This window comes from Haliotis cracherodii, unplaced genomic scaffold (assembly GCF_022045235.1).
Source record: "Haliotis cracherodii isolate W230 unplaced genomic scaffold, xgHalCrac1.p SCAF_12, whole genome shotgun sequence".
Taxonomy (NCBI): domain Eukaryota; kingdom Metazoa; phylum Mollusca; class Gastropoda; order Lepetellida; family Haliotidae; genus Haliotis; species Haliotis cracherodii.
Window position 1 is genome coordinate 38485759 of NW_027266267.1, and position 72089 is coordinate 38557847.

At 43.4% G+C, this 72089-nt stretch overlaps 4 protein-coding genes across 4 annotated transcripts; 2 read left to right on the forward strand and 2 right to left on the reverse strand.

Moving 5' to 3' along the window:
- Positions 1–5322: 5322 nt before the first annotated feature.
- On the reverse strand, positions 5323–9391 carry LOC139457874 (transmembrane protein 218-like). The gene is made up of 3 exons (XM_071239222.1): positions 9213–9391; positions 8577–8679; positions 5323–5764 (listed from the first exon to the last, which is right to left on the reverse strand). Exons 1-3 carry the CDS (start codon positions 9317–9319, stop codon positions 5624–5626), a joined length of 351 nt encoding a protein of 116 aa, XP_071095323.1. The 5' UTR covers positions 9320–9391; the 3' UTR covers positions 5323–5623.
- Positions 9392–12919: 3528 nt separating this feature from the next.
- Positions 12920–24020, reverse strand: LOC139458418 (prenylated Rab acceptor protein 1-like). Its single transcript, XM_071239843.1, has 6 exons — positions 23893–24020; positions 21858–22067; positions 21291–21388; positions 19492–19593; positions 18879–18964; positions 12920–15076 (listed from the first exon to the last, which is right to left on the reverse strand). The coding sequence occupies exons 1-6, from the start codon at positions 23967–23969 to the stop codon at positions 15059–15061; spliced, it is 591 nt and encodes a 196-aa protein (XP_071095944.1). The 5' UTR covers positions 23970–24020; the 3' UTR covers positions 12920–15058.
- Positions 24021–24453: 433 nt separating this feature from the next.
- LOC139457875 (tubulin-specific chaperone cofactor E-like protein) lies at positions 24454–51230 on the forward strand. Its single transcript, XM_071239223.1, has 7 exons — positions 24454–24506; positions 39603–39756; positions 40844–40989; positions 44351–44532; positions 44818–45160; positions 47124–47275; positions 48752–51230. Exons 2-7 carry the CDS (start codon positions 39612–39614, stop codon positions 49065–49067), a joined length of 1284 nt encoding a protein of 427 aa, XP_071095324.1. The 5' UTR covers positions 24454–24506; positions 39603–39611; the 3' UTR covers positions 49068–51230.
- Positions 26943–39591, forward strand: LOC139457362 (prophage side tail fiber protein homolog StfR-like). The gene is made up of 31 exons (XM_071238767.1): positions 26943–26966; positions 27502–27534; positions 28789–28821; positions 29215–29247; positions 29651–29683; positions 30147–30179; positions 30573–30605; positions 31009–31041; positions 31931–31963; positions 32367–32399; positions 32793–32825; positions 33148–33180; positions 33644–33676; positions 33786–33818; positions 34212–34244; positions 34354–34386; positions 34496–34528; positions 34851–34883; positions 35773–35805; positions 35915–35947; positions 36057–36089; positions 36624–36656; positions 36766–36798; positions 36908–36940; positions 37405–37437; positions 37759–37791; positions 37901–37933; positions 38256–38288; positions 38823–38855; positions 38965–38997; positions 39532–39591. The coding sequence occupies exons 1-31, from the start codon at positions 26943–26945 to the stop codon at positions 39589–39591; spliced, it is 1041 nt and encodes a 346-aa protein (XP_071094868.1).
- Positions 51231–72089: the final 20859 nt, after the last annotated feature.

Below are 72089 nucleotides of genomic sequence, written 5' to 3' on the forward strand. Positions count from 1 at the left end.
GCGATAGACGTTGTTTTCACAGGTCTTTTCCTTCGTAAGCGTGTATATATTACCGTCAGTTTGTAAAATGTGATTATCTCAGGCAATTTATAAAATGTGCAAATATTTCAGTCATTTTGACTAAAAAAATCTGCCCAGATTGATTAAGACGATCAAAAGGGCCTACAAACATCACAACATATTATTATGTAGGATTAGAAGCCAAACAACATAGACATGTACTTTTCAACGTAACATTTTCAGTCTCTTGGTGATGATATTAAACATCAAAATGTTTGGAGTTCGTTATCATAATAATACAGATGGAAATGTTTTTTTCAGTCACTTTTAAAAATAACTGAATATTTAGACGTTTAATAAATTTGAAAATGTTACACATTTTGACAGTAAAAAAATATACATACTATAAATAAAACAATGCTCAGGTGAAATATTTACTTTGTGTTGCAAGTCAAAATAGTGTAAACGAAAATTGCCAAATTGCCAAGCAAGTGACTTATCAAAACTTCGTCACCACCTATGCTACCCACAAAGATACCTACATTTCCTTATTATCTCGAAAACTGTATTTCATTTTGTTGATCAATGTGACCATACGCCCTTATTACTACCCATAAAAGTGACTAATGCGCTTACGAATGGCGCAGCAGAGGTCGCGAACTAGTCTAGATTTATGCTATACATCCGGGTACTCACTGGGAAAAAACAATAACAAAGGCAACAACCAGTCCCGGGGAATTGCGTTAGATCAGTGCCCCTTTAAGCTGGAACGACATGTGACCACATGACCGTCACGTGACGTAAACATCCTAGCGTTGCAAGGACAGTAATAAACAGCTTGTCAGGTAAGAAATGGGAAGTAATCTTATGTTCGCATAAGTGCTGTGACTCTTCTTACGTTAACGATAGAGTTTTTCGGTTATCTACGTTAATCAGTATACCCCTTCAGACCTGGTGTGGAACATGGGCAATTTATATTTGTTTACATCAACATGTTGATGACATGCATCAGCCAAGTCAGCAAGCCTGACAACCTGGTCCCGTTAGTCGCCTCTTACCACTGACATTATGAGCATCAATCAATGCAATTGGGATATGATGACATGCATCTATTCAATCAGCAAGCCTGACTACTAGATTCCGTTAGTCGTAAAATAGGCTGCCCATCCCCCCCAAATCTTATGTTTATCTAAACGCAAGAACATTTGGGCATATGTTTCAATGTCGTAATAGGGAAACAGCAAATTCCGTTTTTGTTCCACAGGTTCGAGAGTTGATGAATTTGTCTAGAGCAAATGAGGCTTATGTAGCTTCTAGAACGAGTGAGTGAGTGAGTTAAAGTTTAACGTCACATCGGCAATATTTCAGCAAAATCGTGACAAAACAAAATTTGACATTAACAAGATAGTTTAAACTGTATACAATTCTGCCGACGAAGGGCAGTATAATAACTACAATATCACAGATTTACATAAAACTAGTCAGAAAGCATGTAGAAATATATTAACATTTTACAACACAACATAAAAACAGGCTATAGATTGCCAACAACTGAAGGTAGATCACCAGCTAGGGTCCATGGGGACTTACAGTACTTTTGCTACCTGCATGGACCCCAGGAGGATTTACACCATCCCTTCAGTGGTTGGCGATTATTGTCAAATAAGGAATAGAATTTACATTTTGAAATGTTACCCTCGCATTGACTTTAGAAGATTCTGAATGTTTATGTACTGTTACAGATGTGTTTCATTGTGTATACAAAAATGAGTGTTACCAGGTGTGGTTTCTCAGCATGTAAACAGTTGATTGTTTATTTGTTGTTCATCGCCGGACTCAGCAATATTCTAGCTATATGACGGCGGTCTGTAAATATTCGAGTCTGCACCAGACAATCCAGTGATTGACATCATGAGCATCAATCCACGCAATTGAGATTCAATGACATGCATCAACCAAGTCAGCGACCACCCGATCCCTTTAGTCGCCTCTTATGACAAGCACAGTCGCCTTTTATGGCAAGCATGGGTTGCTGAAGACCTATTCTACCCCGGATCTTCACGGGATGGGATGTCTTCAGATCTTTGTTTAGCGGTAGCGAGAACTAAGGTCTGATTTTAATGAGATTGCACAATCTATCTTCATGAGAAATCAAACCCAGGCCTTCAGATGAAGAGTGAGAACTTTAACCACAAGGCTTCTCCACCACCCCAACTGACCTTATAAGCCAGTTGACAAACAAGCATAGTTACACTTCAACAAAAATAAATAGTTTATTTACATATTTACAAAATTCATTGATTCAAAACAAGGTCACTTGCATACACGCATGTTGTGTCAATAACTGTTGAGGCTACCAGCCCCAGTTTGGCTCTCGTCATCATTTAAGAGAGTTTTAGTGTTCTCATATGGACTAATTTTCTGAGCTTATGAAATGATACAGAATATAAACACAGAATACAAATCGACACGGGTTCTAGACACATACGCAAATCACAGATTGTACATGTCATTTTCTGTGTCGTGAGTGTATGAGTTTTTACGCTAGGGTTTCGATTACATTTTTCATTGGGTAACCAATACTTTTTCACTCATGATTTCATCACTCCATAGGGTTTTTCCCCAAATTAGTGAACATTTTATGATTTTAATGTTTTAGATGTCTATAACTGTTATAGGCTTGACTCGGAAAGTAAATTAGCTCGAAATTGTGTTTAGCTCCTTTGTACACAAGCTGAAAAAGCTTCATTGGGTATTTACGTGTGCTGTTTCTATACATTTGAGTTTTTCATTTAATGCATGCATTTCTGTACGCAAGTTAATTGAAAGTAACTGGATTTTGAATATTTTAGTTTTTTGTTTTTTTTCTTTTGTTTTTTTTTCTTTTTCTTTTTTTTCTTTTTTTTTTTTTTTGGGGGGGGGGGGATTTTACGCAAGACACTGCTTATCTGTAGCTCTGAACGTTATCGCAGTCATATCACGGCATGCAGCTTAATGTGGGAGGAAAGCCCGAAGTGATGCACGCCTAAGATGTTTACCACTTTGGTAAAACCGACAAACATTGGAATGCTGCTTACAAACCTAGAAACATAACCGAGGGGAACCAGGATTTGAACCCATGATCAAGGGACACAACTCTGCACAGCAAATTCCAGCACCTTAGATGACTGGGTAAGAAAACATATTCAGAGAATCAGGATAACAGCTCAGAGGGACAGAGGTCATAGACGTTTTTCAACTTTAGTGAAAGCACAAGCATGCCAAAGGATTTACCGAGGTCTATGTCTAGTAACAGGGAGGATGCGTTTGGAGTGAATTGCTACTCCCAAGACAACTGGGCCACCAGTGTCCCCATTTTCACTTTAACTGGTGGTAGGAAATGATTTAATTCGTGTTCAATACTACACTCATTCGAAGAATGTTGTCGGAGTATAGTGACACACTATTAAACAAGTCGCTGAGCCTGACCAATCCATTTAGTAACACTGTACAAGCAGAGTTTGCTGGGGCCACTTCTGGTAACCTGGAGTCCCAGGTCAGGACAACACTATTCATCAGCATAATCAAATTCAAAGGACATTTAAGCTCCCCAATCGAATCCAACCCAGGTCATCGGTGTGTCGAGCGAACGCTTTCCACTAGGCTACCCCTCCACCCCTCAAGTTGTTACAAAGGAACTGATCACTTACATTTTCTTCCTGGTCAGGAACAGATTTCAACAGATTTTCTTTATGAAAAGATACTTTAAGTTAAGTTACTGGAGAAGAGGCTTGGTCAGGAAAACTCAACATATTCTCAAGGCACATTAACCAATGTTCAAGGAGCCTTACAAGGCAATATCAATCTTCAATGACTTTTTAAGTCAGACCTCAAAACTGAAGGCCTTATCAAGCCTGTATGAAGTCTGACATTCTGTGGACAGTTAGGAGATGAATATTGTGTCATCATTTACAGAGTTAGAAGATGCAGCTGAGTCTTCATTGACGGAGTTAGGAGATGTACCAATGTGTTTTCAGATTTGTGAGTTATTGAGTATGTGACAACAGTATTAAAATCTCAAGCAAATTTCAAAACACATTTATATCAACAGAGCTAACACACAACCTATCAACCAACTTCTGAAGCATATATTCTCTATGTTTGACATGACTTCACTCAGGAATACAGCATGCTGGTACAAGATGACATAATGATACAATGGATGACACGCCATAATTCTGTGATTACTGAGCTCGCCTGGATGTGATAAAGAAAGCCCTAATCAATGTTGTACTGATAAATATTGGTCAAACTTGATGTATAATATAATGCTATCCATTTTACCAAGTTTAGTAACATGTTTCAGAAAAAAAAAAATGATTCGAGTGAGTGAGATCGGTTTAACGCCGCTTTTAACAGTATTCCAGTTTTATCGCGGCGTGTCAGCTTAAAGTGGGAGGAAAACCCAAAGTGATGCAGGTCTCAGACGTTTACCACTTCGGTGAAACCCACGAGCACGGGTATGGTGCTGACAAACCTAGAAACATAATTGGGGCGAACAGGGATTCGAACCCACAATCATAGGTTTCTGGCGTGCCCAAGGGATGCAACTCTGTGAATCGCGGCGCCTTAGACGACTGGGCCACCCATGCCCCCAAAAGATTCAAAGAAAAGTATTTACACACAGTGAAAAGTCAGAAAGGATCCACGTTCCACAGCCATGTCATCTTTTTCAACCAATCAGACTGCAGCACACACTCCCATTCATTTTACAATACCGGTATATCAAATTTCCCTACAGTGAAGACTACTTTCAAGACTTCTAGGTAATTTTTTATCATCCCAAACTAACTCCCACAGTAGACATGCTTGGGTGAGATCAAGTGATATCTACATTGTAGATATCGCTGGAATGAAATTGCATCACAATACTTTGCAGACCATTGTGACATCATTGGTTGTTACCATGACATCACAATCAAATGACATCACTAATGGCTCGGCTACTGAAGCTGTTAGCAGTACTTTTTACACTTAAGACACTGCTTATTACTGTCTACAAACTGAAAAAGGTGGAAGAATGATGTTGGATGATAAATAAAATCTCACCCTCGTGTCTTTTGATATAAAATATATTTGCAATGCTCCAGACAACCTTGTCTCCACATGCGTGTATCAAGCCTCAGACATTCTATTTTTTAAGACTAGTCTAGCGGGCTAGTGCAAACGTTTATTCATTCATCCTCAGTGTTTGTAACTAGTCCTATTTGAACGAGACTAAGTTGTTCAATATGTGAACATATTTTGTTAGCAGAGCTCCAGATAACTTTTTGAGCAATTTTTAATTGGGTAACCAATAATTTTTCACTCATGTATTCATCACTCTATTGGGTTTTTCCCAAAATTTGTGAACATTTTAAGATTTAAAAAAATGAAACAATGTTTTAGATGTTCTAAATATATAGGCTTGACTCGGAAAGTTTTAATCAGTTCAAACATGTAGCAAAATTGAAGCATCAAGAACTGGTTCAGAATTACAGCCCTCAAATGATTCTAGTCAATGAGAACTGCCATCATTGGATTTTTACTTGTCCTCAGCACAATTTAGTAGTCCAGGACTAACGGACCAGCAGGAATTTATGCATCATCCTCGGAGTCTCCTGATGGGTTTGGCATAGATGGGTTGCATGGCGTGAGATGTCAGGTAGAGCCCCAGCCCCACCAGGACGAACAGTGCACACACAGCAATCAGACCGGACCTGTAGATGATGGCGTAGTCGTATATCTGAAACATTAAACACCTCTGTGTCAGTGAATCTGATTTGGTCATTGTTTTATGAGCAGTAAGCAATATAACGGCTACATCATGGAACCTTTCAAAATATCAGACAAACTTGTTGAGTGGTTGCATACGTGTCCTAAACAGGTGAAACACCAGCATGTTCACAAACTAAGGACCGTAAACAGGTTGACAGCCAAAGGAAAACCAACAGCTCGGCAGATCCTGTCATGACTAAGGGAAGAAACTCTGCATAGCAACTCCTTACACAGCTGTGCTTCCCCAACTACCAATGATTTGACAAACTAAATCACCAGGAAAGGAAATATACATAAGGCAGCACCAGTCTGTGCCAAAAATTAGTCTTCCAGCCCAAACTTGGCTCTATTGTTTAGAGTTATCATATAGTATTTTGTAAGCTGAGCTAACAAGACCAAACAGAATTTTGCTAGACTCGGGCTTATGACGAGTGGCTAAAGTCACAGAAAGCTATAAATCTTCTTGGCACCATGCCTTGCTGGTGTGGATTGTTAATCAGGTACTCTGTGCCTGACTAAGTGAGTGAGTTTTAACACTGTTTAGAAAAGTATTTCAATTACCGTATTCGACGTAATAAGCGCCCTGGTCGCTCTCAAAATTAGAAATAGGGGGCTCTTATTAGATTATTATTTTGGTGAAAAAAACAGAGTTGAAAGATAAATTTCATGGTTTTTGCTGACAGCCTGAAATGTTTATGTATCATGATGTATGACAGATATATTTTTCCAGAATTTAATTCCCCATAATTAACGGTGCATATAACACATGAGTGCGTATTATATGCGAATAAATAAGTCTTGTGTACATTGATCAATCAGAAGGGGTGCTAATTGGGATTGTTCACTAGCCAATATATTTGCAAATATCGCCGTGGGCGCTTATTAGAACTGGGCGCTTATTACGTCGAATACGGTTAATGACTACAAGTCAGCTTAATGTGGGTGGTCGTATGGTGTTGACAAACATGGAATGGGCTATACATTCCCACAAAGTGTGAATACTGCACATTGTGGCTGAAAGGAACCTCCTATCCTGAAGAGTACCGAGAAAATAGCTATATATTTCCTTGGTTACTATGTGTATTTTAATATAGGTTTCGGAAGATTTTATTTGAAAGACCTAATATTTTGTTTTCTTACATAATGGATCATGTTATCCATTCTGATGCGTAGCAAATAAAGTCACCAGCTTCAACTTAATGTACTTTGTAGCCCCATACATCAATGCAATGTCTGCTTGGTCAATGAACTATTGACTATCATTCTTTATAGGTTTTGATAGGGGATGCAAATCATTTTGGGCATTTCACTCAAATACTGTACACAGTTTCTAAAGTTACTCAATTGAGCGATTTTACCTCTAAACATAGATGATTTTAAGAATGACATTACATGAAAAAGAGATTATAACCGTCATGTGTTTCTGTTTTATATATATAATATGTTAGGAATAGACATATATACTGTGAAACAACTGTTGTGTCGAACTTTTATGTGTCAAAGTAATGGTTGTCTCGAATAAAAGCTTGGCCCCTGTGTATTCCTTCATTATTCATCATTGTTTAAACTCGAATGTTATCGGTCAACAAAGTTAACAGGTAGTCATGGAGAAAAGATGTACTACACATCTACTACTCCTTCGTATAGAGAATGGATGGTCGCTGATGGCCATGGGATATATAATGCTTTTTATTGATATTTTGGAAAATGTGCCTTAGGAAATTGAGCTTGAATTTCAGAAATTTAAAACATGAAGAAGAGAAGATATTTCAGACGTCTATTCTGCCAAATTGCCAAATCCTGTGAGATTTTTCTTCAATGTATTGTTTATATTGTTTTATGCCTCACTCGGCAATAACACAGCTGTGTCACGGTGTCATGTAAATAATCGTCATCGTGACTGGCCAGATAAACAAGAGTTAGAGCTTAATACTAGCTGCTAGCCTAGGGCTAATACAAATTAATGCAGGCTACTACAAATTTCCCAATTGTTTAACATTACAAACCAGTGATAACTATTTTGAGTAACAGTCCAATGGTGAACATTGGAAGTTCGGAGCCCCCTTGAACTATGCTTACCCCAAGGAGCAGGACAGCGTGACTACAACCACAGGACCATGAAACTAATAATAATAATAATAATAAACAAACTCGCCAAAAACTCATAGACGAGGCCGTACACGGAACAGTTTTGCACATATGTTTATGGTAATAGATGTAATGATGAAGGTTTTAAAAATTAAAAATAAAATCGAGGCAAAGTATGGCCATATGGCTACAAGTATTTTTTTTTCCAGGTAGCCAGTTGTAAAATGAAGAAGTCAAGCTAATATTGTAGGTAGCCAAAACCATTTGTAATTATTTTTTATCAAATACTCGAACACTGATGCAATTTATGTTACTAGATTATATTGGTATATCGTTCAGGCTTGCTTATCCAATGAGCACTGTCAACTAAAATAAAGTACTAATTACATTAATATATATGTATTTCGGTTCGTTGTTGACTTTAGGAGGAATTATTAGCAGACGTGTTTTCCAAGATCAGCTTTATTTATTTTTGTGTCACCAGATGTGTAACAATAGAATTTAGTCACCACAAGATATTTTTTAGGTCATTTGGCTACCTCTGAATTTTAGACGGTACCCAAACTGAAATTAAAGTCGCATTGGCGACCATTTTAGTCGCAACTTTGAGGCCTGATTTGGCCTTGTCTACGAGTTTTTAGCGAATTTGTTATTTAGTATTATTAGTTACATGGACCTGGGTTACAACCTACTTTCACTTCCTCCTCCGCTGAGGGTGTCTGTGGTTCCCGGGGGATGAACACAAGAACTATTGTCAGAAATCCCCCGATAAAGATCATCACTGGACCCATGTTGCTGGAGAGAAAAGAAACGTACATATAGCATTTGTTTGTTCGTTGTTATATGTAAATAAATCGTGTTAAAGACCAGTCTCATTTGCCACATCACCTAGATATATTGGTATTGGTGTATCAATGTATTAGGGCCTATTTGAACGGGATACACAACATTTTATCATTGTAACAACAGGTCCTGCTGGTCAAAAAATAATTAATTCATTTTGAGTTTTTTACCCACACTAAATTACATGTAATCTGAACATATTTGTTCGTGATTATAGCCGGGTCAGTTTATACCAAACATGTCAAGATTGGTGTAAGTTTTATGATGATAGGATAGACACAATTTTAAGGATAACAACTTCTTTAATACTGTAAAAAGCGACGTTTCGGTATAGATCCTTATACCGTTGTCAAGCAAGACCGAAACGTCGCTTTGTACAGTATTAAAGAAGTTGTTATCCCTAAAATTGTGTCTATCTTGTCATACGCCAACTTCTAAGTAATGCCTATCAAACAAGTTTATGATGATAGCTTAACAACACTCACGAAATCGCTGTTTGCGCCCTTGAAAACACAAGGCAGAGTAAAATACATAATGTCCAGATGAAGGCCAGAACGAATATACCCTCTCCAACTCCAAGAACCCTCGCCATTTTCCTAGGATCAAACCAAACACGCCGCCAAAATCGAACTCATGTCAGAACAGCGTCCTTAGTGAACAAACATGGCGGCGACAGGTGCTCGGCTGTAACGGCAAATTTCATTGGTCGGTTAGCGGGCATTCACTCTTGAGTCTGATGTAGTGTATTTTAAGACGTTTCACTCAATACACATGACGCTGTCGCCTTTATCAATGCCATTATATTTTCATTAAGTATCGATTTTTTTCAAGCGGAAAATTAATTTAATGTCTTAACACTATTGGAAAAGTTTCAAACATATTTAAGATGACGTTACAGAAAAATCTGACGAATGTTTTTTTTTAAATTTTATTTTACATTTTACTCCAGGCGTGTTCATTATTTTGAAAGAGAAAATTCAGCACACCCATCCCCCTCTACCTCAAATATATCAACACATTTATTTTAAAACGTTGTTGAGGGGACATTGTTTTTTTTTATTGATATATGCCATTAAAACAATTATCATCACAATCCGAGTTAGCATTTGACCTCCTGTTTGTTGTTTTGAGTGGTGGGGCGGTCGGGTAGCCTAGTGGTTAAAGCGTTAGCTCGTCACGCCAAAGACCCGTGATATTGCTGGAATATTGCTAGAAGCGGCGTAGAACCATACTCACTCACTCACTCACTGTTTTGAGTGGTGGTAATGTGTATGCCAGTTATATCACTCGGGCTGGTAAATATAATCCAGTCTAAAAATCTGGAGATACAAATCCCCCCTACTTTGCTTCACAAGCCTGGAATATTAATTTAGGTGTATAAATGCTCGATATTCAATAAAAAATCATTTCCTCCACTTTGAACTTTGTATCGTCTTATATACTTAAAATATGTAATGAGCCAAATAGCTTGTCAGGTCAAAAAAATGAAATTGACAGCTCTACTTGAAGGCGGGCGTGTCTAAATAACGGAATAGGCCTACATTTGTCTAAATATTGTCTAAACTGTATGTTTCTTCGAGTGAGTGAGTTGAAATTTTAAGTCGCATTAAGTCGCCGTATCGTGACAAGCACAAATTATACACTAATAATAATACCTAAACCATGTAGACGATGGACAGTGAAATAACTAGAGTAGCGCAGATTTTATTAGAGCAATAACAAGTTATGTCTATTATTTGACAGTACAATATCATTGGTTGGTTTGTTGTTTAACGCCGCACTCAGTAATATTCCAGCTATATGACGGCGGTCTGTAAATACTCGAGTATGGACCCGACAATCCAGTGATTAATATTATGAACATCGATGCACGCAATAGAGATCGATGACATGCATCAACCAAGTCAGCGAGCCTGACCACCCGATCCCGTTAGTCGCCTTTTACGGCAAGCTTAGATTGCTGAAGACCTATTCTATCCCGGATCTTCACGGGTCCAGTACAATATCAAACCATGCTATTGATCGCCAACAACCACAGGTAGCTACCGCGGGGACTTACGGTTTATCTGCTACCTGCATTCTAGGCCATCAGGACGTACACCAACCCTCCAGCTACTGGCGATTATTAGCAGGACAACCCGAAAATTACGATAATATATATTCTACGATTAAAGCCATGGACAGAAGAAAACTAATTTGAATGATGTGTCCTTACATATCCTCTCAGGGGGACAATTGTGCACTACTTCAATCCCCTTCGGGGGTCATGGTGGGGCCCATGCAGTCATCCGGGGCGCAGCAATTTGCTGTGGAAAAGTTACGTCTCTTGACACGCCAGAAACCTCGGATTGTGGGTTCGGATCCCGGTTCGCCCGATTGTTTTCAGCACCAAACGGTGCTCGTGGGTTTAGCCAAAGTGGTAAACGTCTAAGACCTGCATCACTTTGGGCTTACCTCCCACATTAAGCTGACACGCCCTAATCTCATTAAAATCAGATCTTATTTCTGGCTGCCGCCAAACAATTAGCATTAGCGAGAACTTTAGCGAGTCTAATTTTAATGAGATTGGACACGCCCAGATATAACTGGAATACTGTTATAAGCTGCGTTGAAAGCCTTTCGCAGGTACAGCGACCAACAATCACTTATACACATTTATTTTAACCAAATTAAAAGTTCAATTGGAGTTAAACGTTGAAAATCATATCCGCAATATCACAACATGTAAGACGAATGTTGGAGTCCCGGCCGCGTCATACCAAAAGACTTTAATAGCTGGTACTTGCTGTTACCCTGCCTGGCACGTGGCGTTAAGGGGTTAAAACAAGGACTGAGTATACTGTGTCTGAGTGGGGTATTCATGTTAAACTGCGGGATGATATCTCAGTGGGCTAGCACTATAAATCGCCATCAGTCCGGACTAGTACAGGCAGCCAAACATACACATGTGCATGCACGTCGCTATATAAGTGTTATACACATGGACGCAACGCTAAGCCCCATTTCACCTCACCACCTCATCAATTGGGGCACCATCACATACATCAACAAAGTCAGCGAGCCTGACCGCCCGATCCTGTTCGTCGCCTCTTACGACAAGCATGGGTTACTGAAGACTTCAAGGTGTAAAAACACACACAACGTGGTCATAACGGAGACATCAATAAACAGAACTCACACCATAGCCGTTTTAACATCACTCAACAAAGCACACACCTCTGCTAAACATGTGGGGAAATACATTGTGACCTCAAAACCCGAAATATGTGTATTTGAAACAAGAGCTGTGAACATTTATCACAGCACAACCCTAAATTCCTCCAGAGAAAGTTGTGATAATATAGTGATGTAACTCAAACAAACCCTGAGATATTTGCTTCATTTTCATTAAATTTATTACTTTGAAATCAACAGAAAACGTTGCCTTGAAAACACATCTTCCTGAGGCAAGGGCATTAACTGACTTTTATAGTCACTTAATGCCCTTGCCTTGCTCTTGCCTTGGGAAGATATGTAAACAAAGTATGTCGATATTCTAATTTTCTTCAAGCCTTCAGAATTTGTATGAGTGAGTGAATGAGTGAGTGAGTGAGTGAGTGATCTTACACCGCTTTTAGCACCATTCCAGCAATATCACATCAGTGAATCTCTATGAGTAATAGACACACCAATCAAAAGAAAACAAGAAACACTTTTTAACACAAATACACATTTATTCACCTCTGATAATGATGCACCTAGCAAAAATAGTATCACATTGTCCATGGATGCATTGAGATGAAATAAATACATTCCACACAGTTGGCATAACAATATATACAAACAATTGTACAGAAACACCAAAAACATCCCCAGCAGTGCCCCTACAAACAGCTGATGATGCAGAATTCTTTTACCAGAACTTGTTCTTATTGCAAACAGAAACCGATCATTGGTTCTTGTGACTGAAGTCAGATATTAAGCTATACTACTCCGCTCTTGATAGGAACATGTTTATCTTTCCATGATACACATACTGATTCTCATATGTCAAGTGTGTATTTTTATATATGACATATCTGATTATCCCTGTCAAAAGGTGAGTAGTATTAATATGCCTTAAACATGCTTTCACTGCAGTCTAATAATTAAATTCTTATTGTTTTGGAAATATTGATGCATGATGTATCTTTTGGCATGTTACCGGTACATTTGATTGCTCTTAGGTTCTTAAAACATAGAAGATTTACAACCTTTTAAAACATAATTAGAATTTATATTGTTTATATTTTGGTCTCATAACTTTAAGTCACCAAGAATGAAACAACCCAAAAGTCTCTACTAGGTTACTTCTTCATGTGGTGGGTACAAAACCTGTCTTCATATAAATCTCCCGATGCATCAGTAACATTATAAACATTGTAATTCTCAAAAACATTTTCATTGTTCTTATGTATATCACTTAACCAACGCTTCCCAGAATCACATGTTTTTGCAATCATATTTTTATTTTGACCAAGGGTTTTTGAAAATTCTGTCAAACAAATTCTGAGAAGGGTCACTATGTAAACATTATCGCATGCAAACCATTAATAACAACAGTTTTCTAATGAATTTCTTCAGCTGTTTGACACTGCATTCTGTCTGTCTGATGGTTAACTTGTGATTTTTATACCCCACAATATCACCAAGCTATCACACTCTACTGTTACAGACCAATTGGGCTTTTTTCACGTTTGTTTTATGACTCTGTTTTTCACATTTTCAAACGTACAAATATAACTAATTAAAACCAAAATGCATTTGAAGAAAAATATGCCACTTAACAAAAATATTTATCTCAATTTCAATTTCACTAACATTTTTTCAAAATTTTGTCTTCTGATCTGACTTAAGATAAGATAAAACTAAAACACTATATTCACTCAAAAATAATATTGCCCAGCAAATGAAGCACCCGAACATGTCTATATTGTTCGTACTAATCACCTATCGGAAGGAGAGACATCACAACACCCCCTCAGCAGTTTTATCGTGATGCCCCACACAGTCTATATACAATACCCACTAAACACATAAGGCCTTGGAGTGATGAACATTTCATGCAATATACGTCTACGACAGAGATTTATTGACGTACAGAGTCCCGTTCCACAAAGCGATCTTCACGCTGAGATGATTGTAACTCCCATACTTTATAATAGGTTTATGGTAGTTGTAGCACTGAGATTGCTCTGTGGAATAGGGTCTTAGACTTGTAGCTGAAGAAAGGTATGGAATTGTAATACGAAACCAAAAATACTTGTGTTCCCTGCAATCAGGCAAAACCAATTTTGCCGCAACATTTATACATTTATCGAATTCGACTTAATAAGCGCCCACGGCGATATTTGCTAATACTGTAAATCAGGAAATTAACGCGAGCGTGAATTAAATGCGAAAAATGCGAGTGGTCTTTTCTCGCATTAATAAACATCGCATTTATATCCATATATATTGGCTTTTGAACAATTCCAATTCCTTCCGATTGATCAATGTACACACACTTATTTATTCGTGTATAATACGCATTCATGTGTTATATGCACCTTTAATTATGGGCATTTAAATTCTGCAAAAGATATTTCTGTCATGTATGATACACACAGACTTTTCTTTTGTATCATTTCAGGCTGTCAGCATAAACCACGAAATTTACGATCTTTCAACTGTTTTTTTTTTTCACCAAAATTTTATTCTAATAAGAGGCCCCTATTTCTAATTTTGAGAGCGCCCTGGGCGCCTATTATGTCAAATACGGTGTATGATTTTTGCTTCTTTTTTGTCTTTTACCCCAATGGATAAAGATAAGGATAAGTTTTATTCCACACTGAAAGGCCTCAGGCCCATAGAACAATTCTGTTTTGGGGAGTGGTGACAGATATGTTTAACAGGACATATTCTAACTAACATAGCATGATAGATGAACAAAGATATTTTTTTTTACCCCCAATGGAATCTGTTTAGTCAGGTAATCAAGACTGGCCAAGCCAACATCCACTATCTGTTTTTAATAGAACGTGGCCGGCCAAACACTGGTGTTAGAATATGCAGAGGGAGTTCCTGTCGAATCCATCAGACACAATAATGCTGATGAGGCAGAGCATCTGACCATGGATGAGGTGGATGAGGAGTGAAAGACAACACTATAGTTCTGGATGTCACTCTGTGACCTACCACACTGTCTTCCGACTGCATAGAGAAAGGTATTACATTTGACACAGGTTGAGAAGAAACACGTTCTTAGAGCAGTGTGACGCAAACTGTGTTAGTGTCCTTAATGCTCAGCTGTCACAGATTCTGGAGATTCCATTCATGTTGCTATGGAAACCTGGAATAAAAATTTTCAGGTGTGAATGATAGTCAAGAGAACATTATAACTTGCTAACTTGTCAATTTAACTCACATCCTGCCAAAATGAGTTAGTGAGTGAATTGTGTTTAATGTCGCTTTTAACAGTATCCCAGTAATATCACAGTGTGTCAGCTTAATGTGGGAGGAAAGCCCGAAGTGATGCAGGCCTCAGATGTTTACCACTTCGGTGAAACCCACGAGCACGGGTGTGGTGCTGACAAACCTAGAAACATAATCGGGCCGAACCGGATTCGAACCCACAATCATAGGTTTCTGGCGTGCCCAAGGGACGCAACTCTGCACAGCAAATCGCGGCGTCTTAGACGACTTGGCCAGCCGTGCCCCCGAAATTGGGTTTAAATAATGCTTACAACAAACTATTTCAAAAGTCCTGATCGTCTTAAAATACACAAAGATATAAAACTCATGCAAGTAACAAACCAAAGACTATATATAGCACAAGGTCAAGAGTGCCTTCGTGATCCACCCAATGTAGCTCCTGAATTTCAGTCACAACAACCATGGCTAACATCAGAACTTGACAGTGAAACCTTGTCTTTTAGAAAACTACTAATCTTATATATCACCAAACATCCTCGATTATCCAGCGCATTTAGCCTACCCTGGACACATCCACCGGCAACATCAGCATCTCCATCTCTTGTGTCACCAACTTAGCCACTGTCACTCATTAACTTGAAATCACCAACCAACCAAATTGCCTCTTCTGCATGCGAGTTGGGCATACATGTGTAATCAAAATCATGGCCTCATAGTTATACAAATGAGTTGCATCATCTTGAAGTGGAGTTAACTGACGATAAAAAACAGTTTCTTCCCTTGCTGAACTGGGCTGGTATTTTAGGGATCGATTGTAGCGGTACAAGTGGCTATTACGAGTCAAGTCCCTTCTATGTCCCTCTTATTGACCAACCAGATTCCACCTCTCATATCATTTTCATTTGCTTTAAACAAAATGGCGTTGCCCAGTCAAGACGATCTGATTGAAAATCAAGATCTATATTGTAATGAAATGGGTTTTCCCTCACGAAATGCATCAAATCACTTGAGCACCTTGATCAATGATATGAAAACATGTGGAAAATGGCAAAGCCCAGTTGACTGTACACATGCCTAGCAAATCCTGCAATCAACCAAAATCTAAATGGCAGTCAACATGTTGTTTAGAGATGTCAATTTCATTCACAATTTTTTATTGGACTATGCAATAGGCCAGCCAAAATATAACTAAGTAATTGCAGCCCAGATCAGCAAGGGAGGAAACAGGACTTCTATACAACAAATGTTATATTTGGGATAACACTTTCTTAGTAAAGTACAGATTCTAGTACTTCTTTTGGGTTGAGTCCCGTCCGGGATTCCAACCCACTCAGCCACCGAGGCTTCCACAAAAATGAAAGTCCGACAACTGGTTGTCTAGATCACGTACTTTGTGTACCCCTCTGACAAGTGTAAATTGGCACGGCTCCCATGGGACTCAACCCAAAAGAAGTACTAGAATCTGTACTTTACTAAGAAAGTGTTATCCCAAATATAACATTTGGGTTGAGTTGGGTTTAACGCTGCTTTTAACATTATTCCAGTTGTATCACGGCGTGTCAGCTTAATGTGGGAGGAAAGCCCAAAGTGATGCAGGTCTCAGACGTTTACCACTTTGGTAAAACCCACGAGCACGGGTATGGTGCTGATAAACCTAGAAACATAATCGGGGTGAACCGGGATTCGAACCCACAATCATAGGTTTATGGCGTGTCCAGGGGACGCAACTCTGCACAGCGCATCGCGGCGCCTTAGACGACTGGGCCACCCGTGCCCCCGTTTAATATAAGAAGAAGACTGTCCAACTTGAGAAGATAATTTCATGAGTATTAGGCTTAAAAAAATAAAAGAAATGGTTCTTAGGCAATGGCTTGCGGGGGTGCGGGGGAGTTCAAGCTAGTATGTTACCAAATTTTGTTTACAATAATTTTGACCAAATCTTGTTGATCTTAAGTATTGAAGCATTTCACTGCCGGGGTCTCGGGTTTGAAACACAGGATATTTAAGGACTTTAATTATTTTTTTTGAAAATGGTTATAAAAACGAAATGTGTGGCGGACTTTATGATGATGCGGGCGGTGCCTGAGAACCAACACAATTATTTTCTTATGCCGTAAGACAGGGAGAAGGTCATTATTCTGCAAGGTGGTCCCAGGTGTGTTTGAGACAAAAACTCATCAAGACAAGTAATAGTGACAGTGTGCATGTCTCAACCATGAAAGAAGACTGGATGACGTTTCGAATCGTTGTCATTTGAACCAGATTCAATACAAATTCAGGTGGTGAATGGGTCGAGGGTACACATCATAAAAGGATGAAGATAAGACACGCTGGATAATGAAGGATGTTTCTATCCTCATGAACTGTCACTGTCAATGCTAGCAGTTAGACACACACACAACACAGCAAGGCAAGGCAACTATGTAAGGGGAGGCTCAATACTTGGCCTGGTGAAAGTTCTGCTACTGAGTAGAAAAAGGGATCCTTTGTGTGAAAGTCTGGTATAGGAAGCGGCACACACAGAGAATAACTACAAGCCAAAACTACACACTTAATAGTGTTGTGTGATGGGATGGATTTGATGTGTGATGAGATGTGATGTGATCATGGTGACGTGGGGTCACCGACGTGATGTGTGTGTAGGTGTGTGATTATGTGCAAATGTTTTGTGATGTGTGATGTAACGTGATGTGTATGTGCAAATGTGACGTGATGTGTGATGTGCAAATGTGATGTGATGTGTGATGTGTGATGTGCAAATGTGACGTGATGTGTGATGTGCAAATGTGACGTGATGTGTGATGTGCAAATGTGACGTGATGACGTGATGTGTGATGTGCAAATGTGATGTGATGTGTGATGTGCAAATGTGATGTGATGAGTAACGTGATGTGTATGTGCAAATGTTTTGTGATGTGTGATGTGATGTGTATGTGCAAATGTGATGGTATGTGTATGTGCAAATGTGACGCGATGTGAATGTGCAAATGTGATGTGTGATGTGATGTGTATGTGCAAACATGATGTGTGATGTGATGTGTATGTGCAAACATGATGTGTGATGTGATGTGTATGTGCAAACGTGATGTGTGATGTGATGTGAAGTGATGTGTAAATGTGACATGATGTGATGTGAACACGTGATGTGTGATGTGATGTGTATGTGCAAACATGATGTGTGATGTGATGTGTATGTGCAAATGTGATGTGTGATGTGATGTGTATGTGCAAATGTGGCATGATGTGACGACATTCAATGGGCTGCAGTGTGATAACTAAGGCTAAAAAAAAATAAAAGAATTAGTCCCCTGGCAATGGCTTTTGAAAATATAGTGCGGGCAGAAAGTGTTTTTGTGTGTGTCTCGTTGGGTTGTAAACCAGTATGAAACCAAACAAACAGTTGTGTACAATCAACCTGGGAAAGGGCCTCCCTACATAAATGTATTCCTTGATGAGTAAAATACTGGAATACAGTATTTGACTACAGTTGGACATGGAATATTTAAGGATTTCTTTAGGGTTTTTTAAAAATGGAAATAAAAACAAAAAGTGTGGCGAACTTTATGATGGAGTGTGTGGTGCCTGAGAATTATTATTATTTCTCAGATTATTATTTTTCTCAGCCTAAGATATGATGTGATGTTCAGCAACAGAAGGTAATGTATGTACCGGTGTAAAACAAGAGTTAGTGCAAGGGAGACAACTCAGACAACTTGAACCTCGTCCATGTCGATGTCGAAAGCTTCGGCCTCTTCAGCTGTCACATGCAGAGTGGCGTGCAGCATGATGACGAAAAAGGAAGCACCTGCAGAGAGAATCACCATGGCAACTAGTCATTGGAATTGGTTCAACTTTCAATATTGACCGGTTTGAAAAGCTGACAATGATTGATGAATGATTGTCCCACAGGAAAACATTCTAAACAAGAGCATCATTTCTCTCAAACATTCATTTAAGGATGATATAAATAAAACAGCAAAACTCTTGAAGCGATTCTTTACTCTGCAACATGATCATAGTTATTACATGTACTAGTTACAACATTAGGCTACGAAAAAAATATGTATCGGATCGTGAACAAGGTATCAAGTTATGAGATACGTATCGGATCGCAGAGTTGGTGTGTCGTCCCAGCCCTAAAAAACATGGAGCCACAGCCACTGTAGCTCACATGAATTAGGAGGAAGTCATGGAGATAAAGTCCATCAGTCTCCAGGCCTAGAATCCCATTTCACAATGTAGTTCAAGCAATCAGTTTACAACACTTCACTACAAAAATAAACTGCCAATGTAATCAATACAGATGAAGCTACAGCAAGTGCCAGTACTGACCTATGACCCAGAAGACAGCGGAGCCCGCCCCCGCCAGCCAGAATAGGGGGAAGGAGAGCACACCCACACATGCGTACTGCTGGGCCACCGTCACCTCCCGTCCTGCAACACAAGACACACACCTTCAGTACGTGGGACAGACAATATGTATTACATTTACAGGGTTGCTTGGTTGCCTTTGGGGTAACATGGAAGAAAAAAATATTTGCCACTGAAAATCCAAGTTTGTTTTTTACATCCACTGACAATATTTCATGAGGGAGCAAGTTTTGGATGTATGGGTGCATTGTATGCGTGTTTGTTTGTTTATTTGTTTAACGCCATACTCAGCATATTCCAGCAATATGATGGTGGTCTGTAAATAATCAATCTGGACCAGACAATCAAGTGATTGACAACATGAACTTGGATCAACGCAATTGGGATACGATGACATGCATCAACCAAGTCAGTGAGCCTGAAAACCCGTTCCCGTAAGTCACCTCTTTCGACAAGCATAGTCGCTTTTTACGGCAGGCATATAGTGATGAAGACCTATTCCACCCATGATCTTCACTGGTTGTATTCACGAATGAATAAAAAAACATTTGCCCTGAAAATCCAAGGACGTATGTATTCACGGATAAATACAAACAATTTGCCAAGGAAAACCCAAATTGACTGTATGCATTCGGGAATGAATATACACCTGGATGACAGACATCATACATTACAAATAGGGGCACGGATATATGGCTGAAACTATTTTCAGTAGTTCTCACAGAGCACTATACTTTTGCTTACAACTGACTGGATAATTTCTTGCATTGTTGTCATTGTTTGTGATCAGGCCCATAGCAACGGGACGTAAGAAAAATGCCATGTTATGCTGTTCCAATAATAGACAAACTTGGAATTAAGAATTGTGTGTCCCTGAAAAGTGACAAAACTTACAAAATTTAGATACTCAGATAATGCACAATTCCTTGTAGCTTGTTGATCATTCAATAAGAATTCCTAAGTGTTTTCAGATTTTCCCCCAAGTCTCTCATACTTGTTTGTTGTTTAACGCCTCACTCAGCAATATTCCAGCTGCAGGACAATGGCCTGTAAAAAAAATCGAGTCTGGGCCAGACAATCCAGTGATTGATATTATGAGCGACACAAAACAGTGTCGGGGTACGATGTCCTGCAATCAACCTAGTCACCCAGTCTGACCATCCAATTAATGGCCTCCTATGACTAGGTTGCTGGGGACCTGCTCTCACCCGGAATTGACACAGGCAGTGAATTAAGGTGTCACATGAGTCCACAACAACTGGGCCGACATGTGTGATTCCTGTACAATCTCATTAACATCAGATCTTAGTTCTCGCTACCGCTAAACAAAGATCTGAGGACATCCCAGTCAGATCGACCTTGCGCGAACTTTGACCGACCAATGGAATGACCAATCAGAAGGCAGCTTTCTCGTGCTTTACAGCACTAATTTCAAATTGGCGACTACGCTTCAAAACATATTTTGACAAATTCTCGATTAAAGATTTGAAACCTGAACAAAAGAACATTCTGGAATGGCTAATAGATGGGCTAGATTGTATGGATTCAGACGTTAAACACGTAACTATTGTTGGGAATAAAGTTTTCGAGGTTGCATGATAAGAAAGCACATTCCGACTGTCACTTTCATAATCTGGTAAGCGACACTCTGATTGATCGGATGAAAGGTCGTTCTGACATGACCCCTAATGGGATGTCTTCAGATCTTTGTTTAGCGGTAGCATGTGGCAGTGTTGTCATGTCGCGTGTCTTGTACCTACCTAGTATGGCCAGTTTCTGGGTGGCGTTCTTAAGACTGATGATGTAACAGGCTCCAAGGCAGGCAGCCAGAGCCACCAACAGCATGGGAGATGTCAACCTGAAACATGAGACGATGAGCAGGGTTAAAGTTGCACAGTGTTTCAGTCATATTGCAGCTTCATGTGGTAGAAGAAAGTGAGTGAGTGAAAGAGTTGGGTTTTACGCCGCTTTTAACAGTATTCCAGTTATATCACGGCGTGTCAGCTTAATGTTGGAGGAAGGCCCCAAGTGATGCAGGTCCCAGTTCGGTGAAACCCACAAGCATGGGTATGGTTCTGACAAACCTAGAAATATAATCAGGGCGAACCGGGATTCGAACCCACAATCACAGGTTTCTGGCGTGCCCAAGGGACGCAACTCTGCACAGCGAATCGCGACGTCTTAGACGACTGGGCCACCCGTGCCCCCGGGTGAAGAAAGGAAACGATAAACTAATAAACACTTTATAGTACCATGATACAGGTCTTCGCTTCAACATTTGGCTAGGTTAGGGGTGGAACCTCTGCAGCCTGCACGGGGGTACTTACACACAGAAGATGACGAGGCCCATGAAGACAAACAGATAGTTGCCCTGGAAGTTCTCGATGTTTTTCATGACTCTCTTGGGAATCGGCGCCACTGTTTTGGGGAGCCGGAACTTGGAGGTGTTGATGAACTCGCCCCATGGCTTGACCCCCTCCCGCGTCTTGGAGAACCATTCCCGGACCGCGATGTTGGACACAGACATAGACATCATGCTGGAAGATGAAGGACACAATATGGCCTAACACTGAACATGAGGGCTCAAGCATCTAGATCAATAACTTTCTGGTACCTGCACATGTGCATTTTATAATTCTACATATTTATGTCATAACACATTTGGTTTTACTCGAAAACTGTAAATCTTTAAAGGTATGTTCTCCCTCTGGGAGATCATACTGGGGTTGGAGGAGGTCATACTTGGGTTGGAATAGGTCATACTGGGTTTGGAGGTCATACTGGGTTTGGAGGTCATACTGGGTTTGGAAGAGGTTATTCTTGGGTTGGAGGAGGTCAAACAGGGGTTAAGGGAGGTCATACTGATAATAAGTCACAGTTTTGGCTGGGGGTCAGCAGTCACATTACTTTGGCTATACATATATGTCGTGTTAACTTACAGGTTTCAAATACTTAACCAAAAACTACCTCAGTAAGTCAGTCACAGTGACAGTGGACCATTATACATTTGCCACATGTTTACAATGTGACTTCTGTATTTGTTAATGACCCTGTGTCAGTCTTCACTGATCGATCACTAAAAGGTGATTATTAAGATGTGGCACATAGTGAGTGAGAATAGTTTTACGCTGCTTTTAGCAATATTCCAGAAATATCACAGCGGGGACACCAGAAATGAGCTTCACACATTGTACCCATGTCCGGAATCGAACCCGGGTCTTCGATGTGACGAGCGAACGCTTTAACCACAAGACTACCCAACCACCGCTGATGTGGCACATAAGATACTGACATAACTTCATAGATTGGTGTACACTTTCACTGTCAGTCTCGAGTCACTGATTGAGTCGCTAGTTTGGGTGTGCATTTCTTGTTTTGTTCATTATGATATTGATAGGTCTCGGTGAGGATACTTGTGCACAGGCCTGCAGACTTAAGTCTCTGACTTATCCCAATGTATTCTTAATGCTGAGTTCTAGGGTCTAAATGATCTGATACAATGTTTCTGCATTTATTCATGCTGGGGTATTCCCAGGGATTTCCCCAGGAATGTGGCAGCAGACCATCATTGTTTACTTCATTTCAAGAAAACCGTATGAACGTCAAAATGTGTTGTGCCTACGCTTAAGAACGTCAATTTAGTGGTCATATAACAGCCTCTCGTCCAATGGAAAAGTTGAATATCGTGTTAACTACACATTGATAAATTATTCCAGGTAGTTTGAGGTAAAAATAAGTAAATCTTTATCAAGATTTGCAGAGAAATATGGTTACTGCACATAAGGTTAAATAACTGGGTGCTGATCACTAGGTGAACAGGCACTAATTATTTGTTACCTAATTAAGGGTTACCTAAGTAGATTAACTTGTTAGCCTAGCTTAGCTTCAAACTGGCAATGCAAGTTTGGTCTTCTGCTCAACTCTAATTGAAATCCCAAATATTACGCAGAAGAGTGCTGGCAGAATCAAATCCTGATTGGGTAGGTTTTGAAAGTAAATAATGAAAGATCGTCTGTTTACTCTCCTGGCCTAATTCAAGATTCACAAACAAAAACGCTGAAAATAATTTGAACACAATCTGCTAAATTTGGTTAAAATATTTTGTATTTTAACATAACGTTGAGCTGATGTAAATCCTTGAAACGAAAGTGTAAACTTGCAAATACGTGCCAATTAAAAGTAAACCCGTGACAATTTTCTTGCTTGTCAGGGCAGTGACAGAGGAGTTGGCTTCGCACAGCGAATGTAGATCTAGGACCAAAAGTAAGGTTGACTGGAAAAGCTATAAGTCAGTACCAGGCGAATGAAGTCATGGTTTCAAGCTACTGTACGTTAACAAGTAGTATACAAAGCAATACACACCGTTGCTTAAAACTTTGTGATGCTGGTTCAATGAGTGGAATTTCGATGTTCCCTTCCAGTCCTGATTTTTCAGCCATGTCAACAAATACACTCCATCAGTGTGAATTGGCAACGTGGAAGTGACATCAGTAAACACACAAATTTATGACGTATCCCACATTAGTTCACGACCCGGATAAACCGCTTGTGGCAAAATATGGATTAACGAGCTTACGTTGAAACTACTTTCAAAAACCATTGAAATTCACTGAATATATGTTGAAAAAGGTCACTCAATTAGTTTAATTAAATGTTTTAATTTTGAAACGTCACGATTTCAGCTAGGACAAGCACATTAGCGCGTATATAGATATTGTCCAACATGGAAAAACATTATTCTGCACCAACCACTAGACTGGTACCCTGCCCTTCCCATCAGCTGGCGGCTGCGTGGCTGCATATTGTGCGCAACAGAGTCAGAGGACCAGTCTGCTTTTTCTAGACAATCGCAGAAACTAATGACGTATTTCACACTTCCGATGAAAATCTTTCAGTAATAGCAGCTGATTCATCTGGGACACTATGTCACAAGTTTGAATGACGTTATCTTTTCGCATCAAACAGGTCGACACTAGGTAAGCATCACATGTCCATATTGTTTCAAATGCTAGTTTACTTGAAATAACTAATGTCTTTTTTCCCCAAATTTACATTTGCATTTTGTTTGTTTACGAACGCCTAAAGTTTTAAATGTATCGTGTTACGTGTAAACACGGACGTATATACAATTCTATATTCTATATACGTCTTTGGTGTAAACAATGCACTGTGCAGTGACTCAAGGAACCAGGCTAGTAGGCCTAGTCTTCAGCGACGCTTAATTAGCTTGCGGTTTGCACGGAACTCACAGACTTTAGCTGTAGAGGTCTCAGAGTGAAAATATGGGAATCTGAAAAAAAGGTTCCCAGAGATCACCTGATGATAGCGGGTAGGGAATATCTATTTCGTTATATTTTATCATCTCTGTTAATTTAAGGATTATCCTTTTTTTGGTTCATTGAGGTCATTTATGCACAAAACTTCACATACCTACAAAGTCAGCAGCCAGTCAACGAGGGTAGCATCAAACAAAGTTCAAAGGACCTGTCAATCAAGGCAAGAGTCGAGAAGAACTGCATCAGTCAAACTTTAACAAACCAGAACAAATATTTCGGGGAGAAGTTGGCTGTTTTGAGAACAAGAAGATACAGTTGGAAAAATACAAGTTAAAAATGAAACCCTAAGACATGAAATTTGTGGAACCCAGGCAAATGAAAAAATATGCCAGGCGAGCGAGCCTGCTTGTTTGAGGTTTCATTCCTTCTCAGCCTTCCTTCTCAGGGAGTAGTTTGGATGATGAACATGCATAAATGTTGCTAAAATGGCAGGTGCATTATGGCAAGGTGAGCAGAAAGTGAATTCTCTCGACTGTACCCACCCCCCAATTACCTGACCCTACCCGAATACCCGCTGTCTCAAGAGGTAGGTACAAACTGTCCGATTGAAAAAAGTTTGACTGTGGCCCTGGCAAAATGTGTTTAGATACACATATAAAACGATCTGGTGTATACACTGAAGATGACTGAAGTTTTGTTTTTATTCAAACATATAAAAGTCATAAGGAATGGGCATAGTAGAAAGAACTGTGAACATTAGTGACTTGTACTTTAAACATACAGTACCAGATAATTTTTGTCTTGAAACAATATATCACGTGACTAACCATGGGTCCGGGTAGTCCTGTGGGTACCCAGATCCTACTCATTACCCACCCGACCCGAGTAACCGGCTTACCCGTCCCACCCCTAGACCACAGTCATATACTTAAAATATTACTGAGTGCGGGGTTAAACAACAAAGAAAGAAAGATAGAAATGTAAGCTATTGCTGAGTGGGGCATTGAACAACAAACAAGAAAGCAAAACCCAGTGTCTTCGTCTTGGAGTTTAACGTATTGTATTCACAATTGTGTGTTGTCATGGTTACAGTAAACATGTCAGTTTGCCTTTTTCAAATTCTGAAATATTGATTTTGAGATTATTTTTTTCCCCTGCATTTATAGGGTTTGAAATCCATAACAGTCTTGCGAAAACAGTCTCACCTAATCAGTTGCAGACGTAACATGTACGCGAGACAGCTCTGCAGCAGTACTCAGTGAAGCGCTTAATACTAATTAATTCAATCACCGTCGCTGTGCTGTCACCCGCGACCTCTGCGAAAGTAATCAAAGCGCTATGTAAAATCATCCACTGCTGAGAGGGCCCCCAATCCACCCAAGGTCGTGACTGGCGGGTTGCTAATCATGCTTATTGTACACATGATAAATCAATGGTTTATGGCCCAAACTCAATTACATTGACAACTTGCTCTGAGTGAGTATGGTTTTACGCTGCCTTGGGCTATATTTCAGCAATATCACGACAGGGCCACCAGACATGAGCTTTACACATTGTCAGGAATCAAACCCAGGTCTTCGGTGTGATGGGCAATGCTTTAGCCTCAAGGCTACCTGACTGCTCCTAATTTGCTGTGACATGGCTGGAATGTTGCTGACTGCTGCGATAAGCAGCACTGACTCATGCACTGACCTGTTTCCAGGCTAGCAGTATGCCGCGTGTGACAAGCAGGACGTAGGTGAGCACTGACTCATGCACTGACCTGTTTCCAGGCTAGCAGTATGGCCGCGTGTGACAAGCAGGACGTAGGTGAGCACTGACTCATGCACTGACCTGTTTCCAGGCTAGCAGTATGGCCGCATGTGACAAGCAGGACGTAGGTGAGCACTGACTCATGCACTGACCTGTTTCCAGGCTAGCAGTATGGCCGCGTGTGACAAGCAGGACGTAGGTGAGCACTGACTCATGCACTGACCTGTTTCCAGGCTAGCAGTATGGCCGCATGTGACAAGCAGGACGTAGGTGAGCACTGAGTCATGCACTGACCTGTTTCCAGGCTAGCAGTATGGCCGCATGTGACCAGTAGGACGTATGTGAGCACTGACTCATGCGCTGACCTGTTTCCAGGCTAGCAGTATGGCCGCGTGTGACAAGCAGGACGTAGGTGAGCACTGACTCATGCACTGACCTGTTTCCAGGCTAGCAGTATGGCCGCATGTGACAAGCAGGACGTAGGTGAGCACTGACTCATGCCCTGACCTGTTTCCAGGCTAGCAGTATGGCCGCGTGTGACAAGCAGGACGTAGGTGAGCACTGACTCATGCACTGACCTGTTTCCAGGCTAGCAGTATGGCCCCACGTGACAAGCAGGACGTAGGTGAGCACTGTCTCATGCACTGACCTGTTTCCAGGCTAGCAGTATGGCCGCGTGTGACAAGCAGGACGTAGGTGAGCACTGACTCATGCGCTGACCTGTTTCCAGGCTAGCAGTATGGCCGCGTGTGACAAGCAGGACGTAGGTGAGCACTGACTCATGCACTGACCTGTTTCCAGGCTAGCAGTATGGCCGCGTGTGACAAGCAGGACGTAGGTGAGCACTTACTCATGCACTGACCTGTTTCCAGGCTAGCAGTATGGCCGCACGTGACAAGCAGGATGTAGGTGAGCACTGTCTCATGCACTGACCTGTTTCCAGGCTAGCAGTATGGCCGCGTGTGACAAGCAGGACGTAAGTGAGCACTGACTCATGCACTGACCTGTTTTCAGGCTAGCAGTATGGCCGCATGTGACAAGCAGGACGTAGGTGAGCACTGAGTCATGCACTGACCTGTTTCCAGGCTAGCAGTATGGCCGCGTGTGACAAGCAGGACGTAGGTGAGCACTGACTCATGCACTGACCTGTTTCCAGGCTAGCTGTATGCCGCGTGTGACAAGCAGGACGTAGGCAGGACGTAGGTGAGCACTGACTCATGCACTGACCTGTTTCCAGGCTAGCAGTATGGCCGCGTGTGACGAGCAGGACGTAGGTGAGCACTGACTCATGCACTGACCTGTTTCCAGGCTAGCAGTATGGCCGCATGTGACAAGCAGGACGTAGGTGAGCACTGTCTCATGCACTGACCTGTTTCCAGGCTAGCAGTATGGCCGCGTGTGACATGCAGGACGTAGGTGAGCACTGACTCATGCACTGACCTGTTTCCAGGCTAGCAGTATGGCTGCACGTGACAAGCAGGACGTAGGTGAGCACTGACTCATGCACTGACCTGTTTCCAGGCTAGCAGTATGGCCGCGTGTGACAAGCAGGACGTAGGTGAGCACTGTCTCATGCACTGACCTGTTTCCAGGCTAGCAGTATGGCCGCGTGTGACAAGCAGGACGTAGTTGAGCACTGACTCATGCACTGACCTGTTTCCAGGCTAGCAGTATGGCTGCACGTGACAAGCAGGACGTAGGTGAGCACTGACTCATGCACTGACCTGTTTCCAGGCTAGCAGTATGGCCGCGTGTGACAAGCAGGACGTAGGTGAGCACTGTCTCATGCACTGACCTGTTTCCAGGCTAGCAGTATGGCAGCGTGTGACAAGCAGGACGTAGTTGAGCACTGACTCATGCACTGACCTGTTTCCAGGCTAGCAGTATGGCTGCATGTGACAAGCAGGACATAGGTGAGCACTGACTCATGCACTGACCTGTTTCCAGGCTAGCAGTATGGCTGCACGTGACAAGCAGGACGTAGGTGAGCACTGACTCATGCACTGACCTGTTTCCAGGCTAGCAGTATGGCCGCATGTGACAAGCAGGACATAGGTGAGCACTGACTCATGCACTGACCTGTTTCCAGGCTAGCTGTATGCCGCGTGTGTCAAACAGGACGTAGGTGAGCACTGACTCATGCACTGACCTGTTTCCAGGCTAGCAGTATGGCCGCGTGTGTCAAACAGGACGTAGGTGAGCACTGACTCATGCACTGACCTGTTTCCAGGCTAGCAGTATGGCCGCGTGTGACAAGCAGGACGTAGGTGAGCACTGACTCATGCACTGACCTGTTTCCAGGCTAGCAGTATGGCCGCGTGTGTCAAACAGGACGTAGGTGAGCACTGACTCATGCACTGACCTGTTTCCAGGCTAGCAGTATGGCCGCGTGTGACAAGCAGGACGTAGGTGAGCACTGACTCATGCACTGACCTGTTTCCAGGCTAGCAGTATGGCCGCGTGTGACAAGCAGGACGTAGGTGAGCACTGACTCATGCACTGACCTGTTTCCAGGCTAGCAGTATGGCCGCGTGTGACAAGCAGGACGTAGGTGAGCACTTACTCATGCACTGACCTGTTTCCAGGCTAGCAGTATGGCCGCACGTGACAAGCAGGATGTATGTGAGCACTGTCTCATGCACTGACCTGTTTCCAGGCTAGCAGTATGGCCGCGTGTGACAAGCAGGACGTAAGTGAGCACTGACTCATGCACTGACCTGTTTTCAGGCTAGCAGTATGGCCGCATGTGACAAGCAGGACGTAGGTGAGCACTGAGTCATGCACTGACCTGTTTCCAGGCTAGCAGTATGGCCGCGTGTGACAAGCAGGACGTAGGTGAGCACTGACTCATGCACTGACCTGTTTCCAGGCTAGCTGTATGCCGCGTGTGACAAGCAGGACGTAGGCAGGACGTAGGTGAGCACTGACTCATGCACTGACCTGTTTCCAGGCTAGCAGTATGGCCGCGTGTGACGAGCAGGACGTAGGTGAGCACTGACTCATGCACTGACCTGTTTCCAGGCTAGCAGTATGGCCGCGTGTGACAAGCAGGACGTAGGTGAGCACTGACTCATGCACTGACCTGTTTCCAGGCTAGCAGTATGGCCGCGTGTGACAAGGAGGATGTAGGTGAGCACTGAGTCATGCACTGACCTGTTTCCAGGCTAGCAGTATGGCCGCATGTGACAAGCAGGACGTAGGTGAACACTGTCTCATGCACTGACCTGTTTCCAGGCTAGCAGTATGGCCGCGTGTGACAAGCAGGACGTAGTTGAGCACTGACTCATGCACTGACCTGTTTCCAGGCTAGCAGTATGGCTGCATGTGACAAGCAGGACGTAGGTGAGCACTGACTCATGCACTGACCTGTTTCCAGGCTAGCAGTATGGCTGCACGTGACAAGCAGGACGTAGGTGAGCACTGACTCATGCACTGACCTGTTTCCAGGCTAGCAGTATGGCCGCATGTGACAAGCAGGACATAGGTGAGCACTGACTCATGCACTGACCTGTTTCCAGGCTAGCTGTATGCCGCGTGTGTCAAACAGGACGTAGGTGAGCACTGACTCATGCACTGACCTGTTTCCAGGCTAGCAGTATGGCCGCGTGTGTCAAACAGGACGTAGGTGAGTACTGACTCATGCACTGACCTGTTTCCAGGCTAGCAGTATGGCCGCGTGTGTCAAACAGGACGTAGGTGAGCACTGACTCATGCACTGACCTGTTTCCAGGCTAGCAGTATGGCCGCGTGTGACAAGCAGGACGTAGGTGAGCACTGACTCATGCACTGACCTGTTTCCAGGCTAGCAGTATGGCCGCGTGTGACAAGCAGGACGTAGGTGAGCACTGACTCATGCACTGACCTGTTTCCAGGCTAGCAGTATGGCCGCGTGTGACAAGCAGGACGTAGGTGAGCACTTACTCATGCACTGACCTGTTTCCAGGCTAGCAGTATGGCCGCACGTGACAAGCAGGATGTATGTGAGCACTGTCTCATGCACTGACCTGTTTCCAGGCTAGCAGTATGGCCGCGTGTGACAAGCAGGACGTAAGTGAGCACTGACTCATGCACTGACCTGTTTTCAGGCTAGCAGTATGGCCGCATGTGACAAGCAGGACGTAGGTGAGCACTGAGTCATGCACTGACCTGTTTCCAGGCTAGCAGTATGGCCGCGTGTGACAAGCAGGACGTAGGTGAGCACTGACTCATGCACTGACCTGTTTCCAGGCTAGCTGTATGCCGCGTGTGACAAGCAGGACGTAGGCAGGACGTAGGTGAGCACTGACTCATGCACTGACCTGTTTCCAGGCTAGCAGTATGGCCGCGTGTGACGAGCAGGACGTAGGTGAGCACTGACTCATGCACTGACCTGTTTCCAGGCTAGCAGTATGGCCGCGTGTGACAAGCAGGACGTAGGTGAGCACTGACTCATGCACTGACCTGTTTCCAGGCTAGCAGTATGGCCGCGTGTGACAAGGAGGATGTAGGTGAGCACTGAGTCATGCACTGACCTGTTTCCAGGCTAGCAGTATGGCCGCATGTGACAAGCAGGACGTAGGTGAGCACTGTCTCATGCACTGACCTGTTTCCAGGCTAGCAGTATGGCCGCGTGTGACAAGCAGGACGTAGTTGAGCACTGACTCATGCACTGACCTGTTTCCAGGCTAGCAGTATGGCCGCATGTGACAAGCAGGACGTAGGTGAGCACTGTCTCATGCACTGACCTGTTTCCAGGCTAGCAGTATGGCCGCGTGTGACAAGCAGGACGTAGTTGAGCACTGACTCATGCACTGACCTGTTTCCAGGCTAGCAGTATGGCTGCATGTGACAAGCAGGACGTAGGTGAGCACTGACTCATGCACTGACCTGTTTCCAGGCTAGCAGTATGGCTGCACGTGACAAGCAGGACGTAGGTGAGCACTGACTCATGCACTGACCTGTTTCCAGGCTAGCAGTATGGCCGCATGTGACAAGGAGGACATAGGTGAGCACTGACTCATGCACTGACCTGTTTCCAGGCTAGCTGTATGCCGCGTGTGTCAAACAGGACGTAGGTGAGCACTGACTCATGCACTGACCTGTTTCCAGGCTAGCAGTATGGCCGCGTGTGACAAGCAGGACGTAGGTGAGCACTGACTCATGCACTGACCTGTTTCCAGGCTAGCAGTATGGCCGCGTGTGACAAGCAGGACGTAGGTGAGCACTGACTCATGCACTGACCTGTTTCCAGGCTAGCAGTATGGCCGCGTGTGACAAGCAGGACGTAGGTGAGCACTTACTCATGCACTGACCTGTTTCCAGGCTAGCAGTATGGCCGCACGTGACAAGCAGGATGTAGGTGAGCACTGTCTCATGCACTGACCTGTTTCCAGGCTAGCAGTATGGCCGCGTGTGACAAGCAGGACGTAAGTGAGCACTGACTCATGCACTGACCTGTTTTCAGGCTAGCAGTATGGCCGCATGTGACAAGCAGGACGTAGGTGAGCACTGAGTCATGCACTGACCTGTTTCCAGGCTAGCAGTATGGCCGCGTGTGACAAGCAGGACGTAGGTGAGCACTGACTCATGCACTGACCTGTTTCCAGGCTAGCTGTATGCCGCGTGTGACAAGCAGGACGTAGGCAGGACGTAGGTGAGCACTGACTCATGCACTGACCTGTTTCCAGGCTAGCAGTATGGCCGCGTGTGACGAGCAGGACGTAGGTGAGCACTGACTCATGCACTGACCTGTTTCCAGGCTAGCAGTATGGCCGCGTGTGACAAGCAGGACGTAGGTGAGCACTGACTCATGCACTGACCTGTTTCCAGGCTAGCAGTATGGCCGCGTGTGACAAGGAGGATGTAGGTGAGCACTGAGTCATGCACTGACCTGTTTCCAGGCTAGCAGTATGGCCGCATGTGACAAGCAGGACGTAGGTGAGCACTGTCTCATGCACTGACCTGTTTCCAGGCTAGCAGTATGGCCGCGTGTGACAAGCAGTACGTAGGTGAGCACTGACTCATGCACTGACCTGTTTCCAGGCTAGCAGTATGGCTGCACGTGACAAGCAGGACGTAGGTGAGCACTGACTCATGCACTCACCTGTTTCCAGGCTAGCAGTATGGCCGCGTGTGACAAGCAGGACGTAGGTGAGCACTGTCTCATGCACTGACCTGTTTCCAGGCTAGCAGTATGGCCGCGTGTGACAAGCAGGACGTAGTTGAGCACTGTCTCATGCACTGACCTGTTTCCAGGCTAGCAGTATGGCTGCATGTGACAAGCAGGACGTAGGTGAGCACTGACTCATTTACTGACCTGTTTCCAGGCTAGCAGTATGGCTGCACGTGACAAGCAGGACGTAGGTGAGCACTGACTCATGCACTGACCTGTTTCCAGGCTAGCAGTATGGCCGCATGTGACAAGCAGGACATAGGTGAGCACTGACTCATGCACTGACCTGTTTCCAGGCTAGCAGTATGGCAGCGTGTGACAAGCAGGACATAGGTGAGCACTGACTCATGCACTGACCTGTTTCCAGGCTAGCTGTATGGCCGCGTGTGTCAAACAGGACGTAGGTGAGCACTGACTCATGCACTGACCTGTTTCCAGGCTAGCAGTATCGCTGCGTGTGTCAAACAGGACGTAGGTGAGCACTGACTCATGCACTGACCTGTTTCCAGGCTAGCAGTATGGCCGCGTGTGACAAGCAGGACGTAGGTGAGCACTGACTCATTTACTGACCTGTTTCCAGGCTAGCAGTATGGCTGCACGTGACAAGCAGGACGTAGGTGAGCACTGACTCATGCACTGACCTGTTTCCAGGCTAGCAGTATGGCCGCATGTGACAAGCAGGACATAGGTGAGCACTGACTCATGCACTGACCTGTTTCCAGGCTAGCAGTATGGCAGCGTGTGACAAGCAGGACATAGGTGAGCACTGACTCATGCACTGACCTGTTTCCAGGCTAGCTGTATGCCGCGTGTGTCAAACAGGACGTAGGTGAGCACTGACTCATGCACTGACCTGTTTCCAGGCTAGCAGTATGGCTGCGTGTGTCAAACAGGACGTAGGTGAGCACTGACTCATGCACTGACCTGTTTCCAGGCTAGCAGTATGGCCGCGTGTGACAAGCAGGACGTAGGTGAGCACTGACTCATGCACTGACCTGTTTCCAGGCTAGCAGTATGGCCGCGTGAGTCAAACAGGACGTAGGTGAGCACTGACTCATGCACTGACCTGTTTCCAGGCTAGCAGTATAGCCGCATGTGACAAGCAGGACGTAGGTGAGCACTGACTCATGCACTGACCTGTTTCCAGGCTAGCAGTATGGCCGCGTGTGACAAGCAGGACGTAGGTGAGCACTGACTCATGCACTGACCTGTTTCCAGGCTAGCAGTATGGCCGCGTGTGACAAGCAGGACGTAGGTGAGCACTGACTCATGCCCTGACCTGTTTCCAGGCTAGCAGTATGGCCGCGTGTGACAAGCAGGATGTAGGTGAGCACTGACTCATGCACTCACCTGTTTCCAGGCTAGCAGTATGGCTGCACGTGACAAGCAGGACGTAGGTGAGCACTGACTCATGCACTGACCTGTTTCCAGGCTAGCAGTATGGCCGCATGTGACAAGCAGGACGTAGGTGAGCACTGACTCATGCACTGACCTGTTTCCAGGCTAGCAGTATGGCAGCGTGTGTCAAACAGGACGTAGGTGAGCACTGACTCATGCACTGACCTGTTTCCAGGCTAGCAGTATGGCCGCGTGTGTCAAACAGGACATAGGTGAGCACTGACTCATGCACTGACCTGTTTCCAGGCTAGCAGTATGGCCGCGTGTGACAAGCAGGACGTAGGTGAGCACTGACTCATGCACTGACCTGTTTCCAGGCTAGCAGTATGGCCGCGTGTGTCAAACAGGACGTAGGTGAGCACTGACTCATGCACTGACCTGTTTCCAGGCTAGCAGTATAGCCGCATGTGACAAGCAGGACGTAGGTGAGCACTGACTCATGCACTGACCTGTTTCCAGGCTAGCAGTATGGCCGCGTGTGACAAGCAGGACGTAGGTGAGCACTGACTCATGCACTGACCTGTTTCCAGGCTAGCAGTATGGCCGCGTGTGACAAGCAGGACGTAGGTGAGCACTGACTCATGCACTGACCTGTTTCCAGGCTAGCAGTATGGCCGCGTGTGACAAGCAGGACGTAGGTGAGCACTTACTCATGCACTGACCTGTTTCCAGGCTAGCAGTATGGCCGCACGTGACAAGCAGGATGTATGTGAGCACTGTCTCATGCACTGACCTGTTTCCAGGCTAGCAGTATGGCCGCGTGTGACAAGCAGGACGTAAGTGAGCACTGACTCATGCACTGACCTGTTTTCAGGCTAGCAGTATGGCCGCATGTGACAAGCAGGACGTAGGTGAGCACTGAGTCATGCACTGACCTGTTTCCAGGCTAGCAGTATGGCCGCGTGTGACAAGCAGGACGTAGGTGAGCACTGACTCATGCACTGACCTGTTTCCAGGCTAGCAGTATGGCCGCGTGTGACAAGCAGGACGTAGGTGAGCACTGACTCATGCCCTGACCTGTTTCCAGGCTAGCAGTATGGCTGCACGTGACAAGCAGGACGTAGGTGAGCACTGACTCATGCACTCACCTGTTTCCAGGCTAGCAGTATGGCCGCGTGTGACAAGCAGGACGTAGGTGAGCACTGTCTCATGCACTGACCTGTTTCCAGGCTAGCAGTATGGCCGCGTGTGACAAGCAGGACGTAGTTGAGCACTGACTCATGCACTGACCTGTTTCCAGGCTAGCAGTATGGCTGCATGTGACAAGCAGGACGTAGGTGAGCACTGACTCATTTACTGACCTGTTTCCAGGCTAGCAGTATGGCTGCACGTGACAAGCAGGACGTAGGTGAGCACTGACTCATGCACTGACCTGTTTCCAGGCTAGCAGTATGGCCGCATGTGACAAGCAGGACATAGGTGAGCACTGACTCATGCACTGACCTGTTTCCAGGCTAGCAGTATGGCAGCGTGTGACAAGCAGGACATAGGTGAGCACTGACTCATGCACTGACCTGTTTCCAGGCTAGCTGTATGCCGCGTGTGTCAAACAGGACGTAGGTGAGCACTGACTCATGCACTGACCTGTTTCCAGGCTAGCAGTATGGCCGCGTGTGTCAAACAGGACGTAGGTGAGCACTGACTCATGCACTGACCTGTTTCCAGGCTAGCAGTATGGCCGCGTGTGACAAGCAGGACGTAGGTGAGCACTGACTCATGCACTGACCTGTTTCCAGGCTAGCAGTATGGCCGCGTGTGTCAAACAGGACGTAGGTGAGCACTGACTCATGCACTGACCTGTTTCCAGGCTAGCAGTATAGCCGCATGTGACAAGCAGGACGTAGGTGAGCACTGACTCATGCACTGACCTGTTTCCAGGCTAGCAGTATGGCCGCGTGTGTCAAACAGGACGTAGGTGAGCACTGACTCATGCACTGACCTGTTTCCAGGCTAGCAGTATAGCCGCATGTGACAAGCAGGACGTAGGTGAGCACTGACTCATGCACTGACCTGTTTCCAGGCTAGCAGTATGGCCGCGTGTGACAAGCAGGACGTAGGTGAGCACTGACTCATGCACTCACCTGTTTCCAGGCTAGCAGTATGGCTGCACGTGACAAGCAGGACGTAGGTGAGCACTGACTCATTTACTGACCTGTTTCCAGGCTAGCAGTATGGCTGCACGTGACAAGCAGGACGTAGGTGAGCACTGACTCATGCACTGACCTGTTTCCAGGCTAGCAGTATGGCCGCATGTGACAAGCAGGACATAGGTGAGCACTGACTCATGCACTGACCTGTTTCCAGGCTAGCAGTATGGCAGCGTGTGACAAGCAGGACATAGGTGAGCACTGACTCATGCACTGACCTGTTTCCAGGCTAGCTGTATGCCGCGTGTGTCAAACAGGACGTAGGTGAGCACTGACTCATGCACTGACCTGTTTCCAGGCTAGCAGTATGGCCGCGTGTGTCAAACAGGACGTAGGTGAGCACTGACTCATGCACTGACCTGTTTCCAGGCTAGCAGTATGGCCGCGTGTGACAAGCAGGACGTAGGTGAGCACTGACTCATGCACTGACCTGTTTCCAGGCTAGCAGTATGGCCGCGTGTGTCAAACAGGACGTAGGTGAGCACTGACTCATGCACTGACCTGTTTCCAGGCTAGCAGTATAGCCGCATGTGACAAGCAGGACGTAGGTGAGCACTGACTCATGCACTGACCTGTTTCCAGGCTAGCAGTATGGCCGCGTGTGTCAAACAGGACGTAGGTGAGCACTGACTCATGCACTGACCTGTTTCCAGGCTAGCAGTATAGCCGCATGTGACAAGCAGGACGTAGGTGAGCACTGACTCATGCACTGACCTGTTTCCAGGCTAGCAGTATGGCCGCGTGTGACAAGCAGGACGTAGGTGAGCACTGACTCATGCACTGACCTGTTTCCAGGCTAGCAGTATGGCCGCGTGTGACAAGCAGGACGTAGGTGAGCACTGACTCATGCCCTGACCTGTTTCCAGGCTAGCAGTATGGCTGCACGTGACAAGCAGGACGTAGGTGAGCACTGACTCATGCACTCACCTGTTTCCAGGCTAGCAGTATGGCCGCGTGTGACAAGCAGGACGTAGGTGAGCACTGTCTCATGCACTGACCTGTTTCCAGGCTAGCAGTATGGCCGCGTGTGACAAGCAGGACGTAGTTGAGCACTGACTCATGCACTGACCTGTTTCCAGGCTAGCAGTATGGCTGCATGTGACAAGCAGGACGTAGGTGAGCACTGACTCATTTACTGACCTGTTTCCAGGCTAGCAGTATGGCTGTACGTGACAAGCAGGACGTAGGTGAGCACTGACTCATGCACTGACCTGTTTCCAGGCTAGCAGTATGGCCGCATGTGACAAGCAGGACATAGGTGAGCACTGACTCATGCACTGACCTGTTTCCAGGCTAGCAGTATGGCAGCGTGTGACAAGCAGGACATAGGTGAGCACTGACTCATGCACTGACCTGTTTCCAGGCTAGCTGTATGCCGCGTGTGTCAAACAGGACGTAGGTGAGCACTGACTCATGCACTGACCTGTTTCCAGGCTAGCAGTATGGCCGCGTGTGTCAAACAGGACGTAGGTGAGCACTGACTCATGCACTGACCTGTTTCCAGGCTAGCAGTATGGCCGCGTGTGACAAGCAGGACGTAGGTGAGCACTGACTCATGCACTGACCTGTTTCCAGGCTAGCAGTATGGCCGCGTGTGTCAAACAGGACGTAGGTGAGCACTGACTCATGCACTGACCTGTTTCCAGGCTAGCAGTATAGCCGCATGTGACAAGCAGGACGTAGGTGAGCACTGACTCATGCACTGACCTGTTTCCAGGCTAGCAGTATGGCCGCGTGTGACAAGCAGGACGTAGGTGAGCACTGACTCATGCACTGACCTGTTTCCAGGCTAGCAGTATGGCCGCGTGTGACAAGCAGGATGTAGGTGAGCACTGACTCATGCACTGACCTGTTTCCAGGCTAGCAGTATGGCCGCGTGTGACAAGCAGGACGTAGGTGAGCACTGACTCATGCACTGACCTGTTTCCAGGCTAGCAGTATGGCCGCGTGTGTCAAACAGGACGTAGGTGAGCACTGACTCATGCACTGACCTGTTTCCAGGCTAGCAGTATAGCCGCATGTGACAAGCAGGACGTAGGTGAGCACTGACTCATGCACTGACCTGTTTCCAGGCTAGCAGTATGGCCGCGTGTGACAAGCAGGACGTAGGTGAGCACTGACTCATGCCCTGACCTGTTTCCAGGCTAGCAGTATGGCCGCGTGTGACAAGCAGGATGTAGGTGAGCACTGACTCATGCACTCACCTGTTTCCAGGCTAGCAGTATGGCTGCACGTGACAAGCAGGACGTAGGTGAGCACTGACTCATGCACTGACCTGTTTCCAGGCTAGCAGTATGGCCGCATGTGACAAGCAGGACATAGGTGAGCACTGACTCATGCACTGACCTGTTTCCAGGCTAGCAGTATGGCAGCGTGTGACAAGCAGGACATAGGTGAGCACTGACTCATGCACTGACCTGTTTCCAGGCTAGCTGTATGCCGCGTGTGTCAAACAGGACGTAGGTGAGCACTGACTCATGCACTGACCTGTTTCCAGGCTAGCAGTATGGCCGCGTGTGTCAAACAGGACGTAGGTGAGCACTGACTCATGCACTGACCTGTTTCCAGGCTAGCAGTATGGCCGCGTGTGACAAGCAGAACGTAAGTGAGCACTGACTCATGCACTGACCTGTTTCCAGGCTAGCAGTATGGCCGCGTGTGTCAAACAGGACGTAGGTGAGCACTGACTCATGCACTGACCTGTTTCCAGGCTAGCAGTATAGCCGCATGTGACAAGCAGGACGTAGGTGAGCACTGACTCATGCACTGACCTGTTTCCAGGCTAGCAGTATGGCCGCGTGTGACAAGCAGGACGTAGGTGAGCACTGACTCATGCACTGACCTGTTTCCAGGCTAGCAGTATGGCCGCGTGTGACAAGCAGGACGTAGGTGAGCACTGACTCATGCCCTGACCTGTTTCCAGGCTAGCAGTATGGCCGCGTGTGACAAGCAGGATGTAGGTGAGCACTGACTCATGCACTGACCTGTTTCCAGGCTAGCAGTATGGCCGCATGTGACAAGTAGGACGTAGGTGAGCACTGACTCATGCACTGACCTGTTTCCAGACTAGCAGTATGGCCGCGTGTGACAAGCAGGACATAGGTGAGCACTGACTCATGCACTGACCGTTTCCAGGCTAGCAGTATGGCCGCGTGTGACAAGCAGGACGTAGGTGAGCACTGACTCATGCCCTGACCTGTTTCCAGGCTAGCAGTATGGCGGCTTGTGACAAGCAGGACGTAGTTGAGCACTGACTCATGCACTGACCTGTTTCCAGGCTAGCAGTATGGCCGCGTGTGACAAGCAGGACGTAGTTGAGCACTGTCTCATGCACTGACCTGTTTCCAGGCTAGCAGTATGGCCGCGTGTGACAAGCAGGACGTAGTTGAGCAGCCGAGGAAGACGCTGGTGGAGGCGATATTCAACAAGTACATCGACGACATGGAGGTGGAGTGTGACGTTCATGTATTTGTGCCAAAAAGAGGCCCAGCAAAAATATCAGGTAAAGTTTATGATAATGGCCATGTGTTATATATATGTCATATATATATATACCGTATTCGACGTAATAAGTGCCCTGCTGTTATAAGCGCCCACGGAAATATTTGCTAATATATTTGCTTGTGAACTATACCAATTAGCACCCCTTCCGATTGATAAATGTACACAAGACATATTTATTCTTGTATAATAAGCGTGTTATATGCATCCTTAATTATGGGAAATTAAATTCTGGAAAAATATATCTGTTGTATATAAACATTTCAGGCTGTCAGCATAAACCACAAAATTAACGATCTTTCAACTCTGTTGTTTTTCACCAAAATTATATTCGAATAAGAGCCCCCTATTTCTAATTTTGAGAGCGCCCTGGGCGCTTATTATGTCGAATACAGTATATCATATATGTAACATTTTTAGAATCCTTTTGTTCAATTGTTACCTCAAACTGTACTTCTGTTTGACCGTAGCCCTGGCAAAATATTTTTAGATACACATATTAAATGATCTGGTCATGCATACACTGAAGTTCTAGAATAGTTTGGTCATTAAACAATATATCAAGTCAAGAAGTGACTAACCACGGTCCGGGTCCCAGCCCTAGTGAGCCAATCAGATGACAGCTTTCTGAGAAGATTCAGCTTCCTTTCTTTACCAGTTCGATTTGGACAGCGATACACCATGTTTCTTCCATGGAACTCACTTTTTGGTGTAGGTGCCATGGTGCACAAAAATGATGGGATGTGTCATACGTTTCCACAACAATGTCACATCGCTGCCTTAATTATTTACATTCAGAACAGAAGTTCATTTTTTAGACAGATATGCTGGTTGATCTGAATGCTTTTCTCACCTCAGCTGTGAATTTAACAGCTGGATGCTGATTGGCTGATTAGAAAATTCACCTGATCAACCTCCAAAAGACGTTAAAAGATGTTACTGGTTGTTACCCTGTCTGGCGCTAGGCAGTAAGGGGCTAAAACAAGGACTGGTCAGCTCGGAGTCAGTATGCTGTTTCTGAGTGGGGTATTTGTGTTAAACTGTGGCATGGTATCTCACTCACTCACTCACTCACTCTTGTGATTCAGAATCAGGGGACCTCATCCTTCCCCGGAACCTCCATCTGACGGACTGTGATGTGGGCGTGGCTGGAGACTGTGACGAACTACGCAGGATGTGTCAGGCTGTGTGCGAACTGGACCTTATGCAGAACAAGATTTCACAATGGACAGAGGTACGAGTCATTTCATGTGTGTTAGACCTCTTTGAACCAGAGAGTATTTATTTTAAAAGGGAAATGTTTTTTATCATGCTTATGCTACTGTTATATATGTGTTATATATGCACATGCTCAAGTTTCTACTCGACACCACACCAGTAATCAGACTAAACAAACATAAAGGATTGGCGGGTTATGACACAACTCTGGGGATCGGACAACACAAACATAAAGGATTGGCGGGTCATGACAACACGCAGGGGATTGGACAACTCAAATATAAAGGTTTGACGGGTCATTACACCATGCCAGGGACCAGATAACACAAAGATAAAGGATTGGCGGGTTATAACAACACACCAGGGACCCGACAACACAAACATAAAGGATTGGCGGGTTATAACAACACACCAGGGACCAGACAACACAAACATAAAGGATTGGCGGGTTATAACAACACACCAGGGACCAGACAACACAAACATAAAGGATTGGCGGGTTATAACAACACACCAGGGACCAGACAACACAAACATAAAGGATTGGCGGGTTATAACAACACACCAGGGACCAGACAACACAAACATAAAGGATTGGCGGTTTATAACAACACACCAGGGACCCGACAACACAAACATAAAGGATTGGCGGTTTATAACAACACACCAGGGACCCGACAACACATACATAAAGGATTGGCGGGTTATAACAACACACCAGGGACCAGACAACACAAACATAAAGGATTGGCGGTTTATAACAACACACCAGGGACCCGACAACACAAACATAAAGGATTGGCGGTTTATAACAACACACCAGGGACCCGACAACACAAACATAAAGGATTGGCGGGTTATAACAACACACCAGGGACCAGACAACACAAACATAAAGGATTGGTGGGTTATAACAACACACCAGGGACCAGACAACACAAACATAAAGGATTGGCGGGTTATAACAACACACCAGGGACCAGACAACACAAACATAAAGGATTGGCGGGTTATAACAACACACCTGGGACCAGACAACACAAACATAAAGGATTGGCGGGTTATAACAACACACCAGGAACCAGACAACACAAACATAAAGGATTGGCGGGTTATAACAACACACCAGGGACCAGACAACACAAACATAAAGGATTGGCGGTTTATAACAACACACCAGGGACCCAACAACACAAACATAAAGGATTGGCGGTTTATAACAACACACCAGGGACCCGACAACACAAACATAAAGGATTGGCGGGTTATAACAACACACCAGGGACCGGACAACACAAACATAAAGGATTGGTGGGTTATAACAACACACCAGGGACCAGACAAGACAAACATAAAGGATTGGCGGGTTATAACAACACACCAGGGACCAGACAAGACAAACATAAAGGATTGGCGGGTTATAACAACACACCAGGGACCCGACAACACAAACATAAAGGATTGGCGGTTTATAACAACACACCAGGGACCCGACAACACAAACATAAAGGATTGGCGGTTTATAACAACACACCAGGGACCCGACAACACAAACATAAAGGATTGGCGGTTTATAACAACACACCAGGGACCCGACAACAAACATAAAGGATTGGCGGGTTATAACAACACACCAGGGACCCGACAACACAAACATAAAGGATTGACAGGTTATAACAACACACCAGGGACCCGACAACACAAACATAAAGGATTGGCGGTTTATAACAACACACCAGGGACCCGACAACACAAACATAAAGGATTGGCGGTTTATAACAACACACCAGGGACCCGACAACACAAACATAAAGGATTGGCGGTTTATAACAACACACCAGGGACCCGACAACACAAACATAAAGGATTGGTGGGTTATAACAACACACCAGGGACCAGACAACACAAACATAAAGGATTGGCGGGTTATAACAACACACCAGGGACCAGACAACACAAACATAAAGGATTGGCGGGTTATAACAACACACCAGGGACCAGACAACACAAACATAAAGGATTGGTTGGTTATAACAACACACCAGGGACCAGACAACACAAACATAAAGGATTGGTTGGTTATAACAACACACCAGGGACCAGACAACACACCAGGGACCCGACAACACAAACATAAAGTATTGACAGGTTATCCCATAAACAACACACTATATCCATTCTCAAGAAAATCAGTTGTTAGTGCTCGCTACTGCTATGCAAAGATCTGATGTCATCCCATTCCAGGTTATATCAGAATGACTTTTCTCAAAGTTTGATAAACAGGAAGTTGACATTACCCAATCAGAAAGCAGCTTTCTCATCCTTTAGGGCACTCGTTTCAAACTGGTGACTTCAGTTCGCAACTATGCTTTGAAAAATAATTTAAGTTCTCGATTCAAAATATGACAACTGAAAAATTCTGGAATGTCTTATAGATGGTCAAAGTTGTTTGACAGTACTTCTCACAGGCTATCACTGGACTATGTAATAACTCTACCATTTCAAATGTTTAGCCCATTGAAGCAAGAAAAAGACAATGATTTTGACAGAATCACTCATGCTTCTATTAGGAATGCCCAGTTTTAACGTTTTTTGAGGTTGCATTATTAGAAAACACTTCAGACTTTCACTTTCACGATCTCAAAAATGCCGCTCTGATTGGTTGGATGAAAGGTAGTTCTGACATGACCTGTAATGGGATGTCCTCAGATTTTTGTTAAGAGGTAGCAAGAACTACAATGTCATTAAAATCAAATCTTAGTTCTCGCTATCGTTAAACAAAGATCTGAGGACATCCCAGTAGGGGTCATGTCAGAACGACCTTTCCTCCGACCAATCAGAGCGCCGCTTACCAGATTATGAAAGTGACAGTCGGAATGTGATTTCTAATCATGCATCCTTGAAAACTTTAACACTGGGTATTTCGAACGATAGTTACGGGTTTAAAGAATGAATCAATACAATATATTAACCATTCCAAAATGTTTTTTTGTTCCGGTTTCAAATTTTTAATCGAGAATTTGTCAAAACATGTTTCGAAGCGTAGTCACCAATTTGAAATTATTGCCGTAAATGCTGCCTTCTGATTGGTCATTCCATTGGTCGGTCAAAGTTCATGCAAGGTCAGTGTGACGTGACCCGTAATGGGATGTCCAGAAATCTTTGTTTAGCGGCAGCGAGAACTTGGAACTGATTTTAATGAGATTGCAAGAACTAAATCTGATTTTAATGAGATTGTCCATATGTCCCAAACCTGGGACCTCAGTGTTTTTTACTTTTAGCGAGTGTCAAGAGTGTTCAAACTGCATCAACAGAACACCTGGTTGATACAGGACAGACTGGCTTTTTATATGACATTGATTTATTTCTGCTTACAGGTCTTCAAAGTTATCAAAGAGATACCCAACTTGACCTTTCTGAACTTGACCTCTAACCCCCTGACCCCCTGTGAGGAGCTGGGTGACCCTGACCTTGTGTTCCCGGGGATGAAACAGCTGGTTCTAAACCACACCAACATCGACTGGGGCAGCATCGTGCGCATCCTCCACGTCTTCCCTGGGTAGGTCTTGTGATAATCATTTGTATAACAAGACTTGTGTCATGGGTAGAGACGGCAGGAGTTCAAGGTCTCAGCTACATCGAGAGGTAACTAATATGTGCTGGCATTTTAGCTGATTTGATTTGACCTCTGCAGAGATTTCAACCATAATGATTTGTGTAGAATGATGACGATTATCATTCCGTGGACCTTGGAAAGATATACTACTGCCATCTTGAGCCAACTGCCCAGTAAGATCAAACATTGCTGCAGATTGTGTCATTAAACCACTAACTTTTCTCACAGCCTAAATGAACTGCACCTGAGTCTCAACGGCTACAGTGACATCAACTTCCCTGATGACTTCTCCTACCCGGCTCTGCGCAAGCTTCACTTCAACGGCAACTCCGTCACAGACTGGTCGCAGTTAAAACGACTGGGCCACACATTCACGCAGCTGAGGAACCTAGTCCTGACGACCTGTGAACTGACATCACTTGGAGAAGAAGAGGAAATCGCTGCAGCTTTCCCTCACTTGTGTGTGTTGAACATCAACAAGACGCGTGTTGGCAGGTGGGAGGAGATTGACAAACTGAGACTGTTTCCGGCCCTGACCGATGTCCGAGTGGTCGGCATCCCACTATTTGAGGTGAGGTCACAACTGGTCAAAGGTGGACTGTGTATATTATAGTCAGCCATTACCTGTTTGTGTGTAGACCACACTGTGTCCTGCCTGTTTATGTATGGTCAGTTGCTTCAATGTCTGTCTGACATCTGCCTGTGTGTCTGCCTGACCATCTGCCTGTCTGTCTGACCATCTGCTTGTCTGTCTGTCTGCCTGTGTCTGTCTGACCATCTGCCTGTGTGTCTGTCTGACCACCTGCCTGTGCCTGTATGACCATCTGCCCGTGTCTGTCTGACCATTTGCCTGTGTGTCTGTCTGACCACCTGCCTGTGCCTGTATGACCATCTTCCCGTGTCTGTCTGACCATTTGCCTGTGTGTCTGTTTGACCATCTGCCTGTGTGTCTATCTGACCACCTGCCTGTGCCTGTATGACCATCTGCCCGTGTTTGTCTGACCATTTGCCTGTGTGTCTGTCTGACCATCTGCCTGTGTGCCTGTCTGACCATCTGCCTGTGTCTCTCTGACCACCTGCCTGTGTGTCTGTCTGACCACCTGCCTGTGAGTCTGTCTGACCATCTACCTGTGTGTCTGTTTGACATCTGCCTGTGTGTCTGTCTGACCATCTGCCTGTGTGTCTGTCTGACCATCTGCCTGTGTGTCTGTCTGACCATCTGCCTGTGTCTGTCTGACCATCTGCCTGTATGTCTGTCTGACATCTGCCTGTGTGTCTGTCTGACCACCTGCCTGTGTGTCTGTCTGACCACTTGACTGTGCCTGTCTGACCATCTGCCTGTGTGTCTATCTGAGCACCTGCCTGTGTGTCTGTCTGACCACCTGCCTGTGCCTGTCTGACCATCTGCCTGTGTGTCTGTCTGACCACCTGCCTGTGCCTGTGTGACCATCTGCCTGTGTCTGTCTGACCACCTGCCTGTGTGTCTGTCTGACCACCTGCCTGTGTGTCTGTCTGACCATCAGCCTGTGTGTCTGTCTGACATCTGCCACTGTGTCTGTCTGACCATCTGCATGTGTGTCTGTCTGACATCTGCCTGTGTCTCTCTGACCATCTGCCTGTGTGCCTTTCTGTCCATCTGCCTGTGTGTCTGTCTGACCATCTGCCTGTGTGTCTGTCTGACCATCTGCCTGTGTGTCTGACCATCTGCCTGTGTGTCTGTCTGACCATCTGCCTGTGTGTCTGTCTGACATCTGCCTGTGTCTGTCTGACATCTGCCTGTGTGTCTGTCTGACCATCTGCCTGTGTGTCTGTCTGGCCATCTGCCTGTGAGTCTGTCTGACCATCTGCCTGTGTGTCTGTCTGACCATCTGCCTGTGTGTCTGTCTGACCATCTGCCTGTGTCTGTCTGACCATCTGCCCGTGTGTCTGTCTGGCCATCTGCCTGTGTGTCTGTCTGACCATCTGCCTGTGTGTCTGTCTGACCATCTGCCAGTGTGTCTGTCTGACCATTTGCCTGTGAGTCTGTCTGACCACCTGCCTGTGTGTCTGTCTGACCATCTGCCTGTGTCTGTCTGACCATCTGCCTGTGTGTCAGTCTGACCATCTGCCTGTGTGTCTGTCTGACCATCTGCATGTGTGTCTGTCTGACCATCTGCCTGTGTGCCTGTCTGACCATCAGCCCGTGTGTCTGTCTGACCATCTGCCTGTGTGTCTGTCTGACCATCTGCCTGTGTGTCTCTCTGACCATCTGCCCATGTGTCCATCTGCCCGTGTGTCCGTCTGACATGTCTTTGTGTCTGTTCATCAGTCTTGTTTATGTTAATATGTCTGTCTGACTGTCTGACCTTTCTTCTGTCTGTTTGTATTTATGTCTGTCAATTCGTATGTCTGTCTTTTCATGTGTCTCTCTGACTGTCTGTCTGTTTAACTATCTGTCGGACCTTTCTTGTTTGTCTTTTCATGTGTCTGTCTGACTGTCTGTCTCTCTACTTCCATCTCGTCTGTCCATCACATTGCTCACTCTGTTTTTGCAGGGAATTTCCGACAAGAAGCGGCGTCAATTATTGATAGCACGGACCCCCAACATTGCTTATCTGAATGGAAGTGTAGTTCCTGCCCAGGAGAGGGAAGATGCAGAGAGGGCCTTTGTGAGACATTACATGGGTGAAGACAGCAAGCCAGCACGGTACGTGTCCTCTGTGGGTCACCTAGCCCTTCAGAACCTGCATGATGGGGCAGTGGGGTTGCCAAGGGGTTGAAGTGTTTTGCTGGTCAGTCAGCATGGTCAGAAGACCCCAGATTGATTCCTAACCTGGGAACAGTGTGTGAAGCAGTTTTCTGGTTCTCGGCAATTTCTGTTCTAAATGCAATGAAATTTGATGAATGTGTAGTTGGTATGGGTGCTCAACATATGTGTTCCGTTTTTTTGGCCATATTTTTAGTTTTGACCTTGGTTTGATCTTTGTACTTCAACAACATTGGCAGCTAAGACTTGCCATGGCCATTACTCAGATTTCCTTGTTCAAAATGTTCAAAATGTTATGGTGGTCGTCATAAACAAAATTAAGTAGTAACAACGTTTGTGATCGAAAATGGGACAGCGACTCGTCTCGCTGTGGACTGAGTCGGAGTGCGAGACTGTCGGATTAACGGGTCTAAATAGCACTGATTTAATGGGTTCCCATCATTAGTGTCGGATCACAAGTGTCGGATTAACGAATAATGCTCTATTTATAAAAAAGGTCCGAAAATTGTTTGAAGGAAACTTTCGATTACTATAATGATATATAGTGTTTTTCTGCATTGATACTGTCTTGATTTAGAAATTATGAGTTTGATATTACTACTAGAGAAGCACCTACCTGTGTTTTATGAAAATACTGAAATACGAATAAATAAAATCTTAAATATGCCTCTCGATTCAGTGACATGATTGCGAAATTTACTTTTACTGTATATATTTAGACACATTTCAAATGTCTCATTGTGAGTATGTAGTTTTTTGAATAGAATGCAATATGAATAAAACTGGTGCCTTGTGTTCCATAGCAACAAATTTGATTCAAGTTCGACCCGTGGAGATGCGGGGTAGAATAGGTCTTCTTGCTGTAAAAGGTGACTATGTTTGTTGTAAAAGGCGACTATGGGATCGGGTGGTCAGACTCGCTGATTTGGTTGATGCATCTCATCGATCCCAAGTGCGTAGACCTATGTTCATGATATCAATCGCTGGATTGTCTGGTCTAGACTGGATTATTTACAGACAGCCGTCATATAGCTGGAATATTGCGGAGTACTGCGTTAAACAACAAACCAACCAATCGATTCAAGTTCAAATACGTGAACCATGTGTTTCCACACTTATCAATCAAGACCTCATCTGGTGACTTTTATATTTCTGGAATACTTTTCTTTAATATTTAATAGAAATGGCTAAATGTACAAGTCAGCTTGCAAATGATAAGTTTTTGATCCAGTGTCATTGATCATTTATGACAAATCCTGGGCAGTTCTTATGGTTCGATGCTTGGGTCTTTAAATACACTTGTTTGTAATACGAGTATTCAGTGCTTGTTTATAACACTGATGACCTTCTCATATGGACTGGTTAATGGCTGTATTTGCTTGGCATCACTTTAGTGATATAATTGTCTTGTTTCAGATATGAGGAACTTGAAGCCCGCTATGGTAAACTCGACGCACTGGTAAACATTGACCTGACGCCCCCATCATCCTGCAAAGTTACTGTGATATGTGAAGACAAGCAGGAAGAAATGGACGTCTCTGTCAATCAAACTGTCACCCAATTCAAAAAGTTCTTGACAAACTTTGTGGGCCATCCTCCATCCAAATGGGTGCTCTTCTATCATGAAACACAGCTTAATTTTGGCCCCAGTCGGATGTTGTATCCTAATCGAAAATTGTATGCATATAATGTGAGTGATGGGGACGAATTTATCATTTACATGAAATCATGATATAAATAATAATATATATACCCCTGAAAAAAAGGCAAGCACCAGTGGGCTTGGACGAGTCTAAATTTACTAACCAGGTACTTGACACCCTATTGGGTAGTTCAAATTGTTCTCTATGCATTTGGTATGTGGATAGCTATCCTCCCAAGGCAAGAGACTTAACTGACTTTAAAGGCCCAGTTTCTACCCTTGCCGAACTAGGCTGGAATTCCTGGGCTCGATCGTAGAGCCACCAGTGGTTATAACAAGTTTTGTCTCCTCTAAACCTCTCCTATGGACCAATCAGCTTCCCCCTCTCAAACAAAATGGCGGCGTCCAGTCAAGACGATCTCATCGATAATCAAGATCAATGTTGTGATAAAATGGATCTTACATTGCGAAGTGCATCAAATCATGTGAGCACCTTGAATAAAAACATGAAAAGACTTGGAAAATATCTGTTGACGCAAAGTTGGCGGTACACATGTTTTGCAAATCCTGCAATCAACCGAAATCTGCATGACAGTTTATGAACCTGATTTCAATTTTATTGTGCAAATTTGATTGGACTATGCATAGACTCGTTAGTCCAGCCAAAATGGAACTCCATAATACCAGCCTAGTTCAGCAAGGGTGGAAACTGGAATTTTATAGTGCGTTAACTCACTTGCCTGGGGAAGATGGTGGATAGCCTGTTAAACACATAGCTTACCTCATTAGTGTCTTTATTTAAAACAAATGGTGTAAATAAAATGATTTTATGAATTATTCGATAACAATATCAGTCTACCAAATGAAAAAAAACAAAATAATTTGTTGACAAATATAATTTTGACGTCATGATCTCACGTAGTTGCTGTCCCTCCTTTGAAGTACATTGTTGACTAAGTAAGGATAAGATGTATGGATGAATAATTTCTTAATTACAATTAGGAGCGATGTTTTGGTGTGGGTAGGGCTGGCTATCGATATAGATCATTGAGATCGATAATCGTTAACTAAGTGTCCATCAGTTGTCGATAAATATCGCAGAAGTAACTTTGGACAAATATGCAAAAAGCTGAGAGAGAAGACAACATATTTCATGTCACTGGTGAGCAGGTACACATTTATGCATGGATTGTATTGAGGTCATTTAAGATAAGTTGCTTTCTGTTTTCGGCAATGGACAGAAATAAGTCGGCTTCGGTACATTAACAATTTATTTCATCACAATAGTTTATGTAAGATATCAATGACACAATTTTCACATGGATAATGATAAAAAAATTCGTTGAAAATATTATCAATTATCGATCTTTTTGCAGCCCCAGGTGTAGGTTTCAACCCCTTTTTCAAGCAAGTGATGACCCCACACTGAAACGTCACTCCTATTTGTAATATTGAAGTTTTTCATCCATATATCTTATCATTACTGAGTACTTCTAAATGCCTGTCAAAGAAGTTACAGTGTTCACAACCCGATAATAAATAAATACCATATTTTTGTGGATATGATGTACATATTTTAAACAAATACAGCTGTGTGAAGAAAGTTGGACATTATGCATGGAGATAATATTTATTTTTTTTTGTCCAAAAAGCAAAGACTTTACTGCTGACAGGTAACATCGAAAATAGCAGGTACGGAAATCGGCACTGACATACGCAAGTTAGTCCTGTTATTACACTGTCTGGTTATGAAAACTGATAATTCTCTGTCTGGCTTTCTGTCTATGATCTATTTTTTTGTTAAATTTATTCAACATTTCAGTCAATGTTTAATTTCAGTGAAATTGTGTGTGAACTGACCGTCAAATGAAACCAACTCACCGTTATCTATAGTATCCACGATCATAGACTGCTCTTGACACCTTGAGCACTAGTTACTAGGAAATGACTACATATTGGACCCGGTACATATTGTCTTGGGTGATGAAAAAATGACAGCGAAAGAGGCTGGGTGAGCGCCAAATGTATCACAGCTTTATGACCAATTATTGCAGGGGTGTGGATATTAATATGAATTCTGTACTACTGTCCATGCAAGATGTCATTTCTGAAGCAAATCTTGAAAACTGTTCAATATTTCTTCACCATGCTTGGTTCATAGATAGGTCCAATGGTGAACTGGTGCCTTTTGATAGCTTTGGATTTTGAAAAAAAAATTTTTTTCGAGTTTCCATAACAACTACTTTGACTGAAAATGGGGGTTGTGCTCGTTTCTGGAGCAAATCTACAGCAAACTTAGCACATAGATTGGTCTAGTGGTAAACTGGTGCCTTTGATAATTTGGTTTCTTTTTGTAAATTATTTTTTCAAGTTTCCATAGCAACAACTTTGACTGAGACTGAAAATGGCGGTAGTTCTTGTATCCAGCGCTTGAAAAACATACATTTGTTCACCAAACTTGGCACATTGACATCTAGTGGTGAACTGGTGCCTTTTGAAAGTTTGGGATTTTATTAAATATTTTTCGAGTTTCCATGGCAACAAGTTTCATACATTTATCCAAGCCATTATGGGGGATATTGATGACTTTGTCCTCTTCTTGTTACAGCCGTTATACAATACTGTACATCAGATGGCTCAGGTCTCACCATGCCATCTCTATATTCAAATATATCTCTTGAAGATCCGGGTAGAATAGATCTTCAGCAACCCATGCCTGCCATAAAGGCGACTATGCTTGTCGTAAGAGTCGACTAATGGGATCGAGTGGTCAGGCTCGCTGCCTTGGTTGATGCATGTCATAATATACCAATGGCATGGATCGATGCTCATGATATCAATCACTGGATTGTCTGGTCCAGACTCGATTTTTTACAGTCCGCCCTCATATAGCTGGAATATTGCTGAGTATGGCGTTAAACAAAAATACAAACAAACAAAACAAATATATCTCTTCGAAATATCAACAAATGTCCTTGATCTCACTGTGTACAATGTGTGAAGCGTTATCAACCTGCATATATGTGTGTGTGTGGCATGTTCTAGTCCAGCCTAATGATGGTTTTATAGTGCTAGCCCACTGTGATACCAAGCCGCAGATTAACGCTGTATACTCACTCCATTCACACACAGCATTCTGATTCCCGAGTCAATGTTGGTATGATGCCACCAGGGATCGAAACCACTCACCATTAGGGCTGCACCGAATACACTATGACGCGAATATGATTCGTATCATGAATATAGGGTAACAAATACGAATATTAATTTACAAATACAATAACAAGTCAGCAGCTGATGTGTTATTTGTTATATTCAGTGAAACAATAACAAAACTTATTTGACATGGTTTGTTAACTATTATTATATTATTCATTTATATACTGCACTTATCCAGGTACTAGTATCTGCTCAAATGCAACAATGACCAGTGACCACAATACTGTCAAATTAAATATTATACGAGTGTTATCTTTGAAGAAATCTATGTATATAATATGTTCTTATGGATATTTTTAGGTGCAGGGTATGTGAATGCACATGATTGCATATTCATAAATATTCGATTCTAGTGGCCATGAATAATGAATTCAATTCATGAATGGATACGGTTCGATTCACTGAATATGCGAGTGAATCGTAACAGCCCTGCTGCCGATCACTTTCCAGGCACCCTCTATCCACTTGACCACCAAAGGAGTATTGAAGCTAGGGTTGATAACTGGTCGGGTAGCTTAGGACTCGAGTACCCGTTCAGGGGAGATAACTCGTAAGTCACTTCAAAATGGACGACAAAGGTTCAAATGTTTGGGCGTATTTTGACCTTGATGACACAAAGAAAAAGACCAAATGCCGTCTCTGTGGCATATGTATCAGCTACGCAGGTAGTTCGACGAGTTCTATGAAAAAGCATCTAAGTTTTAAACACAACAGCATTTACTTTGATATTCTGCGTCACTTGTGGTTTTAGGTAAGCCATGCAGGCATTTAATAAAAGACATAATACCTTAGAATAGATCAACAGATGTTTGATGACCCTTTTTTCGCAAAAGCATTACAAACAAGTGGGACAACATTGAACTACGGGTACCCGAGTTCAGTTTTCGTACCCGGTCGCAACCCTAATTGAAGCAGACAGAATTTGGCTCCAGTATGTGTCCTACTAGCCTAAGAATAGGGTGAAATTCTCCAGGCAAACACTGTATCCACCAGACCACCAGAGGAGTCTGGAAACGAAATTGCACACAGGTATTTGTCTTTCTTGCCTAAGAACAGTGTGAAGTTGAAGGCGTTAATCCCATTCCTTGGCGTCCCCTGCTGTGACATGGTGTGGATACCGCTAAAAGCTGTGTTAAAGTAGACTCAGTCTTTCAGAAACAGATCAGTGACACTATTGCCATAGTGGAGTCCGTGTTCCTGTGTGTGTTTGGTGTTAACATTGTTAACCCCCTTGTGTTATGCAATATTTCATTCATATTTTATATATCAATGGTGTGACGTTCAATCAGAGGTACGAAAATCATCTAATGCACAAGATAAGTCCAGTTTGAAATAATTCTTATTTCTTCAAATTTGTTTTTATAAACATGATAAAAAGAGGGCTTATACATTTTTTAAATTATATTTTTTTCATAAATTACAAATCTGTTAATGTGAACTAATGTTATTAAGTGTAATAAATGCTTACATTATGATGAATGTGTGTGAAGTTAATTTATTTCATACCCAGGATCACATCAAGACCATCAATCTCCAAGTTGTATGAAGCTTTGCTCATGATATCAGTCACTGGATTGTCTGGTCCAGGCTCGATTATATACAGACCGCCGTCATATAGCTGGTATATTGCTGAGTGCGACGTTTAACAACAAACCAACCAATTTATTTTGTACCTAGGATCACATCAAGAGCTTCAATCTCCCAGTTGAATGAAGCGTTGATCACGATGTCAATCACAGTATTGTCTGGTCCAGAATCAATTTTTTTTTTAAAGGCAAAGGCCTTGTTTGTTTGATATTTAACGCCGCAATCAGCAATATTCCACCTATATGACGGCGGTCTAAATAATCGAGTCTGGACCGGACAATCCAGTGATTGATATTATGAGCATCGATCTATGCAATTGGGATATGATGACATGCATCAACCAAGTCAGGAAGTCTGACCACCCAGTCCTGTTAGTCGCCTCATACAACAAGTATAGTCGCCTTTATGGCAAGAATGGGCTGTTCATGATATTAATCACTAGATCGTCTGGTCCGTAATCAATTATTTACAGACCGCTGTCAAATAACTGGAATATTGCTGTGTGCAGCATTAAACAACTAACCAATGAGTTGTGTGGGTCAAGCATTGGGGAATACTTTGTTCAAAGTAGAGACATGAGAGGTGGAATCTGATTGGTTAATAGGAGGGACATAGAAGGGACATAACTCGTAATTTTCCACTGATGGCACGATGATTGAGACCAAAAAATCCAGCCCAGTTCGGTAAGGGTAGAGGCATCGTGTGAGAACAGAATACACAGAATAGATGGAGCCGACCCATGTAAAGACTGAAGCCATGATTGTCCTGTGAGGCTAAGATATTTAAAAGAGATTCATGCAAACCAGTGTCAGGGTTGTAGAGTATAAACCTTAAGACATAATCAATAGTATAATTACACATGATGGCATTTAAGTTGGAAGAAGATGCTGCATTGTCGGAGTGAGTGAGTGAGTTGGGTTTAACGCCGCTTTTAACAGTATTCCAGTTATATCACGGCGTGTCATCTTAATGTGGGAGGAAAGCCAGAAGTGATGCAGGTTTCGGACGTTTACCACTTCGGTGAAACCAACGAGCACGGGTATGGTGCTGACAAATCTAGAAACAATTGGGGCGAACCGGGATTCGAACCCACAATCATAGTTTTCTGGCGTGCCCAAGGGACGCAACTCTGCACAGCGAATCGTGGCGCCTTAGACGACTGGGCAACCCTTACCCCCAGAGTATACAGAACAGATGGAGGTGACCCATGAGATTCATGCAAACCAGTGTCAGGGTTGTAGAGTATTGACCTTAAGACATAATCAATAGTATACTTACACATGATGGCATTTAAGTTGGAATAACATGCTGCATTGTTGGATGTTTAGGCGAGCCTAAAAGAAAACGTTTGTTTTACAGAATACACATAATCATTGAAGATGGCACACAATTATGTCTTTGGATTAGGAACATGTGACAATTCTTTTGCCAAGAAGAAAGAATTGAAGAACCATTTGGCAGCAGCACTCCATCGTAAGCTCAAGGTAGCCTGTATCCTGTGTCCTACATTCCATTCCTTTTCAAGAGTTTCAGAGGGAAGAGGCACTGTGATGCCAAGCACAAGATACAGCTACAGGAACTTGACCCAGACTTTACATCAGAGGGCAACGTCACCTGGTTTTCGCTTTATCCTGAAACGTATGTGAGGGTAGTACCAGCTCTAGGTTGGAATGCGGCACTTTCAGCAAAGACAAGAGAAATGGTCCTTCTTTGAGTCTCGACGCATGGCAGTATGCCAAGAACAGAAGAAGAATGGGAGAAGGGATGGCAGACCTTTAAAACATGTACAAAGACCCTACCAGTGGAGGCGAAGGAGGTACAAGATGATGCTCTGTCCATTATCTCAGACAGTCATCAGTCTTGGACCGGAAGTGAATACACCACCTGCAGAGTTCGACCCTTGACAAAACAAGTGTGGCGCCTCTACTAAATTAGAGATCAAGGACATCCTCCTCCATAGGAACGGTGCTACCGGGGTGGGTTTGTGTACGAGGCGGGTATTTCAGAAGAAGCCATGCTGGATCCGAAGTCATTCGACAACCTCACGAGGCGGATGAGGACTCTTGGCAGGGCCGAACCCAACTCCAGGCCAAGTGGATCGGGGGCAGAAGATGGAGGGAACTCAGCTGGAGACAAGGAAAGCCACCTTGGCATCACTTTTGAGAACAGAGAAGAACCTAATCGACTCGGTTACTCACTGGACATCCCTTTTTTTTCGTCAAGGGAACCTTCCCCAAGGTCCAAGCAAAGATCAAGAAACCCCAGCAGGACTCCTAAGGATTTCTTATGAAAGGTACCAAGAAGAGAGGAGCATTTTTGAAAACAGACACAAATTGCTATCCTAGTAACTGTAAAGTTGTTCAGATAAAGAAGTCATCTATAAACATATAGCAGTAAACTACCATTATAGTTACAGGCAATAATTCGGGTCAGGGCTGTTACAATATTGGTGTAGGAGTAAAGTTACCTTGTGACGAAAGTGGCGCTTGCATAACATCGCTATTTCTTAGCTCATCCCCAAACAAGCAGAGGTTAAGAGATTAGGTGAATCATTGACAGCAAATGGATGCATAACTCACCATGTCGAGTCTGGTGCGGTTCTCCTAACTTTGGTTTGTTGTTTAACGGCGCACTCAGCAATATTCCAGCTATATGACGGCAGTCTGTAAATAATCGAGTCTGGACCAGACAATCCGGTGATTGAAATCATGAGCATCGATCCATGCAATTGGGATCGATGACATGCATCAACCAGGTCAGCGAGTCTGACCACACGATCACGTTAGTCGCCTTTTACGACAAGCAAAGTCACCTTTTACGGCAAGCATGGGTTGCTGAAGACCTATTCAATCCCGGAATCTTCACGGGTCTCTTATAACTGTATAAAAAGAATAGAAGAAACAAAACAGCGACCAACAGTTCTCTTTGGTGAAGTCACAGACCTCCTCGATGTTCTATCACATTGATACAGAGTCAGAGCAGACAATCCAGTGATTAATATCATGAACATCGATCCACGCAATACGGATCGATGACATGCATCAACCAAGTCACCCGATCCCGTTAGTCGCCTTTTACAAATCGTTGTTATCGATAAAAAAAACGTCAGGGGTGTGCAAATATTGTTGAAATTGTAAATAAATCATGCGTACACATCTGTTACCCATTATGCTATGTCAGTCTACAGAGCCTGAACCGGGACTATAATGGCGACATGTATGCAAAACCCATTGGTGTATACTTGGTTGGTTAGTTGGTTTGTTGTTTAACGCCGCAGTCAGTAATATTCCAGCTTTATGACGGCGGTTTTATAAATAATCGAGTCTGGACCAGACAATCCAGTGATTGATATCATGAGCATCGGTCCACGACATGCAGCAACCAAGTCAGCGAGCCAGACCAACCGGTCCCGTTAGTCGCCTTTTACGATAAGCATGGGTTCCTGAAGACCTATATTCTATCCCGGAATCTTCACGGGTATAGACGACTAACAGGATCGGGTGGTCAGGCTCGCTGACTTGGTTGATACATGTCATCGAACCCAATTGCGTGGATCGATGCTCATGATGCCAATCACTGGATTGTCTGGTCCAGAATCGATTGTTTAAAGACCGCCGTCATATAGCTGTAATATTGCTGAGTGCGGCGTTAAAAACAAACAAACAAACATAATATGGTTAATTTATTTTTTACTGCAGTTGATAGATATCTGATCACAATATCGTTAGACGTTGCAGTGTAGTAGTTAATGGTTAGATTGAATCACATGTAAATGGATCTTTTCCGGTTCCTTTGAGCGAGATACGACAAAGTTAAGCTGTTTTAGAAACAATTTTATGTTGTGTGTGATATAGTGAAATTTTATTCTGTCAGTCTTCGACAGGTTACAGTTGGCCAGGCTACGGACAAAGCAGAGCAAGTGTAGCTTATGGCTTGAAGAGAGGAGATGGAGGTTGACAGCATCTCAGTTTGGGACAATCTGCAAATGTACAAGGAGAAACAAAACTAAATTATGTAAACAAATTGTCTCTGGCAGGAAACTAGTTTGTAAATCTATGAGGCATGGTTACAGCAAGAACCCAAAGCTATTGCCAAACTTGAGATAGCCTGCAATGTGCATGTTTACAGTTGTGGAATGTTTGTTGATTCTGAACTCCCCTTCCTAGCAGCAACCCCAGATGGTATCATTGATTGTAACACAATTGTTGAGGTTAAATGTCCTTACAGTGCTAGAACTGAGGTCATTGCTCCTGGGAAACCCTTTCCTTATCTTTGTGAGAGAAATGGCCTCATACAACTGAAAGAAAACGGCAACTACTCCTTTCAGGCGCAGGGTCAGATGTATCGATCAAAGCGAAAGTACTGCTTATTTGCTGTTTCTACGTTCAAAGACTTCTTTGTTCAGAAAGGATCACTCGATGAGGAATTTTGTACAGGAACTTTGATTCCCAGACTGTCATTATCCTTTGAGTCTTTCTGCGTGCCTTACATTGCTTCTCACTGCATTTAAGATTCACGAGGCCCGTGAAGATTCCGGGGTAGAATAGGTATTCAGCAACCCTTGCTTGCCGTAAAAGGCGAATAATGGGATCGGGTGGTCGGGCTCGCTGACTTGGTTTGATGCATGTCATCGATTCCAATTGCGTGGATCGATGCTCATGATGTCAATCACTGGATTGTCTGGTCCAGACTCGTCTATTTTACAGACCGACGTCATATAGCTGGAATATTAATTAATATCATGAACATGGATCCACGCAATTGGGATCGATGACATGTATCAACCAAGTCAGCGAGCCTGATCACCTGATCCCGTTAGTCGCCTTATACGACAAGCATAGTCGCCTTTTACGGCAAGCATGGTTTCCTGAAGACCTATTCTAACCCGGAATCTTCACGGGTTCTGTGATGATATATGGAGCCTACATTTATCAAGGGGAAATTACAGCTTTCAAAAATGTCTCTGATCTCGGGCCTACGGGCTGATGTCTATTTCAAACACTGCCCCTGCTAAGTCTTCATAATTCATTGTATCCATCAAATGAAGTTTGCATAGAGTCGATATACAAACTGAGTTAAATATGCCACCTTTGAGTACCCGTCTATTCCATTCAGGGAAAGGCAATCAAATATCACAGGAGCATTGTTGACCAACAAAAAATTACACTCCCCCTTGTTCAGGAGAAACTGGTTATCTGCTTAAACACAACTCTTGAACTGTTAATATTTCAAAACATTAAAACAACCTAACAGACTGGCACATTTATTCAGTAACAACCTATGAAGATTTCGGGGTAGAATAGTTCTTCAGCAACCCATGCTTGTAGTAAAAGGCGACCCGTGAAGATCCGGAGTAGAATAGGTCTTCAGCAACCCATGCTTGTAGTAAAAGCTAGGCGACCCGTGAAGATCTGGAGTAGAATAGGTCTTCAGCAACCCATGCTTGTAGTAAAAGGCGACCCGTGAAGATCCAGGGTAGAATAGGTCTTCAGCAACCCATGCTTGTAGTAAATGGCGACCCGTGAAGATCCGGGGTAGAATAGGTCTTTAGCAACCCAAGCTTGCCGTTAAAGGAGACTAACGGGATCGGGTGGTCAGGCTCGCTGACTTGGTTTATGCATGTCATCGATCCCAATTGCGTGGGACCCGTGAAGATTCCAGGGTAGAATAATAGGTCTTCAGCAACACATGCTTGTCATAAAAGGCGACTAACGGGATCGGGTGGTCAGGCTCGCTGACTTGGTTGATATTTACAGACCACCGTCACACAGCTGGAATATTGATGAGTGCGGTGTTAAACAACAAACAAAACATTTCAAATATCTCAGGAACTAGAATAAATTTGTGAAATATTTTCAAGAGGCTGTTCCCAAAATAATTTATTGAAGGGTATTCTTTCTACTGACATACCCTTAGGCGACCATATTACAAAGTCACAAAACGATTTTTCACAGATGGCCATTTGCATTTGACATTGAAAATAAATCTTATGATTTCTTTTCAAATTCAGTCTGCCATTTTCAAAAGTGCTGCAAAATGAAAGTATTTCTTCTTTGTAAGTTTTTATTTTGCCTCAGTTGGCTTAATGTTTTCAAGTACTGATTGCACTTAATTTCTAAAACACCATCACCCATCTATACTGAGAGACTGTAAGATGCCATCAGGGCTACATCCCAGGTCGGGATGCTTAGAATTTTTACAGGAACCACTTGCACGGCAGGTAAGTGTTTCTACATATTTCAATGAATAGTCTTCGAAGGCTTTGTTTTCAATATGTGATCCATACCTCATGTCTCATAGTATTAAAACAATCAATACCCAATACATGTGATGATAACAAGCGATATCTACCTCCATCTGTGCATACCATAAACAGTCCTTACAAATAGATGCTGTCACTCAGGACCAATGATGATTCCGGGATAGTGTAGGTCTTCAGCAACCCATGCTTGCCGTAAAAGGTGACCATGCTTGTCATAAAAGGCGACTAACGGGATCGGGTGGTCAGGCTCGCTGACTTGGTTGATGCATGTCATCGATCCCAATTGCCTGGACCGATGCTCCTGATATCAATCACAGGATTGTCTGGTCCAGACTCGATTATTTACAGACCGCCGTCATATATATAGCTGTAATATTGATAAGAGAGGCGTTAAACAACAAACCAAACCAAAACTAAAACTATATATGATATTGTTATGCTGAAATATGTTTAATATGTTATGTTTTAATATATCTTTTCATAAATGACTGAATTGTGAATATATTAGCTTGGTCTCGTTGCTATGTGGCTGAAATAATGGTGATGCGACGTTAATTTTTTAACTCACTCACTCACTTTTTAACTGTTACAAATATTTTCTTCTGTGTGAGGCTCTGAACTTATTCATCAACCCTCGTACACAGATTTGTATTCCGGGGTAGAATAGGTCTTCAGCAACCCATGCTTTCCGTAAAAGGTGACTATGCTTGTCATAAAAGGGGACTAACGGGATCGGGTGGTCAGGCTCGCTGACTTTGTTGATGCATGTCATCGATCCCAATTGCGTGGATCGATGCTCCTGATATCAATCACTGGATTGTCTGGTCCAGATTCGATTATTTACAGACCGTTGTCATATAGGTGGAATATTGCTGAATACGGCGTTAAACAACAAACAAAACATTTCAAATATCTCAGGAACTAGAATATTTTGGCGAAATATTTTCAAGAGGCTGTTCCCAAAATAATTTATTGAAGGGTATTCTTTCTACTGACATACCCTTAGGCGACCATATTACAAAGTCACAAAACGATTTTTCACAGATGGCCATTTGCATCTGACATTGAAAATAAATCTTATGATTTCTTTTCAATTTCAGTCTGCCATTTTCAAAAGTGCTGCAAAATGAAAGTATTTCTTCTTTGTAAGTTTTTCTTTTGCCCCAGTTGGATTAATGTTTTTAAGTACTGATGGGCACTTTATTTCTAAAACACCATCACCCACATCTGTACTGAGAGACTGTAAGATGCCATCAGGGCTACATCCCAGGTCGGGATGCTTAGAATTTTTACAGGAACCACTTGCACGGCAGGTAAATGTTTCTACATATTTGAATGAATAGTCTTCGAAGGCTTTGTTTTCATTATGTGATCCATACCTCATATCACCCAGTATTAAAACAATTAATACCCCATACACGTGATAACAAGCGATATCTACCTCAATTTGTGGATACCATAGAACAGTCTTTACAAATAGATGCTGTCACTCTGTACCAGCGGGACCCATGAAGATTCCGGGGTAGAATAGGTCTTCAGCAACCCATGCTTGTCATAAAAGGCGACTAACGGGATCGGGTGGACAGGCTCGCTGACTTGGTTGATGCATGTCATCGATCCCAATTGCCTGGACCGATGCTCCTGATATCAATCACTGGATTGTCTGGTCCAGACTCGATTAATTACAGACCACCGTCATATATATAGCTGTAATATTGATGAGTGCGTCGTTAAACAACAAACCAAACCAAAACTATATATGATATTGTTATGCTGAAATATGTTTAATATGCTATGTTTTAATATATCTTTGCATAAATGACTGAATTGTGAATATATTAGCATGGTCTCGTTGCTATGTGGCTGAAATAATGGTGATGCGACGTTAATGTTTTAACTCACTCACTCACTATTTAACTATTACAAATATTTTCTTCTGTGTGAGGCTCTGAACTTATTCATCAACCCTCGTACACAGATTTGTATTCCGGGGTAGAATAGGTCTTCAGCAACCCATGCTTGCCGTTAAAGGTGACTATGCTTGTCGTAAAAGGCGACTAACGGGATCGGGTGGTCAGGCTCGCTGACTTGGTTGATACATGTCATCGATCCCAATTGCGTGGATCGATGCTCCTGATATCAATCACTGGATTGTCTGGTCCAGATTCGATTATTTACAGACCGCCGTCATATAGCTGTAATATTGCTGAGTGCGGCGTTAAACAACCAACCTGATTTGTATGCAGGCATACACATCTGCATTATCTGACATGAATAGTGAACAGTATTGTTAACAGTTTCACCAAGTTAGAGTTGGATAACTCAGAGACGTAACCCTTTACATTAAATTGCATCATTTATAATGCAGTAAACAATATTGTTAATTTCACCAAGTTAGAGTTGGATAACTTGAGATGTAACCCTGTACATTAAATTGCTTAATTTATAATAGAATAGCAATTTAAAACACACTAAAACGTAATACTGTTACAATCAAGTAGTAATATGACGCTCATGAACGAAGTTATAGTTTGTAGAATTGCTGTTATGATATATTAAATAATGTCTCAATTAGAAGAGCTATGATCTGTGTTTGAACGGTTGATTACGATTGTTAAACATTTCAGTATAACTCACTGAAGAAATGCGATTTGAATTAACCGCTTAGATATTAATGATGTTGTAATCTTCTTTATGACATGTATTACGAGCATTATATCTCGCAAATATGATGCTATAATTGACACTTATCGCCACGCTACAGAATCACAGAGAATTAATGTGATCAGGGTAGATTATTGGGATCATCTAATATTTTAATTATGTTGATTATGTATTATCTATAAATGTTAGTATGTATTATTTCAAACACTTTGCGAATCTAATTTATGGTTGAAATAATTCCGACGCGACGTTAAATGTTAACTCATAGCGCCACAAGGTGAGTGAGGGAGTAAGTTTTGATTTTACGCCGCTTTTAGCAATATTCCAGCAATATCACGGTGGGGGACACCAGGAATTGGCTTCACAAATTATACCCATGTCGAGAATCGAACCCGGGTCTTAGGCGTGACGAGCGAACGCTTTAACCACTAGGCCACCCGACCGCCCCCAGAAAGTAATTTCAGGAAAAGAATATGGACTACAAACATCCTGCATGGGTGCTACATCAAGCTGTAAGGATTCGAGTCCAGACAATCCAGTGTCTGACAAAATGAGCGCCGATCACTCAATTGGGAAACGAAGGCATGCTCTCAACCAAGTCGCCGTATATGTCCACCCGATCCGGGTGGATCAGTCGCCTTTTACGACCAGAGAAGTTGCTCTCGTGACAAATTCTAATGCGGACTTTTTTGTTTTGGTTGTTTGACGATCCGTGAAGATTCCGGGGTAGAATAGGTCTTCAGTAACCCATGCTTGCCGTAAAAGGTGACTATGTTTGTCGTAAAAGGCGACTAACGGGATCGGGTGCTCAGGCTCGCTGACTTGGTTAATGCATGTCATCGATCCCAATTGCCTGGATCGATGCTCATGATATCAATCACTGGATTGTCTGGTCCAGACTCGATTATTTTACAGACCGCCGTCATATAGCTGTAATATTGCTGAGTGCGGCGTTAAACAACAACCAACCAACCAATTGATGTTTAACGCCGCACTGAGCAATATTCAAGCTTCATGACAGTGATCTGAAAGTAAGAGTTTGGACCCGACAATCCCGTGATTGACATCATGAGCATCGATCCAAGTATTTGGGATACGGTTAAATGCATCAACCAAATCGTCGAACCTGATCACGTTAGTCGCCTCTTACGGTAAACAGTAATGGATATATTACATGGACATAGCTGTATTTTGCCATCTTCCCAAGGCAAGGGAGTTAACTGACTGTAAAAGTCCAGTTTCCACCCTTGTCAAACTAGGCTGGAATCTTGCATTTGCTTGAAACAAAATGGCGGCGCCCAGTCTAGACGATCTGATGTATAAACAAGATCTATATTGTAATAAAACGGGTCTAACATCGCGAAGTGCATCAAATTACGTGAGCACCTTGATTTAAAACTTGAAAAGGCTTGAAAAATATCTGTTGACAACGAGTTGGCGGTGCATATGCTGTGAAAATCCTGCAATCGACCGAACTCTGCTTGACAGCTTACGAACCGGATTTCGATTTCGGTGAGCGATTTGGATTGGACTATGCATAGACTCGTAGGTCCAGCCAAAGTGTAACTCCACAATACCAGCCTAGTTCGGCAAGGGTGGAAACTGGACTTTTATAGTCAGTTAACTCTCTTGCCTCGGGAAGATGTATATAGCCAACAACATTTTAGTGCAGAAGGCTAATTGGATTGTTGCAAACATGTGATTCCGCCCACTTGTTAATTTAGCCGAGTCTGCATCCGTCCCGCACAGCGCTAACTTGATCATACCAGACGAGCCGACATGGCAGTCGTTCCACTTCCTGCTGCTGTACTGCTGATACACCTGACTGTGGCCGTTACCGGCACCCCGTGTTCTGATGTACACACAGGCCAGAAAAATCGTACATACAAACAAATGACTTCCCTGACTGTGTTCAAATGCGCTGCTGAATGCCTTGCATCGTCATTCTGTGCTTCGTTCAACTTCGACTTGGAAACAAAAGTGTGTAGCCAACGAAGTGACGGCATTAACCCTCTTGACGTCGTCTCTCGACTTGATAACCTAAAACGCTGGCCAAAGGTAATAATTTCATGTGTTTCAGTTGATGATGCTCCGTAGATGTAACATGGATCTGTATATGATGCAGCTGTGAACTCGTAGTTCTGTGCTGGACCCGTGAAGATCCTGGGTAGAATAGGTCTTCAGCAACCCAACTTGCAGTAATAGGCTGGTTGGCTTGTTGTTTAACGCTGCACTCCGCAATATTCCAGCTATATGACGGCGGTCTGTAAATATTCGAGTCTGGACCAGACAATCCAGTGATTGATATCATGAGCATCGATCCACACAAATCGGACGATGACATGCATCAACCATGTCAGCGAGCCTGACCTACCGATCCCGTTAGCCGCCTTTTACGACAAGCGTAGTCGCCTTTTAGGGCAATCATGGGTTGCTGAAGACCTAATCAACCGCGGATCTTCACGGGGATTTCAAAATGTCATGCAATAATTGGTATATGACTTATTAGTGTTCTAAACTTTTTGTTTCAAATATACATGTGGCACTGTAAACCTCGCCACCGAAATTGCCAGTTTGAGTGAGTGAGTTTACATTTGACGTCACATAGGATGTCCAGGTTGAAGGTGAGTGAATATGGTTTTACGCCGCTTTTTAGCAATATTCCAGCAAAACCTCGGCGGGGGACACCAGAAATGGGCTTCACACATTGTACCCATGTTGGGAATCGAACCCGAGTCTTTGGCGTGACGAATGAACGCTTTAACCACTAAGCTACCCGACTGCCCAGGTTGAAGGCGAACGTTGGCATGTACGTTTCACCTAATGATGACATCATATTTCATTAAAGCGTTAGGTGTTAGATTTCTTCAGCACGTATTCGCGTATTTGAAAGTCTCTTATGGCTTTCTTTCTTGACGATATAGGGGACACGGGTGGACACAGGCCCCGTGATTCGCTGTGCAGATTTGGGTCGCTTGGGCTGCTGAAGACCTATTTTACCCCGGATCCACGCAATTAGGATACAATGACATGCATCAAACAAGTCAGCGAGTCTGACCACCCGATCGTGTCAGTCGCCTTTTCTGTCAATCATGGGTTGCTGAAGACCTATTCTACCCCGGAACCTTCACGGGTCTCATTTATCGGACTTCCTATTCTTGGATGTCTTGTCTGGACGACATTGATATTTGGATGGTTTCTCTTGCATATCAAGCAAACCTGCAATGTTGGTGGGTGCATCCTCTGTCGATATAATTTTTGCAAATGGATTGTTCATGGTGGAAGATAAAGGCCCGTCCATGGGCGTCTGTACCATCAAAATTGATGTTCCTTGTCTGCTGCAGCATCCTAGGTGCTAAGGATGATTTGACTTTCTGAAGTCCTATGTCATTTGCGGTTTTTAGATGTAATTGTCCATAACCTCCATTGTCCATCTGAATGCTATGTGGGCCACAATGAACATCGTCCGGAACTGTCGCGACGAAACTCTGCAAGTCTGGTTGTGTGGGTGCCTCCATGACACTTGGTGACGTCACAGGCTGAGTCGTTCTCGGTGCTTTGTTGGGAATTTCGTTTCGTTCTCCGACATTGCAAATATCCATTGAATGAGGAATGTTCCGAAAATCTTATCTGACATGGCTGGTAGCTGAATCCCGGGAGACGGATGGTGAAATTACATTTCCTGGCGTAAAACTGAATGAGTTGTCATCTTGAGTGAGTGAGTTTATGCTTTACGTCACGTCGGCACTACAGAAGAATTAGACCGAAGTCGTGTTGATATGGCCGACCGGCCGGCCATCTTGGTTGTGTACATCGATGGCAGCTTCGTTTGTCGAATTGCGTTTCCGACGAGGAGCCATTATGCTTGCTACGAGGAGTTACTGGATGTGACGGCCACTTCGTCGTTACTAGGTAGCTAAGTCGTTGCGAATCCGGAATGTATGTGACAAAAACTTCAGTTAAGATCCAACCATTACGAAGCGTGCATGAATGAAACCATGCGTTGTAATCTTGGCAGAGGAATTGCTAGCAACTGACTGCGCATGCGCCTTGGCATAAGTAAGTTTCGGCATGTGAGAGAAACGGAATATGATTGTGAATTACTCGTGTTTTCTAAGCCGAATTAACTACAAATAAACTCCAATTGGTGTATGTAACCTGATAACTAACAGCATACATATGCATTGCACAGGTTAGCCTGTTAAAATTAATATTTATAATGGACAAAAGTTTTCATAGAAAATGTTCGTATGGTATGGTGCATGTAATGAATAAAACTCAACTCAATACCTAAGTAATTATAAACATGTAAACAGGAATTTGAGTCACGACCTCTATTTGGGTCGCTTTTCTATTTTGATATCATCTTTTGTGTATTGCGAGAAATGGCCGCCGACATCGACGTTTGCTGAACATTATCACCAAAAACATTGATTCTGTAATAATTTTCTTCTGTCATACAGCTTGCATATTGTGCAGCGTAAACCAGCAAATAAACAAAAAAATATATCCACCGTAATATTGCTGGGATATTGTGAGGCGTAAACTACCCAACAAACAAAAAACCCAATACATCCACTGTCATATTGCTGGAATATTGTGCGGTATAAACCAGTCAACAAACAACAAAACCAATATATCCACTGTCATACAGATGGAATATTGTGCGGCGTAAACCAGTCAACAAACAAAATACCCAATATATCTGCTTTCTAAACTTCCAGGCACCGATCCTCCGCAGAATATCAAATGGTCAACCCCTTACCATGTCTGTCATTCTTATTTTGTTTCCTGCAGTACAAGCCTAAAGGGTAATGGTGTCTGACTATTTGTTATAGTCATATGTATCTTGTTAACAGCTCAGTTGTGCTTTTACATTTTGATTTTGGTTGGTTTGTTGTTTGACGCCGCACTCAGCAATATTCCAGCTATATGAGGGCGGTCTGTAAATAATCGAGTCTGGACCAGACAATCCAGTGATTGACATCATGAACATCGATCCACGCAATTGGGATCGATGACCTGCATCAACCAAGTCAGCGAGCCTGACCACCCGATCCCGTTAGTCGCCTTTTACGACAAGCATAGTCGCCTTTTACGGGAAGCATGGGTTGCTGAAGACCTATTCTACCCTTGAATCTTCACGGGCTTTTACATTTTGAAGTTTTTTTAAATTTTGAACTTTATCAGCAAAACACGACCTAGCAGTTAACTGGGCTACTCGACGCTCTGGTTTCAAAACATTGGTATAGGGTACCTGGAATTATACACATCCACGTGACTAAAGCATATTCTAAAATATTGCCGGAACATGTTTTTGAGATGTTTTTACATATTTTTGTGGGGAATGGTAATGAGATAACGTTGTCACAACGTATTTCATCCTTGTAACACAAAGTTATTTCACGTCGTTGTGACAACGTCCATGGTAGTACACAGAATAACGTTGCAGGGACGCAATATTATAACATTGTCATAACGTAAAATACATTACCACAACGTAAAATACAACGTTCCCACAACGTCGTAATATTGAACGTTCCCACATCGTACAATACAACGTTATCACAACGTTAATATGAATATGACGTAACACAACGTTAGGCCATGACGTTATCTGGACGTAATATCCCCAACGTTACCACAGCGTTATTACAACGTGAAATTGTCAGCTGGGTTTTCACCATGTGCACATCATCATGAATGTATTAATTTCCTTTCAGTCTAGATCTGGGATTCAGCGTGCGAGGTTCCCCCGAGTTCAGGTGTGCGGACTGTCTTGGTCGTACAACAGGGTGGCCAGGTGAGTGATTTGTTCGTTTGTTCTTTAACGCAACACTAAGGCGCCATATTGAAAATCGGATTTGTACCTCTTAAAAATGTTCTGGTGTCATCATAGGCGGAAACAAGAACGTGAAACTTTAGCTTATTGGTCCAGTGGTTTTGGAGACGATGGCTATTCTAAAACGATTCGTTAAATGTTCAAAGCACCTATTGTACTTTATCCTGCGATGAAGTACACTTTTCGAGCTTTGTCATAATGGAATCATTGATGTGGATGCGCATCCACATCAATTTTCGGGGAAAGTGTCTATATTTCAATTTGTCGAAGATTTTAATGATATTACCTGGGAAGTCTGCTCACAGTTGTGGCAGAAACAAAGTTGCAACCTGTACACCAGAAAATTCATCTACTAAAATTAACCAGCGACACCGAACTTCGGCACATGTTAGGACGGCCCAGCCAAGTGATAAAATGCCATTATGCATGAGTTTATGATCTAACTGAGCCATGGTAACATCGTTCGTTCATTACGCTCAAGCAAAACGGCGCATCCACATCAGTTTTCGGGGAAAGTGTCTATATTTCAATTTGTCGAAGATTTTAATGATATTACCTGGGAAGAAATAAGACAAGATTATGTCTACCTTCTCTCAAACCACTGTGTCCAGCCAAAACAGTCACAAAATTGTCCGAGGCGGGAGTTCGTGCCCTACGAATTGTGTCTCTCTCGACAAAGGAATGAGCAATACTTGAAACGTTTCATAACCACGTGTACATTTGTTGTTAAGCGTAATATTACAAACTGTCACTGTTGCCCTTTGCTCCGCCATGTTCTTTCAACGGCGACGGCAAATCACGCCACAGGCTGTCGATTAGTGTCGGTTTACGGGATCATGTAGCGCGACCAGCTTGGTTGGCACACCATTTTGTTGCTGCAGTCTGCTCACAGTTGTGGCAGAAACAAAGTTGCAACCTGTACACCAGAAAATTCATCAACTAAAATAACCAGCGACACCGAACTTCGGCACATATTAGGACGGCCCAACCAAGTGATAAAATGCCATTATGCATGAGTTTATGCATAACCGTATGTAGAACGGACAGTGAAATGCGACCTCTTTATTGCTGTATACGTTTATGCATAACCACACGCAGAACGGACAATGAAATGTGAGCTGTTTATTGCTGTGTAGCTTTATGCATAACCACACACAGAACGGACAATGAAATGTGACCGGTTCACTGCTGCATACCCGGGTTTGATTCCCGACATGGGTACAATGTGTGAAGCCTATTTCTGGTGTCCCCCGCCGTGATATTGCTGGAATATTGCTAAAAGCGGAGTAAAACCATACTCACTGCTGCATGGGTTTATGCATAACCACACATATAACGGACAATGAAATGTGACCTGTTTAATGCTGCATGGGTGTATGTATACTCACACACATAACGGACAATGAAATGTGACCAACTTACTGCTGCATTGGTGTATGTATAACCACACACATAACGGACAATGAAATGTGACCTGCTTACTGCTGCATTGGTGTATGTATAACCACACACATAACGGACAATGAAATGTGACCTGCTTACTGCTGCATTGGTGAATGCATAACCACACACATAACGGACAATGAAATGTGACCTGTTTAATGCTGCATGGGTGTATGTATAACCACACACATAACGGACAATGAAATGTGACCTGTTTAATGCTGCATGGGTGTATGTATAACCACACACATAACGGACAATGAAATGTGACCTGCTTACTGCTGCATTGGTGTATGTATAACCACACACATAACGGACAATGAAATGTGACCAACTTACTGCTGCATTGGTGTATGTATAACCACACACATAACGGACAATGAAATGTGACCTGCTTAATGCTGCATGGGTGTATGTATAACCACACACATAACGGACAATGAAATGTGACCTGTTTAATGCTGCATGGGTGTATGTATAACCACACACATAACGGACAATGAAATGTGACCTGTTTAATGCTGCATGGGTGTATGTATAACCACACACATAACGGACAATGAAATGTGACCTGCTTAATGCTGCATGGGTGTATGTATAACCACACACATAACGGACAATGAAATGTGACCTGTTTAATGCTGCATGGGTGTATGGATAACCACACACATAACGGACAATGAAATGTGACCTGCTTACTGCTGCATTGGTGTATGCATAACCACACACATAACGGACAATGAAATGTGACCTATTAATGGTGTTGTATTGTGTATTAGTGGTGTTTTGTGTTTTAAACGAAGATATATTACTCTTAACGTAAGGGCATAGGCAATTAGGTGGAACACCCCGTCAGTTTGTTAGATGGATTTTAAATTGAGGGCACACCTCAGTGCAGATTTCCTTCCATACCAATCTCTAACAAAACACAAGGTTAGTCTTAAGTTCGACACCTTAGAAAAATATTAAAGTTTGGTCTACCCCGATTGATAGTGTAATAAAGAACAGTTTGGCACCTGGACAGTTATAGATAAAGCACGAGGTTGATAATAGTTCAGGGAGAGCAAATAGTTTTGCCGTGGACAGATATAGATAAAGCACAAGGATGATAATAGTTCAGGGCAGAGCAAATAGTTTTGCCCTGGACAGTTATAGATAAAGCACGAGGATGATAATAGTTCAGGGCACAGCAAATAGTTTTGCCCTGGACAGTTAATGATAAAGGACGAGGATGATAATAGTTCAGGGCAGAGCAAATAGTTTTGCCCTGGACAGTTAATGATAAAGCACGAGGATGATAATAGATCAGGGCAGAGCAAATAGTTTTGCCCTGGACAGTTATAGATAAAGCACGAGGATGATAATAGTTCAGGGCAGAGCAAATAGTTTTGCCCTGGACAGTTATAGATAAAGCACGAGGATGATAATAGTTCAGGGCAGAGCAAACTTCAGTTCTGAATTAAATTGTTCACAGACACCCTTGGTGCATGATAACGCTTAAATCTATTATTTGAAAACAATATGCCCTATTGCTACTGAGAAGAGGTTGGTCCTCATGCAGTGTTTCACGGAAAAGTCTGCAGTTAAGAATTTGTCAACATCAGAATCATGACAAAAGATACAATGTCTGAAGATTGGTAGACCGATATGTAAAATCCTATGTTCTATTTTCCACGTGATTTCACCAGGGACTGTGGTGAACCACCAGATGTATTTGGATCAGCCAAAGTGTCAAAGCATCATCGCCAGGGAGCTGTGACAAATTACACATGCCAACCAGACTTTATTTCCTGTGACAAGAAAACGTACAAGACGAGTCTATGTCAGACATCAGGCCTGTGGGAGTATGTCTCTGCGTGGTGTGAAAGGTTCCACTGGACTAACCCTGTAAGTTAATGATTATATGTGCATATTTAACAGATGTTTCGAACTTTTGGAACGGAAAGCATTAAGCTTTTCTATATAAAACGTCAACGCTAGACAAATAGATGTAAATAATATGAATGGATCACTAAAAATCAGTGAAGAAACCAGGTGCTCGAGAAAACGGTAAGCATTTCTTCCTGCTTTTCTACCGTTAAACAGATAACTAAAT

Coding starts and splice junctions, on each gene's coding strand:
- LOC139457874 (XM_071239222.1), bottom strand. CDS start 9,319: ATGGCGAGGGTTCTTGGAGTTGGAGAGGGTATATTCGTTCTGGCCTTC. Junction 8,680..9,212: donor AGGGCGCAAACAGCGATTTC/GTGAGTGTTGTT, acceptor TTTTCTCTCCAG/CAACATGGGTCCAGTGATGA. Junction 5,765..8,576: donor CAGCGGAGGAGGAAGTGAAA/GTAGGTTGTAAC, acceptor TTAATGTTTCAG/ATATACGACTACGCCATCAT.
- LOC139457362 (XM_071238767.1), top strand. CDS start 26,943: ATGGCCGCGTGTGACAAGCAGGAC. Junction 36,657..36,765: donor CCGCGTGTGACAAGCAGGAC/GTAGGTGAGCAC, acceptor ACCTGTTTCCAG/GCTAGCAGTATAGCCGCATG. Junction 38,856..38,964: donor CCGCGTGTGACAAGCAGAAC/GTAAGTGAGCAC, acceptor ACCTGTTTCCAG/GCTAGCAGTATAGCCGCATG.
- LOC139457875 (XM_071239223.1), top strand. CDS start 39,612: ATGGCCGCGTGTGACAAGCAGGACGTAGTTGAGCAGCCGAGGAAGACG. Junction 45,161..47,123: donor TCGGCATCCCACTATTTGAG/GTGAGGTCACAA, acceptor CTGTTTTTGCAG/GGAATTTCCGACAAGAAGCG. Junction 47,276..48,751: donor GAAGACAGCAAGCCAGCACG/GTACGTGTCCTC, acceptor GTCTTGTTTCAG/ATATGAGGAACTTGAAGCCC.
- LOC139458418 (XM_071239843.1), bottom strand. CDS start 23,969: ATGGCTGAAAAATCAGGACTGGAAGGGAACATCGAAATTCCACTCATT. Junction 21,389..21,857: donor GGCCTCGTCATCTTCTGTGT/GTAAGTACCCCC, acceptor CTCATGTTTCAG/GTTGACATCTCCCATGCTGT. Junction 18,965..19,491: donor CGCTGTCTTCTGGGTCATAG/GTCAGTACTGGC, acceptor TTCTCTCTGCAG/GTGCTTCCTTTTTCGTCATC.